This window comes from Leguminivora glycinivorella, chromosome 8 (assembly GCF_023078275.1).
Source record: "Leguminivora glycinivorella isolate SPB_JAAS2020 chromosome 8, LegGlyc_1.1, whole genome shotgun sequence".
NCBI classification, from domain to species: domain Eukaryota; kingdom Metazoa; phylum Arthropoda; class Insecta; order Lepidoptera; family Tortricidae; genus Leguminivora; species Leguminivora glycinivorella.
This window is the reverse complement of record NC_062978.1, coordinates 3,671,629-3,743,541: the sequence shown is the minus strand read 5'-3', so window position 1 is coordinate 3,743,541 and position 71,913 is coordinate 3,671,629. Positions and strand designations below refer to the sequence as shown.

At 39.6% G+C, this 71,913-nt stretch overlaps 3 protein-coding genes across 3 annotated transcripts; 1 reads left to right on the top strand and 2 right to left on the bottom strand.

The window, feature by feature from the left end:
- Positions 1 to 12,216: 12,216 nt before the first annotated feature.
- Positions 12,217 to 47,738, bottom strand: LOC125228657 (transcription factor SPT20 homolog-like 1). Its single transcript, XM_048133312.1, is given in 18 exon segments — positions 12,217 to 12,230; positions 17,246 to 17,441; positions 27,793 to 27,927; positions 28,432 to 28,643; positions 29,382 to 29,514; positions 32,416 to 32,565; positions 34,144 to 34,326; positions 34,554 to 34,614; positions 35,717 to 35,796; positions 36,340 to 36,479; positions 36,921 to 37,230; positions 38,500 to 38,652; positions 39,347 to 39,568; positions 44,998 to 45,147; positions 45,149 to 45,238; positions 46,619 to 46,771; positions 47,268 to 47,516; positions 47,621 to 47,738. Coding segments are annotated over 18 exon segments (2,667 nt in total). The 5' UTR covers positions 47,657 to 47,738.
- A 2,428-nt stretch (positions 47,739 to 50,166) lies between these two features.
- Positions 50,167 to 51,218, bottom strand: LOC125228474 (signal recognition particle 9 kDa protein). The gene is made up of 2 exons (XM_048133037.1): positions 50,898 to 51,218; positions 50,167 to 50,279 (listed from the first exon to the last, which is right to left on the bottom strand). Exons 1-2 carry the CDS (start codon positions 51,036 to 51,038, stop codon positions 50,184 to 50,186), a joined length of 237 nt encoding a protein of 78 aa, XP_047988994.1. The 5' UTR covers positions 51,039 to 51,218; the 3' UTR covers positions 50,167 to 50,183.
- Positions 51,219 to 52,076: 858 nt separating this feature from the next.
- LOC125228473 (brain tumor protein-like) lies at positions 52,077 to 65,421 on the top strand. Its single transcript, XM_048133036.1, is given in 10 exon segments — positions 52,077 to 52,300; positions 54,966 to 55,137; positions 55,220 to 55,364; positions 56,427 to 57,366; positions 57,369 to 57,752; positions 57,823 to 58,085; positions 58,598 to 58,786; positions 61,697 to 61,865; positions 62,671 to 62,903; positions 64,614 to 65,421. Coding segments are annotated over 9 exon segments (2,541 nt in total). The 5' UTR covers positions 52,077 to 52,300; positions 54,966 to 55,024; the 3' UTR covers positions 64,719 to 65,421.
- Positions 65,422 to 71,913: the final 6,492 nt, after the last annotated feature.

Below are 71,913 nucleotides of genomic sequence, written 5' to 3'. Positions count from 1 at the left end.
TTCGTGATAAGGATATCCAAAAGCAGTTGTTGCAGCAGACGACGTTATCATTCGATCAAGCGGTAAAATTGGCGTTAACGGCAGAAACGGCGGACGCCGGAGTGATAGTTATGGCGGCGTCGGCGACGACGGCGACCTCTAGCGTGGCGCCTGCTACAACTAGCGGGGATGAGCCAATGGAAGTTAATAAAATTAAAGCAAGACCGTTAGAACCGAATAAGGAGAATAAGGATTGTTGGCGGTGTGGCAAAAAACATGGGAATTTCTGTAGGTTCAGATATAGTAGATGTTATGTATGTAAAAGAATGGGCCATATCGCAGAGGTATGTTCGGATACACGAGACAAAGGTAAGTCGAAGGAATCAAGTCGACTTAATGGATTGTATGAGGATGTCTTGTGTAACTGGGTGTCAAACAAAGTGGTGGCTCCGTTTTATGCGGAGGTGCAATTAGATGGTCGATTAGTAAACTTGGAAGTCGACTGCGGAGCAGCATATACCATGTTGAGAGAGAGTACAGCGAGGGAAATTTGGAATGGTAACCTGCCAAGTTTGGATAAGTCAAAGGTTAGGTTGACGACCTGGACTGAAAATCAGGTAGAGTTGCTGGGAGAAGCTGAAGTGGATGTAAAATTTAAAAATATACATACAAAGTTAAATTTGCTGATTGCAAGAGGCAACGGACCAGATTTGTTAGGCCGGGATTGGTTTCCAAATTTGGGTATAGGCATTCATGGTATTAATAACGTACGGATAGAAGATGCAGGTATAGATACGTTATTGGGAGAATATGAAGAAGTTTTCCAGTCTGGTTTAGGAAAATACACCGGGCCAGTAGTAACCATACCTCTGAAACCTGATGCGAAACCAAAATTTTTGAAATGTAGGCCCGTGGCATTTGCAATTAAAGAAAGAGTTTTACAAGAAATTGACAGATTGGTTGAAGAAGATGTGTTGGAACCTGTGAGCCATTCGGAGTTTGCCAGCCCAATAGTTCCAATTATTAAGAAGAACGGGAAAGTCAGACTTTGTGGGGATTACAGAGCGACAGTGAATATGGCTACTGAGACTGATACTTATCCTCTGCCAACGTTGAACGAAGCTTTTGCAGTGTTGCAAGGTGGGGTAATATTCAGTAAGATAGATTTGGAGCAAGCTTACACCCAGGTGGTTGTAGATGAACCTACTTCCAAATTGCTAACATTGAATACTCCTAAAGGTCTATTTAGATGTAAGAGGTTAGCGTTCGGGGTTAAAGCCTGCCCTGGGATATTTCAGCGCATGATGAGCAACTTATTGGCGAGGGTATCGGGAACAGCGGTGCTGTTAGATGATATTGTGGTCACTGGTCGCACAATACAGGAGCACAGGGATAGACTTCAACGCATCTTACAAATCCTGAAGGAAGCAGGGTTGAGAGTCAACAAGGAGAAGTGCAAGTTTGGGAAGGCAAGTGTAGAGTTTCTGGGACACATGATTGATGCTAATGGGTTGCATCCTTGTGGAGACAAAATAAAGGCTATAATGGAGACACCAGCGCCAAGGAATGTAAAGGAGTTGCAAGCTTTTCTTGGATTACTGAATTTTTATGACAGATTTCTAGCACAAAAAGCAACAGTAGCGGAACCACTGTACAAGTTACTGTTGAAAGGAGCCAAGTGGGTATGGTCTCCAAATTGCCAACAAGCATTTAGTCTCTTAAAAAGAATGCTGACTGCGGGGGATACATTAGTGCATTATGATTTAAAGAAACCAGTGGTTATTACATGTGACGCCTCGCAGTACGGTTTGGGTGCGGTTCTGGAACACAGGATGGAGGATGGCTCCCTGAGGCCAATCATGTTTGCTTCCAGGACGATGAACTCTCATGAGCGAAATTATTCGCAGATTGACAAAGAGGCTGCGGCAATTATTTTTGCGGTACAGAAATTTTACGCATATATCTTTGGCCGTAAGGTTGTCATACAGACGGATCATAAACCGCTTTTAGGTATATTTGATCCGAAGAAGCCGATACCTAATGTGATTTCACCCAGGATGTTAAGATGGGCACTATTGCTAAACTCATACGATTACGAGTTAAAATATGTTGAAGGGAAAAAAATAGGGAATGCTGATGCACTAAGTAGATGGCCCGCACCTGAAAGTACTGAAAAAGAAGAAGAACTGCAAGAGGTAAATGTTTTGTTCCTCAATGAGACACCAGTTGAATTACAGATGACAGCTAAAGAGGTAGCTAAGTTGAGTAAAACTGATGGTGTGTTAGCAAAGGTGATGTTCTGGATTAGGAATGGGTGGCCAAGTACAGTTGAAGAGAAATATAGAGACTTTCATGTAAGGAGAGATGAATTAACAGAATACAAGGACTGTATATTGTGGGGAGGTAGAGTAATTGTGCCTCTGAAACTGCGTGAAAGTGTTCTGAAAGAGCGGCACAGCAATCATGATGGCATAGTCATCACCAAAGCAATAGCAAGAAGTTATTTCTGGTGGCCAGGACTTGACAGAGATATAGAGAGTTTGATACAGAATTGCCAAACTTGTAAAGAAGTAAGGAATATGCCAGCCAAGGTGACTCATAGATGGATTACGCCACCAAAGGCTTGGTCTAGGTTGCATATTGATTTTGCAGGACCTTTCATGGGCAAAGTCTTCTTGGTACTAATTGACTCTTACTCAAAATGGCCAGAAGTCAAAATAGTTAGTGACCAGAGTTCAAGTATGGTAATTAATAAGCTAGATGAGATATTTGCTGAACAAGGGCTGCCAGACACAATAGTGAGTGACAACGGTAAAGCGTTTGCATCAGAAGAGATATGTCAGTATTTTAAAAACAATGGTATTAGACACATACTAGTACCTCCATATCATCCAGCTTCTAACGGCCAGGCAGAGAGAACGGTACAGACCTTGAAATTAAAGTTAAAGAAGATGTCACATATCCCATGGGCAACCAGGTTGCATAAGATATTGTATGGGTTGCGGACTACACCTAGCTCTGTCACCGGTAAGACACCTGCAGAACTCCTCAACAATAGACGTTTTCGGACTAACTTTGATAGGCTTCACCCCCTTTCTATTCAAGAAAAGGAGACTGAAGATATCCAGGAAAATGAAACAAAACGAGTGAGAGAGTTCAGAGTGGGAGAGACAGTCTGTTTCAGGAACTATAGAAAGGGGCCTAGATGGTTAGAAGGAATAATAGTGAAAAGGATTGGAGTGTTAAGATATAAAATTAAACAAGAAAAAAAATTATTCATTAGACATGTTAACCAGATGCTAGGTTTTACTAGGAGTGAAAGAGAAGAAGAAATACAGACTGATGTAGGAATGCAATCGTCAAGTAAGGGTAAAGAATCAAAACAAGTGGAAGAAGGGGGAGACGATGAGGGATTTGGCACAATAAGAATTCCCCCGCCGAGCCAGTGGGCAGAGATGATTGGGGTTAAAGGTCCAGTTCGGGATTCCAATGATTCAGTGTCAAGAAATGAACTGATCAGTAACAAACGACCCCGGTCGAGTGAAAGCCCACTGTCCGACAGACCATCTTTGAAGAAGATAGCTCTCCAGGAATATGGTAGCACAGACATAGAGTCTGATAGTGGAGATGATGCTCACTATAATGCAGATAGCCAATAGTTAGATAATTAGTTACCAATACTATAATAATCCCAAAAGACTATGAAAGCATGTGTAGGGTATAAGTGAACAATATAGATTAAGTGAATAGACAGTGTAGTGTAACGGACTTAAAACAGAAATTCGAAATATAGTGAAGTGTCATCTATCCTGAGGGAAAGGCATGTTATATATTGACATGTGGGTAGATCATGATGATCTGCGGGTACCCCCAGTTCGGTTCTAGCCAGCAAGCCAGCACGCGTACGTAACAGTGGGCAAACTTTTTTTATTGGGGGTCATAATATGAAGGAATTTAAGAGGCGGGCCAGATTTACACTAAAAAATGAATAAGGTATTACTTCAGTGTGCTTCAGTGCTGGCAATATCACACACGATAGACCACATAAGAGTAATAATCGAAGTAAAAAGTTAATATTCCCGCAATTTGCGTACTTCAATTTTCGCGGTCATAGCCTTGATGTGAAAATTTCAAACTACTAAGACATTTCAAAAACTTACTATTTTCAATCCGGGTAGAAAAAAAGTCCACAACTCCCGATGGCAACCGGGTTCCTCCCGCACTATTGCACGGTTCCTCGTAATAAATTATCTAATATTAGTATGTACATTATTGAACTAGGGCGGGTCACTAGGAGCTGTCCGGGTTGGATTTTCTCCGGACCTGCTGCGCTGTGAGGGCCTGGGCCTGTGCTTGTGTGATGAACTGGGCGGTACCTGCAATAGAGTTGATAAATTGATATTGATTGTTATTAATTTTGAGTTGATATGTTAAATTTTGTGACTAAATAAAAGATTCTAGTTTAAAGAGTAAACTAGAAAATTATAATATGGAAATAATAAATAATATTAAAACTTCAAAATTAATCATTTATTTTTTAAACTTTTTTTTTATTACACCTCACTGTAATCTATTCCATATGTAAAAAGTGTTTTTTTTAATGAACCCTTGAAAAGGAGTAGGTTTCAATAGGACACGGCGAATACTTCTTTGTAATGCCAAGATAGTTCATAAACATAGTTTCATCGATGTATCGATACTTATCGACGTGTAAACCGGTGCAGATTTCCCATAAAAGTTTTGAAAGCTCAGTGCCATTTACACACGTTCTTAGAAGATATGTACATATCCCGGAGGCGTCAAATGGGATCGACTGGGGTGCATTTCTCGAAAGTTATCAGTCTAATATCGTTCGAGAAATGGGCCCCCGGTAGAGAAAAAAGTATAGATGAAATCATACCCAACGTGGTGTTTATTTTCATATCAGTGTTAAACTTTGTTCTATACCTGAATCCAAGCATATTTCGACACCGTTTTAATTATTTTCAGTTTCAGTATTTTTTTCTATTATTATCACTCGTGTCCTTAATTTTGTACAGCCGGAGCTTTAAGTTTATTCACCAGGAAGGATCCGGGTGATAGTAAGTACTCTAAAATGTCCAGTTAGCAAGTTTTGTTAAAGTTTTACTCTAATAGTTCCGATCACTGGTTATTTTGCTCACCTGCCCGGACGGTGGGGAGGTGCGGCGGCGCCGCGCGCAGCGTGGGCCGCGCCGGCCGCGCGCCCACGCCTGCGCCCGCGCGCACGCCGCCCGTCACGCCTGTCACCCCGGTCACCCCGGTCACTCCCGTCACCCCGGTCACGCCCGCCACTCCCCGGACCACCTGCACGCCGCCGCGCACGCCGCCCTTCACGCCGCCGCCTACCAGTTGAGCTGTGGGACATAACAAAAGAGTGCTGTTACGTACAATTGACGATTCGTTTTTACTTGTTAGTGCGTTTTCACATTATCCGATCCGATATCGGACGTCGGAAGAATTTCAAAGGCAAAAATCAAAGATGGCGGCTTAAATGTATGGGATATCGGTCCTACATCCGATATCGGGTCGGGTAATGTGAAAACGCACTTAGACAGCACCATCGATTACTATACTGCCCATTATACATAGATAGTGAGTTACGACGTCCATTTGGCGATGTAAGCGGATGAAAATGAACGAGAATGAATCTTCTCATAAATTTACTCCAGTAATCCTCCAGAGTTGTCCATTAACAAACCTGCGACGCGCGATATATTTGTATGTATGCCGTGTTCGTACGCAACACATGTAAGATTCATTCTCATACCGCGCGGCGTACGTTTGTTACAAGAGTTATTACTTAGTACTGGTCTTATACTGTGACTTAGTACATTCGACCTGCCTCATAATGTCCAATGTAGCGTCAGTATTTTTGCCGACGACACGAAGTTATTTTCTAACCCTCTACATGATTTCGACCAACTTCAAAAGGATCTAGACGAGATAGCAAAATGGTCAAAGGAATGGCTCATAAGTTTGAATGCTGAAAAATGTACAGTGCTACAAGTTGGTAACCGCAATCCACATCTTGCTTACACCCTGGAAGGAACGAAACTTACACCAGTTAAAGTGCAAACAGACTTGGGAGTCAAAATTACTGAAAACCTCAAGTGGGAAGAACATCTAACAAGTATCACCAAAAGAGCTAAATCTTTAATATACCTCGCTAGAAAAGCCTTTGGGATACTAACGCCTGAACTCATGCTTAAGATATACAAGACATATGTTAGACCCATCTTAGAGTACGCTTTCCAAGTCTGGAACCCTTATTTCGCCAAAGATGTTGAGATGCTTGAGAAAGTGCAACGTAGTTTCACAAAAATACCCAAACAACTAAAAAAAATGTCTTACGAAGAACGACTTAAAGTGCTGAAGCTTACAACGCTAAAAGAACGCCGAGAGCGTGGAGACCTCATTGAAACGTTCAAGATTTTAACGGGGCACTATGACATAGACCAGTTTCAAGACCTGTACAAGCGCAATAATAACACCCGTCTGCGAGGCCACCAGTACAAACTAATATCTGAACTGTCTAAAAACAACCCTCGCAAACATTTTCTCAGCAACAGAGTGGTCAAAACATGGAACAAACTACCAGAGGACGTGATCTCAGCACTGAATGTTAACCAGTTTAAGAACCGACTAGATAACTACTTAAGAGCGCTATGACAAAAAAAGGCGATATATTGTAAAATGCACAATATTTATCGACAAAATTGTACACTTTACTCATACTAAAAGACAGTGAAAGTACTTGTTTCAGTTAGAACATCTTATTAACTGTCGGTTAAATAAAAAACATATGAAAAAAAAAGCTTTTTCAATTAGTAATGATTGTTTTTCTGATGCTCGTTTAGGAAAAACCGCGTGAAGCACAGAATTCGGAGCTCTTATTATGTACAATTTGATAAGATCACTCTCATAAATGAGGTAAATTTAAGTTCCAAATATCTTGTACTTAAGGCCCATTAAACAATATTTATCATTTAATCCTTTGAAATTGAGAAATTGAAAGTAAAACGAACTCAATTTTGTCTTGAAAATACATCGAAACAAGTGATCATTTCTCCGAAAATCTACATGTTATCGAAGTTATTTTAGTATATAAATAATCTGCACAATGTGCTTAAACTGCTGTTATCCATTTGTCGTTATAATATTTTATCATGATTTTTTGCCAATTTTTTGAAAACTAGCCTTCCTGTCGCTATTTTACCGGCGACGGACGCCTGCGATTTCAGTACCGCGCCGGAGCTCGAGGAGGTAAGACGTATGTCGCTTTGGTCTCCGAGTTTTCATCGCAAACGTCGAGAATATTTATTGTTGTGTGGGTCGGACGCCTTGTTTCTACACGGGCTATCCTCGCATTGTGTGTGTGTAAACAGCGACCAACGAATTTGATCCTAGATCCGTAAATATTTGCTTTTGTAATACTTTGTTATGTTTAAATGTTAAAGTATTACAACGTTGTGATGATAAAAATGTGAAAATTACAATACGGTCAAGATGATAAGACACATCAAGATGGTACTCGGGATCTGATGATGGAGCCAGAAGGTGGTCACCAGTACCAGTGAACCATGTAAGTAAACGACTTCGTGTTTAGGCTCGTTGGGATCGTCTCAACAAGACCTTTGACAAGAGGTGGTACTCAGGGTCTGATGATGGAGCCAGATGGTGGTCACCAGTACCAATGAACCATATAACTAAACCCAGAGATGGGGAAATCGTAATCGATTCCGGATTACACGATTACTTGATTTTACTTTGTAATCTGACACTACTGGGTGTCAGATTACTTGTAATGTAATCAAGTGAAACGGTAAGTTACCATTACATGTAAAGGAATCACTTATCATCTATACAATCATTACTATTACCAAGGACGATTTGCTATTACCAATAATTCGGAATCATAGTCGATTCAAAATAACTGAAATTATTGACTTGATTACTTTCAGATTACGAATATGTAGTACCTCAGATTGCTGACTGTCACTTTGACACAAAAGTCGTCATGGGTGTCGTAAAATAGGTTTTAGGAGGTGCTGATTTCAAAATTAATGACTAATGTTCAATCTGACATTGCTGACTGTCACTCTGACACAAAAGTCGTCATGGGTGTCGTAAAATAGGTTTTAGGGGGTGCTGATTCCAAAATGAATGACCAATTTGGAATCTGACATTGCTGACTGTCACTTTGACACAAAAGTCGTCATGGGTGTCGTAAAATAGGTTTTAGGGGGTGCTGATTCCAAAATTAATGACCAATGTGGAATCTGACATTGCTGACTGTCACTTTGACACAAAAGTCGTCATGGGTGTCGTAAAATAGGTTTTAGGAGGTGCTGATTCCAAAATTAATGACTAATGTTCAATCTGACATTGCTGACTTGTAGTATATCCGTAATTAACACTTTAACAGTAACTTAACGTTACTGTCTGCAACATACATGTGACACACGTATGTGAATAAAATAGCATGTAAGCAATAATTTACTATATAAAGTATGTTTAGTTTTACTTGTCTCTCTCTCCTGTATTGATTATTGACAATACAACACACATCATTCACAATGACCAGTTTTACTTAACCTCCATTCAACCCTCCAACTTCATCATATCTCATGGCGACCCATACCAGTAGAACCAAGGAAACGGATTTCACCACGGAGCGCAACATGTGAAAATGAAGACAGAAAAACAATTCAAGATTGAAGATTCAAGATTACCCTAACGAAGATACCACCATTATGAAGATCGGCACTGAAGATACAAGATTACTTTTATGAAAATCAGCATTGAAGAAATCATTTTTAAGAAGAAAGAAGCCTTTCAGCAAACTAAAGAAGAAAAGAAAAAAGAAAATATGTACTGTATATAAGTCTACGAAGAAAGAAGAGCGTTGTCCAGGGTTTCCCGGCTCGCGAATCAAGAGGTGTCCAGGGTTATCCCGGCCCATCATCAAGAGGTGTCCAGGGTTATCCCGGCCCAGCTCGAGGGAGTCCAGGGTTATCCCGGCCCGCATCATCTTCAGAGCATCGGTCACGTGCACATGGAAGACTCACGTTGCCAGCCAGCGTCACGCGACAGCCCGACCGCCCGCCCGTGCCAGCGCGGAATGCAGCGTCAACAATTCAACATGACCTACTAAGCGAAGTACATTGCCGCTATCTATGTAAGTTAGTTATATTATTTTGTCATGTTATTTAGCAATTTATAGGGATCCTTTTTGCAGCATTTTTTTTTTGTATATTGATTAATTGAGGTGACAAATTTATTATGTTATTAGAATTACAGTCTTTACGCGATAAACTAAATAAGTTAAAAGAAGATATTTCTAAGTTAGGTCCAGAGAGGCGACGAAAAGAAATAGGTAAAAGAAAATTAGAGGAATCAAATGAATTATATGACCACTTTGCGGATATTGTGTCTCAGTTAAAGAAAAAGCAGGATGAATTTAGTTCTTCAGAAATAGAATTAGGTAATTTACTTATAGGCGAAGTCAAAGAAACTTACGAGAGGATTAAGTTATCGTTACAATTCTTTGATACAGATTCCCAAACAGACGAAAAAATGGCTAAACCTAGTTTTGATGTTAAAACGGCCATCGCCTTGTTGCCCGTCATGACAGGGCAAGAGGATGCAACTAAACAGTTAATAGATGGTATTCTTATGTACAGTACGATTATTAATACCGAATCTCAGCGGACATTGATAGAATTTGTTTTAAAAACAAGACTTTCGTCTAGCGCTAAGCTCAGGTTAAAGACGTCATACGTTAGCGTAGAATCTCTCGTTTCGGATATGCGTACATTTTTGCTTCCTAAAAAATCGTCCGAATCAATTCAGGCTCAGCTGTACAGAGCAAGACAAGGTAGGAGAACAATAGAAGCTTTCGGAGCTGAAATTGAGGATCTTTTTGTCAATTTGACTATTTCTCAGGCCGACGGTAACGACAGTAGGTACGACGTACTGCGGCCACTGAACGAAAAGTCAGCTATTAAGCGCTTTGCAGATGGTCTTTCAGACCCAAAATTAAGCACAATAATATCTTCTAGGCAATTTACATCTTTGCCTGAAGCTATTAGGACAGCCATTGATGAGTATAGCTCGTCACCACGCGACGATCAGATCCTACATTACGGACGCGGACGTTCTCGTAATAATTATCATAACAACGGGAACCGGAATAATTATTCTAATCGTTACGATAGGAGTAAAAGTTATAATACAGACAGAAATACATTTAGAACACGGTATTATTCTAATAATAGCCGTAATGCAAGTATTTCGCAACACTTCCCGACAAATAGAGCTACGCGGCCACAGCCTTTTGCTGACCGCGCATCCAGCGTTCGCCGACCTGCGCGCGCGACCCCGCCGCGGCCCGCGCCCGCGCACTCACGTGCTCAACACATACGATCGACAAATGAGGACGTAAAACCAAATAAGCAGTTTTTTCGTGACTAACATGAATAGTGCGATATTTAACTATAACAAAAATAATTATAGTACGGTAAATTGTATTGTAGGTAATGGACATAAATTAAAACTTTTGGCCGACAGTGGAGCAGGCCTATGTGCTATTAGGTACGAATATTTGCAAGACAAACCCGATCTCCTTAAACGAGTGCAAGGAGATAGCATTACTATTACGGGAGTTTGTGGAGATTTAATTTCAGACGGATACATTTATTTAGATTTAGACTTTAACGGTTTTATTTGCAAAGGAAAGTTTCATGTTTTTAAGAATTTGCAATGCTCAGCTGAAGCTATTTTAGGTGAAAAATTTTTCTTACGTTACAATGCAGACATAAGTTATAAACATAATGCATTATTTTTAGAGGACAAAGGTCAAACTGTCTCAATACCTATGAACGTGTATTCTAAAAGTAGTTTTATTCAAAACATACCACCTCGCTGCGAAATTATGACTCACATCGCGTCACAGCTGACCGATGATTGTGTAGTACTATCGGAAGAAATGCAAGAAGGCGTTTTTGTAGCAGGTGTCATTTCAAGACCAGAGAAAGGTAAAATACCAGTACGAATATTAAATACGACAGATAAGCCAGTCAGTTTAGATTTATCAAGTTTGAATGTACACAGATTATGTCATTTTGATATTTGCAATTTTGATTCAAGGAAAATTAGTGTTGATAGAGTAAAAACATTATTAGATCTTTTAAATTTAGAAACTTATTTAAATAAAGAGGAACAATTAAGCATAGAACAAATTTGCGCAAAATACGCAGATGTTTTTCATCTGCCCGGCGACAAGCTAACTACAACTAACTTGCTACAGCACAAAATTAAGTTAAAAGATAATTCAAGTCCGGTATACGTAAAGCCATACAGAATACCACATGCTTTACGTAATGAACTTCAAACTCAGATTAAAAATATGTTAGATAACGATATAATAGAGGAGACCACTTCAGAGTGGTCCAGCCCAGTTTTGCTAGTTCCCAAAAAATGTGATAAGTTAGGAGAAAAGAAGTGGAGGTTAGTTGTTGATTATAGGCAGCTAAACAATAAGATACAGGATGATAAGTTCCCACTACCCAATATAACAGAAATTTTAGATTCCCTTGCAGGTAGTATATATTTTTCAAAACTTGATCTTTCTCAAGGTTATTACCAACTAGCTTTAGACAAAGAATCTAGAAAGTATACAGCGTTTACGACCGATAAGATGTATCAAATGAAGCGATGTCCCATGGGACTGCGAACAAGCCCTAGTGTTTTCTCTAGACTTATGACTATAGCCATGTCCGGATTAAATTACAAACAATGTTTCATATATTTAGACGATTGCATTGTCATAGGAAACTCCATGACGTCACACAACCATAATCTTATTCGAGTGTTAGAACGATTGAGAAGTACAAATCTTAAGCTAAATCCATTAAAGTGTGAATTTTTGCGAAAAGACATAATGTATTTAGGCCATAAAATTACTTCAAATGGAGTAGAACCCGATCCAGCAAAAGTAGAAGCATTAAATAAATATCCAAGACCAACGAATACAGATGAGGTAAAAAGATTCGTAGCATTTGCCAATTATTACAGACGGTTTATTCAAAATTTCGCGAACATCGCTTATCCATTAAATCAACTTTCTAAGAAAAATGCAGTTTTCAACTGGACCCCAGAGTGTGAAACAGCCTTTATAAAATTGAAAGAAATACTTACAGGTCCACAAGTTCTAGATTACCCTGATTTTTCTGAAAATAATGTGTTTACCTTACATACAGATGCTTCAAAGATAGGCTTAGGAGCAGTTTTGTCTAATTCTAATGGCAAAGTAGTCGCGTATGCAAGTCGAAACCTTAAGCCAGCTGAAACGCGATACCCAATAATAGATTTGGAATTGCTAGCTATAGTTTGGGCGACAAGACATTTTAGACCATATCTCTATGGGAAAAAGTTTAAAATTGTCACAGACCATAAACCTTTAATTTATCTTTTCGGAATGACTGATCCTTCGAGCAGATTAACCAAATATAGATTATATTTGGAGGAATTTAATTTTGACATTGAATACATTCCGGGACGAAACAATGCAGCTGCAGACGCATTGAGTCGTTTACCGATGAATAGTGATGATTTAAAAAATATTAGGACAAACGTTGTATCAGTCATAACGAGAGCTCAATCACGGAAGTTACGCGCGCAGCAAGAACAACAACAAACGTGTGATCAAGGTAGCTTAGTGACAGATGATCCCGCACACGATAGGCTTGATCAACCTAGAGTGGTGGAAATCATCAAAGCACCAAAAAATTATATTGAATTAATACTAAACTCTAACTACAAGACATGTCGAAATGGAATAATGAGTAGTAAAGGAAATTTTTGGTACGTACCAAGCAAATCGTGCATGTATCTAACATCCCGATCGTTATCTACCGTAGGCGTGTTAGCGAGGGAATTAGAACAATTTTGCAAGGAGCAAAACATAAGTGAAGTTATAATTATAAAGAATTATCGAAATGCACATAAAGTAAATGAATTTTTAGCTAGCTATAAATGTGATATTCCTAGGATCTTAGTAACAAGAGGTGTTACAAAAGTATACGATAAAGACGAAATACGAGTTATTTTAAACGATTTCCATCTATTACCCACCAGTGGACACGCGGGGGTTAATAGAATGCTTAATAATATAAAGCAACACTACTTCTGGCCAAGAATGAGCCACGATGTATACGAGTACGTTAAGAAATGTGCACATTGTCAATACAACAAGCACACTAATAAGTACATTAAGGAACCAATGGTGATCACTTCGACACCAAGCTCATCTTTTGAAAGAATTTCTTTAGATATACTTGGACCTTTAGAAATAGATAATTATAACTATAAGTACGTATTAACAATTCAGTGTGAACTGACTAAGTTCGTAGAAGCATACCCGTTAGAAAGAAAAGACACTGAATCTGTAAGTAAAGCTTTTGTAAATAATTTCGTTTTAAGATATGGCATTCCAAGCGACATTATAACGGATCAAGGTACCGAATTTATGTCTAGTGTATTTAGCGATATTTGTAAATTATTAGGTGTTAATAAGCTACACTCGACTGCTTATCACCACGAAACCATAGGAGCGCTTGAAAACACACACAAAAATCTAGGTGCGTATCTTAGGATTCAATGTAGTAACAACCGCACCGATTGGAGCACTTGGTTAAGTTATTGGTGTTTCTCATATAACACCACCGTGCATACCGAGACACAATATACGCCATTCGAATTAGTTTTCGGCAAACACTGCCGTTTGCCCAATAATTTAATTTCTTCTGTCGACCCACTCTATAATTATGATAGTTATCCTAAAGAATTTAAGTATAGGTTACAAAGAGCTCAATCAGAAGCTAGAAATAATTTAATGTCTAGTAAATTTAGTAGAAAATTAATGTATGATAAGAAAATGAATTCTGTTCAATATAAACCAGGAGACTTAGTACTTTTGAAAAATCAAGTAGGCAATAAATTAGATTCTATTTATAATGGACCTTATGAGGTTATAGAAGATATGTCACCTAATGTTAAGATTTCCAAAAATGATCAGATATATATAACTCATAAGAATAACACTAAGATGTATTTGAAATAAAAATAAGTTTATGTTATTTTAAAATAAATAAGTTTAAAAAAAAAAATGTAAATTCATACACGTATGTCACATTTTTTTTTTCTTCCTTTGTGGGGGTGAAGAGTAACTTTACGGGGAGATGTAGTATATCCCTAATTAACACTTTAACAGTAACTTAACGTTACTGTCTGCAACATACATGTGACACACGTATGTGAATAAAATAGCATGTAAGCAATAATTTACTATATAAAGTATGTTTAGTTTTACTTGTCTCTCTCTCCTGTATTGATTATTGACAATACAACACACATCATTCACAATGACCAGTTTTACTTAACCTCCATTCAACCCTCCAACTTCATCATATCTCATCGTAAAATAGGTTTTAGGGGGTGCTGATTCCAAAATTAGTGACCAATTTGGAATCTGACATTGCTGACTGTCACTTTGACACAAAAGTCGTCATGGGTGTCGTCAAATAGGTATCTGGAGGTGTTTGAAAACTAATGACCAATTTGGAATCTGACACTGTTGACTGTCACTTTGACACAAAAGTGATCATGGGTGTCTTCAAATAGGTTTTCATGGGTACTGATCTCAATATTAATGATCAATTTGGAATCTGACATTGCTGACTGTCACTTTGACATAAAAGTCGTTATGGGTGTCGTCAAATAGGTTTCCTTTCCAGGGGTACTGTGCAATGTCAGGTTCCAAATCGGTCATTACTTTTTAAATCATTTCATTAATTTTGGAATCAGTGCCCCCTAAAAACTATTTGACTACACCCATGATTCCTTTTGTGTCAAAATTACAATTAGCACTGTGAGATTCCAAAATAGTCGTTAATTTTGGAATCAGCACCCCCGGAAACCTTTTTGAAGACACCCATGACGACTTTTGTGTCAAAGTGACAGTCAGCAATGTCAAGATTCCAAATCGGTCATTAATTTTCAAATCAGCACCTCCGGAAACCTATTTGACGACACCCATGACGACTTTTGTGTCAAAGTGACAGTCAGCAATGTTAGATTCCACATTAGTCATTATTTTTGGAATCAGCACCCCTAAAACCTATTTTACGACACCCATGATGACTTTTGTGTCAAAGTGGCAGTCAGCAATGTTAGATTCCACATTGGTCATTAATTTTGGAATCAGCACCCCCTAAAACCAATTTTACGACACCCATGACGACTTTTGTGTCAAAGTGACAGTCAGCAATGTCAGATTCCACATTGTTCATTAATTTTGGAATCAGCACCCCCGCAAACCTATTTGACGACACCCATGACGACTTTTGTGTCAAAGTGACAGTCAGCAATGTCAGATTCCACATTGGTCATTAATTTTGGAATCAGCAACCCCTAAAACCTATTTTACGACACCCATGACGACTTTTGTGTAAAAGTGACAGTCAGCAATGTCAGATTCCACATTGTTCATTAATTTTGGAATCAGCACCCCCGCAAACCTATTTGACGACACCCATGACGACTTTTGTGTCAAAGTGACAGTCAGCAATGTCAGATTCCACATTGGCCATTAATTTTGGAATCAGCACCCCCTAAAACCTATTTTACGACACCCATGATGACTTTTGTGTCAAAGTGACAGTCAGCAATGTCAGATTCCAAATCGGTCATTAATTTTTAAATCAGCACACCCGAAAACCTATACTCGTGGTATATGCACTTGAAATGTGAAAGTGAAAATGCTAGAATGACATGTAAACCGCGAAGTTGTATAGTCATATTGTTCATTGGTATTGGTGACCACCATCTGGCTCCATCATCAGACCCTGAGCACCACCTTGAAGTAATTAGAATTGTATTTGTCTTATTTTATCATCATATTAATATAATTATACTTTACTCTAATACTTATCATATAACAAAAGCAAATATTTGGGATGGGATCTACTTTTATAATTATTACTTTAATTTTTTAAATAAATTTTAACATAATTGATATTATTTCGCGCTATATTCTCGTATTTTCGTACAAAATAATGTTTATTAGAAACCAAAAGTTTATATCGAGATAGTAGATTGTGGTTGTTATCAAAATTCCATAGAAAGGATCAAGATTGTTTTGTCCATTATTGTAGTGCGAGCGAGTGATAAGACGTGCTAGAAAGGGTCGGCATATTGGGCTCGCGCGGCGGGTAAAATACCTAATTTCGCCCGACGCCGAAATGTTATAACGCTCTTAACAAATTTAAAGAACACATCTTAAGAAAGAATTGTTGGATACAGGCAACTACCAGTTGTTATAACTGCCTGCCTGATTAATAAATAATAATAATAATAATAGTAGACCATGACACTACTAAAACACTCACCAAGTGGTAGAGACAGTACGGAAGGTTGATTAAGCACGACGGACGTAGTAGGCGGTACGGATACAAGCAGACCGGACGGCGCGCCCGACACGTTCAGTGATAGTGAGATGGGTGCCGACAGACCACAGATCTACACTAGCGCGTTCTATAGACCCTATAGGCTACGCTTAGATACAGTATAAGAACAGTAGTAACACTTCTAACAAACGTACGCCAAGCGATATGTATGTGTGCGCGCCGTGTTCGTACGCAACACATGTAATGAAAATGAAATATTTATTTTTCAATTAGGCATATTACAATGCGCATATGAACGTCAAATAAAGCTACGCCGGCTCTAACCATATGCCTCAGCCTCGAGAAGATTTCAGTCCCCTCAGTTGGGAGGGGGGTATCCACTATGGGACCGGCAAGAAACTCGGCGGGCAACTTCTTTTCAAAACATTACATCTTGCACTGCATTAAATAACAAGATACAATTTAACATGCAAAAGTATTCATCAAAGAATATGAACAGACTAAGTACTCTATGGAAATTAATTTCAATAAATTATATTATTGCTTAATAATACGTCGTTCTTCTTCAGAGAAAACATATCAAATTGTCACAGAAGAAAAAGATAATATGAATCTAAATGTCATTAAATATGTAATTTACACAACATAAAATGTAATCAGATGAGAATGAACTAGGATGAATCTTTCTCTCGCACATACGCGCATACCGCGCGACGTACGCTAGAAGAGTTGTTACTCGTCTTATGTGACAGACCCTAGGACTAGTATCACAAACTTACCAAGTGGTAGAGACAGTACGGAGGGTTGATTAAGCACGACGGACGTCGTAGGCGGCACGGATACAAGCAGACCGGACGGCGCGCCCGACACGTTCAGTGATAGTGAGATGGGTGCCGACAGACCCGGGATTTGGACCTGCACGTTTTGCAGACCTTGGATGCCTTGGAGACCTTGGAGCGAGGCTAGGCTTAGGCCCTGGAACAATTTTGTATCAATAAATAAATATTCGGGACACCTTATACAGACCAACTTAGCCCCAAACTAAGCAAAGCTTGTACTATGGGTGCTAAGCGACGATATACATACTTAAATGGTATACATACTTAAATACATAGAAAACATCCATGGCTCAGGAACAAATATCTGTGCTCATCACACAAAAAAATGCCCTTACCGGGATTCGAACCCAGAATCGCGGCTTAGCAGGCAGAGTCACTACCGGCTGAGCCAGACCAGTCGTCAATAAATATATGTTACATAAATTGACTAAATTCCTCGGTAAGCTCAAGAAGTTGTATCGCAGAATAAATAATAGTAACAACAATAAGTGTAAAGAATGAACAAAAAAATACTTTTTGAAATTTAAACTAATCTTTAATAGTTCTAAATAAAGTTCAACATCACATCGGCCATATAAATGACTTCGTATGCAGTAAAGGGTTAGGTCACTACTGAAAGTACAGCAAGTCACTTGACTACCTGAAAGGGTTGTCAACAGTTCAGAGACGAATCGTGGTATCCCTTTCTCATACACGACGCTATCAAAATTACAGTAATAAGTAATAATATGTATTCAAGTAAATTATCTGTGATAGCGCGCGAAAAGGTACATACCTCAAGTTGTACCAACCCTAATAATTACTACGTCACAATGCGAGCCGAACGGAGCCAGAATCGCCCGATCGGGACAGTATTCGTAGTTGCATATTTGCTACACCTGCACATGACACATATTCGCTACACGCCTGTCAAAGAGGATCGAGTATTATAGAGAGTTACTGTCGAAGTAAAATGTGTAATCAGTCCATACCCCGGCCGGCGAGAGCAAAAATGAGTTTGCTCCTAGTGCTTAATTAAATATCGACTAATCTATCGACATATGGATAAGTATTAGAATGTGTTGAAGAAGAACGTTGGCATTTTAACTTTAAACAATTTAAATAAATTGATATCTGGTAGAGAAGTGGAACTACCTAATACAGAACAAATTCATAATCACTATTGATAGATACGAGGATTACGGGAGCGAGACAAGTGAAACGACTGCTTGCTGTTAGCGTACTGACGTGTATTCGTAACAGGGTTGCCAACCGTAAAGCAAAACTTCCTCGTACGTTTCAGCTAAAATTCTCGTATTTAGACTTTCAAACCTCGTACATATAAAAAATATTATTATTATGCATCGAAAACGTGTTTAAAATAAAATTAAGCATATTATACTATCGGGACCACTCCGTAAAGTACCTAAGAAATGATCGCACCGCATCGCGTCTGTGGATTTTTTTCACGTAAGTGATAGCGATAAAAAAATAACACTTTCTCGCTCTCACTTTCGTGAAAACATTCCAAGGTGCGGTGCGGTGTGGTTGTTGAAGCGATAGCTGCCATAGACAATCATCGCGTAAATGGTGTAAAAAGATGCAAAATGCTAATAATATATATCCAATTGGCCATATTATCAAAATCTCGTACATATTTGTACGAGGTTAATAGTATCCTCGTACCTCGTACGTAAGACCATAAATCTCGTATTTGTACGAGGAACCTCGTACGGTTGGCAACCCTGATTCGTAAGTTAGCGCGGCGAGTGTGTGCGCAGCACACATACATATATAACATTCCTCCCCTTAGCTTACATACACGTCTAACTTATACTTAACTCTAAATATACATAAGACGAAAGAATAGCAAACAATTACGTTTGCAACTAAGTATTACTTATCGCTAGAAGAATGCCTTGTAATTAATTTTAGGTCGATTGCGCTTTAACCGAGGAGTGGTAGACACGGGATTGTTCTCCGTAGGTATGTCAGGGTATCGAGTCTCGGGTTCAGTGTCCGGACCAGGTAAGGCTTCCTGGAACTCGTCATCTTCTTCAGACTGGCCTGCGGGCGAGGCCCCGCTGGGCGTAGCAGTAGGCTCGGGAGAGTCTGACGGCACAGGGCGTGAGTCTGGAGACTCTGGAGCCGTTGTCCGGTCTCCTTCCTCCCCATGGCAGGCTGCAGCTCCTCGCTCGGCGCCAGCCGCGCTGGCGGCGGGCCGGCCGATGATGTCTCCTCGGTACGGATATCTACGTCATCGTCCCAGTCATTAAAGCTAGCGCAATAATCTTGACCTTTATCTAAAACAATTTGGTTTTTGTGTTTTTTAAATGTTTTTAAAGTAACGTTGTCCTTAACTATATACACAACTTTGCCGACTTTTTTGACAATTGTGCCTCGGCACCACTTAAATTTACCATTTGCCTCGAAGGCCTTAAATAATACTAAATTCCCTTCCGAGAAACATTGTGCCTTACGGTACATTGTAGGTTTATTCTGCAAACACTGATTTTTACGTACTATGTCAGCGAGCGCCGGGGATGAGGGTGACGGTGTGCTAGGGTTAATTAAATCTAATCTAGTTTTCAACTTCCGTCCATACACTAACTGAGCAGGCGAGACCCCCGTTGTGGTGTGTACAGAATTCCGGTAATCAAATAAATACTTCAACAATCTTTTCCACGAATCCTGTACCCCATTGCCACTCAATAAACTGGTTTTAATGCCCTTCTTGGATATCTTAATATACGATTCCGCCTGACCGTTGCTGGGGGCGCTATACGCCGGCGAAGTGACATGTGAAATACCGTTTAACTTACAAAAAGCCTCAAACTCGCGCGACGTGAACGACGTACCATTGTCGGTTACTAATGTATGCGGAATTCCAAACCGCGACATGAATTCGCAAATTTTGACAATAGTCGCTGAAGATGTAATATTGGTTTTCATATTATATACTTCAACCCATTTTGTATATGCATCTACTATAACCAAATATGAGCTTCCGTTAATTGGTCCTAAAAAATCACAATGTACCCTGTAGAACGCGCATGGCGGGTATTCCCATTGCGCGAGCGGCGCCCGCGCGGGGGAGGGGCGTTGTTGTATACATATGGTGCAAGCACTTATCAATTTTTCTAATGCCGCGTCTACTCCCGGGAACCAGAACCTAGATCGAACTTCAGCTTTTGTTTTTACAATACCTAAATGGGATCGGTGCACTTCCGCTAAAATTATATTTTGCAATTTTGCTGGAATGACCACTTTGTGACCTCTCAGAACGCAACCGTTTTCATAAGACAGCTGTAACCGACATAAATGATAAGGTCTCAGGGTCTCATCAGAAACCTTTTTTGGCCATCCGTTTAAAATATAATGGACCACTTTTTGCACAATAGTGTCACTCTCCGTATTTTGGCGCAATTCGGATAACGTCACCGGTAAATTATAATGTACGAGGCTCGATCGGGAACATCAGTTATATCGTTTGAATGGCGCGCGGCCTCCCCCCGCGCCCCCGCTTGGCCGGGAATACAGGCTCGAGATAAGAAGTCTGCATTGTTGTCCGCGCTCCGAACGTACTCGATTTTATAATTGTAACCGCTTAAAAACATTGCGTAACGTTGAAGCCTATTTGCTGAGACTTCCGGTATGCCACGGTACGACGCAAAGATTGACAATAGAGGCTTGTGGTCCGTACGGAGGGTGAACGGTACCGCCCTGCCGTATAAATACTGGTGGTACTTTCGTACCCCAAATATAATACTAGTTGCTTCTTTTTGAAGCTGAGAGTAACGCTTCTCGGCAGCATTTAGAGTACGCGATGCAAATGAAATGGGCCGCTCGGTACCGTCGGGTTCAATTTGGGATAAAATGGCCCCTAAGCCACCAGGTCCCGCATCAACGGTAAGAATTATATCAGCTGCTGGGTTAAAATGCGTTAAAACTTGTTCAGAAGCTAAACATTGTTTTATAGCCACGAATGCCTTATCATGTTCCCGTGTCCAGGTCCATTTAACCCCTTTTTTTAACAAGTCGTACAGCGGACTAAGAATGGCCGATGCATTCGGCACGAAACTTCTATAATAATTTACTAATCCTAAAAAAGATTGTAATTCTTTAGCATTTTGAGGTTTTGGCGCGTCGACCATGGCTTTGACTTTTAGATTTATGTAACCCATGCTTATCGATGACGTAACCTAAGTAATTTACCTCATCTTTAAAAAATTCGCACTTCTCTTTTTGCAAAGTAAGGCCGGCGTCTTGTAACCTCCTAAGTACCTCATTAAGCCGGGTGAGGTGCTGGTCGGTGTCCTCGCCCGTGACGAGCACGTCGTCGAGGAGACACAGCGTGCCCGGAACCCCCGCCAGCACCCCCTCCATGGCGCGCTGGAACACGGCAGGTGCCGAGGACAAGCCAAAGACCATACGGGTGTAGGTAAATAGCCCCCGGTGAGTATTAACACAAGTTAATTCTTGTGACTTCTCATCTAATTCAAACTGGTTATAAGCATTAGATAAATCTAGTTTCGTAAACTGTTTCCCGCCATACAATTTTGCAAAAAGTTCAGTTACCGTAGGCAAGGGGTACTGATCGATCACCAGCTGTTTATTTACGCCCGTTGAATAGTCAGCGCAAATCCTTATCGCCCCGTTACGTTTCAATACAGGCACAATGGGAGATGCGTACTGCGAGTGGTCGACCGGTTTTAAAACTCCTAAAGATAATAATCGATCTATTTCCTTATCGACTTTGTCTCGTAGTGCGAATGCGATCGGCCTCGCGCGGATAAAAACTGGTTTGGCGTTTTCTTTTAACTGTAAACTGACTTTATATTTATTAAATCGTCCTAACTTATCGGAAAATAATGATGCGTAACGTTCTTCTAATTGGCTTATGGTACTGCTACCGCGGTTTTTTTTTTTTTTTTTTTCTTTATTTAAAGAGCTTTGTCACTGTTGTGACGATGTCGCTCTGTACAGATATAAACAATACATTTTATCGTCTACTTAATCCTAACGCAACAAGTTTATACAAACTTTTTGCATCCTCAGATAGTGGTTGCCCCAAGATTTGGTTGCAACCCCCAACTTCAAATAAGGTTTTATTCTTGAAATCTTTTCTCGCACTTTCGTTCCGGACACATTCCATGATGATATGGTATGCATCTTCCAAAATATCACATTCGTCACAGTTTGGCGACGGCACCTTTTTCATTAAATATGCAAATTTATTTAATGGAATGTGTCCGGAACGTAGTCTAAACGCTAAAACTATTTCATGTCGACTCATGCAGGAGTCTTCAAACCATGGGTTTCTTAAGAGTTGTGGCTGGGTCGTTTTATACCATATCGCCTTATCTAACGATCTGTCATCAAAATATTCACTCCACATCTGCCTACAATGTTTTTTAACTATTTTTATTGAATCCATAAATGTAGGTACTATGCTAAATGGAATCCCGTCGCTGACCGCTTCATTTGCTAAAATGTCTGCCACCTCATTACCTGCGAGACCGATGTGAGATGGTATCCATTGAAGGGTAATTGATTTATCTTGTTGTTTTAATTTGCGAACTGTTTTTAATATGGAGTAGGCTATCGGTGCTCCTCGATAATTCGAGGTGCATCGAGCCAGGTGCTGAAGGGCACTCCTTGAATCTGTCAGTATTACAAATTCTTTTCCATTCACTGATTCTATCCAAGATAATGCTTCTGAGATCGCGACTAATTCCGTTTGCATAATTGAGACATCGGCTGATATACTAAACTTAACTGATAGTGTACTATGGGGTTCATAAAAAGCGGCACCCGATATATTATTATTTTTCGAACCATCTGTAAATATTTTGTAGTGGAGCCCATATGTTTCGTCCAAATACTTTGCGCATTTAGATTTGAGTTTATTTTTGTCGTACAGTCTTTTGGCTTGGGTAATGGGTTCTAGCGTTATTCTGATGACATCAGACAATTTAATATTATTTATCCAAGTATCTAAACTAAACATTTCCAGTTGTTTTTTTGACTGAACTGGGACATCCTTCAGATGATTGTGAACAGAAACTAAAAGGGGTGTTTTATTGCGATACTGTCGACCGCCGTCCACAGTTTGAGATAAATTGGAAATTGCATTAATTGTAGGATTATTGAGAAGGGATTTAGATTTCAAATAGTATTTTCCAGCCAAATATAGTCTGCGAATGTGTAGTGGGGGAATATGCAATTCATTTTCCATAACATGTATAGGAGAACTCTTGATGAATCCACCTATCACTCGCATACATTGGTTTTGGACTTTGTCTAATTTATATAAGTTATATTTTGCACTTGTGTCATAAAGAAAACAGCTATAATCCAATCGGCTACGAATAAGAGCTATATAAAGTCGTCTTAAATGCTTAGGATGTACTCCCCAACGGGGCCCAGTCAGTACTTTAAAAATATTGATAGACTTAGTTAATTTTTGTGTTATTTCATCAATGTGCCGCTTCCATCTCAGTCCACGATCAAGCCACAACCCCAAGTACTTTACATTATCAACAACTTGTAAAGATACTTCGTTTACTTTAATGTCTATTGCTTCGGCCTTTATATGCTTGCCAAAAACGCATATTTTGCTCTTAGTTCCTGAAATTGTTAGGCCTTTCTCCTTTAATAAACCATTAAACATGTCTAAAGCAGAGCGGATCTCAAATATGCCATCATTAACATTCTTGACAGTAATGTATAATACGAAGTCATCAGCATATTGCGAAACTGTCACATTGGTTATTTCTCTACAGATATTAATCGTTGCTATGTTAAATAGCAAAGGCGAGAGGGGTCTCCTTGTGCCAAGCCTCGACCGCTATGTCTGCTGATACAAGTATCTGCAACGACACATTTAAGTATACGCTCCTTAAGGAAGTTCCATAGATAATTGCATATTTGAGCTCCTACTTCAAAATTATCCAATGTTTTTACTAAATAGCATATGTCAACGTTATTGTAAGCATTTTCCAAATCTATAAAACAACCTAAAGTCATAAGACCCTTTGCTTTACCTAATTGTGCGTCCGTCACAAGGCGACTCAAATTGTCAACACATGAGCGACTCTTTCTAAACCCAGTCGTAACGTCAGCAAATATACAATTTTTTTCAAAGTGCCATTCAAGTCGCTTGCTTAATATAGAATGAAAGATCTTACAAATACATGATATTAATGATATTGGGCGTAGTGAATTGGAAGATTGTACGTTACCACCAGGCTTCGGAATAGCGAGTTTGGTTAGCATAAGTGACGGGTAGGCGTAATGCCCCCAAACATGGAATGTCATCACCCGTAAATGTAATTAACTTAGTCTTTGTAGCTAACAATGGTACGTCGCTAAAATGCTTTTTGTACGTATTTACATGCAACGCAGATACGGCTGCCCCAGTATCAATTTCGAGATCAATTGGACGATTTAACATCAAAACTGTCTCAACCATTGGCTCCCCTTTGTTTGAACGGATGTTAAAAATTTTATAACACTCACCATCATCATCATCGTCATCGCCCTCATCCACGGCGTTCACTGCCATGAAATGTACACTTTTGCACATCCTTTTAAGATGGCCTGTAGCTTTACACTTTTTACACCTGGATTTCGCGAAACGACACTGCAATGTTTTGTGATTGTAATACCCGCACACTTGACACTGTTCTTTTTTACCGTCACCTCCGCCACTGCTCCCGGCCGTGCTTCGTTCAACCTTAAACAGCTGATCCTGGGCTATTTGTACCGGTTGTGAGGCCGTAGCACCCGCGCGCGCACAGTGTATACTTTCAGCTAACTCGACGGCTTTGGTTAGCGTGAGCACAGAAAGGTCCCGCGCGAAGAGCTTCTCCCTCTCCGGACCTGCTAACATTCCCATGACGAATTTGTCACGAAGAGCTTCTTCCACATTGAGAAAACCACAGTGTGCCGCGAGCCCGCGTAACCGAGCTGCCCACTGTGGAAACGTCTCCCCTGACTGCTGTATAGCGGCGTAAAATTTGTACCGCTCGCCGAACCCGCAGCGCTTCGGAGTGAAGTGGTCGTCCAGCAGCTTGACGATATCTTCGTACGGCACAGTCTGCAGCACCTTCGGTAGCGCGAGGTCCGCTGCAAGCTTGTACGTGCCGTCACTGAGTGCGCTAAGAAGGATCGCTCGTCTCTTTTTCCCCCGCATCTTTGGTGTCATCAATATCGTTCGCGATGAACCACTGCTCAATACGTCCTTTGTATGACTCCCAAGTCTGGGTAGTGTGGTCGAACGAAGATAATAAGCCGAAAGTAGCACTAGACATTTTCCGTTATTTTTTTTTTTTTTACTAAGTGGGTAGTCGTCGCCAGTGATAGATACGAGGATTACGGGAGCGAGACAAGTGAAACGACTGCTTGCTGTTAGCGTACTGACGTGTATTCGTAAGTTAGCGCGGCGAGTGTGTGCGCAGCACACATACATATATAACAACTATGAATTATTTCGTTTTGCTCCGATTACTACAGTAGATTTAAAACGGTCCTTTAGTTGGATGAAATGGATTTTATCGGCAAGGCGAAGGAGTTTAAAATCAGAAAATTTAGAAAAAATGATAATTGTATATTACGAAAATTACATAAAATACTGAATAAATACAAACACTTGGTTTTAATTTTGTTTACAACAATAATTAATACTTCTGCATATCATAACGGTGGTCCAGTACATCGTGTTCTGAACTGAACATCGTGAACTGTTTATCGACATCGACCAAAGTGTGTGTCCTCGCACTATTAAGCTGTCAACGCATTTTTGCTCTCGCCGGCCGGGGTAACTAATCACAGTGCATAGACTGCCATCTCTTGACACAGGTTTAACCCGTCGTCTGTTTCTGTCAAAAAATTGTCATAAAATAATTAACTTGACATAAATTTTTAAAGTCCAATGCCATATGTTAGGATCCTTATCAAACACAGACGAAGGGTTTAAACTTTTGAACCTCAGTTTTGACAATTTGGTCCATATTCTTAGCTCGATATGTGTTAAAATGCCAAATATTAACCCTTAATTTGGCAAAGTCCGGTGGGACGGACAGGTGATAAAAAAAAATATTTCGCTTTTTAGGTAGAATTTTATTTAATTTAACATATGGAAAGAGACTCTTTTATGATACATGCTTTGTATAAAAATACTATTTGACCACTGTCAACACTCGTTTGACAGTTACTCGTCAAGATGGCACGGCATCAGAAGTCAACTGTTTTTAGCAAAATATTTATGCGTTTTTCTTTTGGTTTTTGTAAGAACAGGGTATTTCTGTTGTATAAATAATAAAATATATTACATAATAGTTGCAAGTGGTTATGTTTTCAATTTATTTCTCAATTTCTAATACTCATAATCATCATCTAAACAAGTTGTCCGCCGCACCGGACAGTGCCAAATATATACTAAATACGATTTGTCCGCCGTGGCGGACTATGCCAATGTTGCGGTGACACGTGTTGTAACAAATTATTATATTGTTTTGTTTATTATTTTGATTTTCTTGTTTTGGTGGCCTGCTTTTATGCTTAGATTTTTTATTTAATCCAACAGCGTGTGGTGCTGGACCAAGCAGTTAAAATTTTGGCACTTTTAGGTATACGTAGTGCGCGGATATTGTGAATGTTACATGTCGCGCGAGGGGCAATAAACATTAAAGAAAACCGGGTAGATCAAAATTTATAATTTCTTTGTCTGCCCCGAACATTGATATAATTAATTTCGGGTAGTTTTGTGTTGTTTACATCTTCGACGACATTTTGCTGGGACATCACTGTCACATCAGTCTGTCGTGATCACGGCCTGTGCAACCTGGCCAAAAAGTCGGAAAAAAGTTAAAATAGTGATATTTGACTATAAATATGTGTCAGTTTGATTTTCATACAAAATTATTATATTTGTTAATTTTTAAAATAAATATATGTTAAGAAATACTTGTTTATTTTAAATGACCGTATGTTTGGCAGTGTCCACCTCAGCGGACATATTAATTTATCCCAATATTTGGCAGAGTCCGCTGTGGCGGACATATTTTTTTTTCCAAAACTAATAAATCTAGATTTTTTTAAATATTTTTCGGACGCTTTAAAAATACCTGTTATTCAATATATTAAGTAAAATCGGAAAATTTATGTCACCAGAGTCTCTGCCAAATTAAGGGTTAATATTAGAGCCATCTAGCTGAGCGTACCCCAAAGGTGTAATGCCATCTAGGCCACCGTACCTTTTTCTGTATGGTACTGAGGTACGTTTTTTTCTTAGACTTTATCTGTCTATACGAAGTTATATATCGTCACTACTTTGAAAAAAACTTGTATCTTCTTCTGTCAATGAAAAGAAAACTGTAATAAGTATGTATGCAATGCATATAGACTTACTGCGTTTTAACTTTGAGGAGCAGTGTGAGATACGAGATTTTTTCAAAGTAGTGACGATCTTTGACGTCTATACATGACACATATTTGCTACACACCTGCACATGACACACGGACTGAGGTTGCGGCTGCGGTTGCGCTGGCTCGGGCGCCATAAGGCGGTCGAGCAGCGCGCTTTCGCTACTCGAAACGTTCGTCGTTTCGTTCGACTCGCAGGTGTAGCCTCCCAGGACCTGAAACGATATTGTATGATAAAGCTTGGCAAGATACTGCATATATTATTTGTCCCCAAGGTAATGTACAGGGCAACAATTTGCATTCTCAACACAGGATTACGAGCATTTACAAGTGCTGCAGGGTAGCAACAAGTTGAACCTAGTGTTAGGCGCTGGCGGTAGACCCTCAGTAATGTAATTGAAGCGCCCATCCCATGCGTGGACGACACGAGACGCGCTGTTCAACAGTTTCAGTGTGCGTAGCCGAATGCACAAACGCTCACGAAACGCTCACGATAATATCTCTTTCGTAGCTATCTATCTCTATCGCTCTTGCGAATTGGCGCGACAGAGCCAGACTACATTTCCGTTTCGGTGGCGTTTCGAGTCGCAGAAATGCCTTCGGCTACAGGGCCAGTACTTTCAGACAATACCCGCTGCGTGTAGGCGCCGGCTATGTACACGGTGCGGCCCAGCTGTCTGCTATACACGACACGTGCGTCATGGCGGTACAGTATCTACCTGCTGCGTGTAGGTGGGCATGGTGTGGCTCGCCGTGGTGGCGGTGATGAGCCTGGCGCCGGCTATGGACACGGTGCGGCCCAGCAGCTTGTGCTCGCTGTCCGCTGTGGACGACACGTGCGTCATGGCGGCCGGCGCGCTGTTCAGCAGGTTCAGTATCGTTTTGTTTGCGCTCGTACTGGCGGTGCTGACTGCTGACTTTTGACTTGCAGCTGGAACATAATAAACAGCGGTAGGTTAGTTTCTATTTTTCTACAGTAACTTTTTTACAGATTTATACTGCCGCAACAAAAATCTACGAAATAGTAAGACTTGACATAACTTTCCACACCAAAATTTACGATTATTTGTCAACATTGAAGTCAAATCAGTAAAAACAGAAACGTCTGTTCAACAATCAAGGACCTTCCTCACGAGCCGAGTCGACACAGATCGAGGCACAGACTGCTGCTGGCAGCAAATGTTCAATATACGCGCCTCGGTTGAGGCAAGTTTCTCAGCCGTGCAAAAGGTACGTGCTGCCTCGGCTGAGGCACGTCTACGTAGCACGTTTGTCGCGCGAGGTAATAGGCGAGACGACTAAAAAAAACTAATTAGTCCGTCAGTTAGATTTTCAAAGAATTTTAGAAACGTATTTTTTCTTTTATCTCGAAAAATGACGACGGTACAGTGCGTTGAAGTTTCGCGTGACGTCATGCCTAGGTATTTACTTAGACGTGACGTCACAAGCCCAAACTCCGGAACGTTGATGCTCTATATCTTTGTATTTTTTCATTCATTAGAAAAAGCGAAAAATATGTGTTCAGTATTTATGGACGATTTAACTGACGGACTAAACAGAATGCCATTTTTTTATGTAGTCGTCATCCCTATTGCCACAGTCATGAGTGTCATGACGTGTCTAGCTCTGTGTGGACGGGACTAATTGTCTGTTTGCATAGTTATAATACCTTGTTGGAACTGTTGTGCAGAGTTCATGAGACTGGTGACGAGCGCGCTGATGGCCGGATTCGTCGTCCGAGGCTTGGTTATAGTGGGCTTCTGTTGCGCACTCGACGCGTTTGAGTACTGTATGTTTTGCACCTGTCATTAATTAATCGAATTAATTAGAAATATTACACAAGTTGACCTAATAAATATTAAATAAATAAAATAAATATTGAGGGACACCTTACACAGATCAACTTAGCCCCAAACTAAGCAAAGCTTGTACTATGGGGTGCTAAGCGACGATATACATACTTAAATAGACAAGTACATACTTATATACATAGAAAACATCCATGACTCAGGAACAAATATCTGTGCTCATCACACAAATAAATGCCCTTACCGGGATTCGAACCCAGGACCGCGGCTCAGCAGGCAGGGTCACTACTGACTGAGCCAGACCGGTCGTCAAAATCAAACTTAAAGTTTGATAAAGGCTTCTTTAGACAACTTTCGATACATTCCATCTCGCACCATGGAAATTGCCGATAATATTGAAACCATGATAACGAGTACAGACGTAGCGCAAAAAGAGTTGCCTTCGTATTGTTACGGAAACGTACGAACATGTCATGCTATTTCAGTCAGTCTCAGTTAGGGTTGTAAATAGAAAAAAAAACAAATGTTTTTTTTTCAGAATTGTGAAAAAAAACATGAAAAAAAACCGAGCACCATGGTTTTTAGGGTTCCGTACCTCAAAAGGAAAAAACGGAACCCTTATAGGATCACTTTGTTGTCCGTCTGTCCGTCCGTCCGTCCGTCTGTCAAGACCCTTTTTCTCAGGAACGCGTGGAGGTATGAAGCTGAAATTTATATCAATTACTCAGGTCTACTGTCCCATGAAGCTGTGAAAAAATCAAACTTCTAAGCCAACGCAATCAAAAGATACAGCCGTTTATGCCGCAAATTTTCGACACTTGCAAGGGAATCAAAACCTACAGGGTGCTTCCCGTGAACTCAGAATCTTGAAATTTGGTACGAAGCAACGTCTTATAGCATAGATAAAGGAAAAATTACGAAAACCATAAATTTTTAGTTACATCACATAATATATTTTTTTTTAATAATTTTAACCTTACTACCCATTTCCTCATATTATGACTCGATTGTCGTAATGAACGAACTTTGTAAACCTTGCAGGTTTGTACGGAACCCTCGGTGCGCGAGTCCGACTCGCACTTGGCCGGTTTTTTTTTCTAAATATGGTTTTTTTTTCAGATGAACAAATAATACGACAATAACGGTTTTTCGTGAGTTGTAACGTGTTTCAATAACAATAACGTACATTTTAATTCAATTAACATTCAGTATACAAACGTTTATTGGGGAATCCCCGATGCTGCGTGTAGCGTGGAGAGGCGGTGGTGTTTCCAACAGTAAATAGTGATAACTACCAACTACAGATTTCGTAAATGTTACTTTTATAAGACCAGAAATTAAAGTTATTTGATTAAATTCGTTTAATAGTTAACATTAAGTCTAAAAAACCGTATAAAAGTATTAACTACTTTACAAATTTTGAGATTTCGTACTTTAGAAAAAAAACACACTCCAGAAAAAAAACTGTTTTTTTTCACGGTTTTTTTTCATGTTTTTTTTTTCAAGCCAGAAAAAAAACCGTTTTTTTGCAACCCTAGTCTCAGTACAAGATGTACTGACATTGACTGAACTAGCATGACAAATACGAACGTTTCCGAAGGAAACCCTATTCGCGCTACATTTGTAACCATGAAAGTTTTAGAGTCGGATTTAGAGACTAAAATATCATTTTGGAATCAGAGTCTTGTTTTAAAATAATGATAGGCAATTTAATTACAATGACAAATACATACGCCATGGCTTTTGGAAGACATTCTCATCACATGGCGACTGGCACATCACATACTTTCGAGTTGGCGACCATTTTCAACACATGGCGACCGTGACATCACGTTACATGACGCTTATTACCTATGAGGTGCCAGAGGTGGACATGAATGGATGCTGTATATGAATGATGGCGGACTGCATTTTCTGTCGGTTGAGCGGCTGAGGCGGGTTGGGGACTGATTTGTTGACGCCTGTCACTAATAAATGTTATGCTGTAGAAGACAATTCTCATCACATGGCGACCCTGCCTTGACTAAGATAGTTACCTGCGATGTGCCAGAGGTGGACATGAGTGGATGCTGGAATTTTTTGCGGGTTGAGCGGCTGAGGCGGGTTGGGGACTGATTTGTTGACGCCTGTCTCTAATAAATGTTATGCTGTGAATGACATTTTTCATCACATGGCGACCCTGCCTTGAGTTTTAGTTACCTGCGAGGTGCCAGAGGTAGACATGAGTGGATGTTGTATATGAATGATGGCGGACTGCATTTTCTGTCGGTTGAGCGACGGCGGGTTGGTGACTGATTTGTTGACGCCTGTCTCTAATAAATGTTATGCTGTGAATTACATTTTTCATCACATGGCGACCCTGCCTTGAGTTTTAGTTACCTGCGAGGTGCCAGAGGTGGAAATAAGCGGATGATGTATGTGTATGATGGCGGATTGCATTTTTTGCGGGTTGAGCGGCTGCGGCGGGTTGGTGAGCTGCTGGGCAAGATGCTGGTATGCCTAGGTTGAGTATTCTCATCACATGGCGACCGTGCCATAACTTATTAAGTACCTGCGAGGTGCCAGAGGTGGACATGAGCGGATGCTGTATGTGTATGATGGCGGACTGCATTTTCTGAGGGTTGAGCGGCTGCGGCGGGTTGGTGAGCTGCTGGGCAAGATGCTGGTATGCCTAGGTTGAGTATTCTCATCACATGGCGACCGTGACATAACTTATTAAGTACCTGCGAGGTGCCAGAGGTGGACATGAGCGGATGCTGTATGTGTATGATGGCGGACTGCATTTTCTGAGGGTTGAGCGGCTGCGGCGGGTTGGTGAGCTGCTGGGCAAGTTGCTGGTATGGCTAGGTTGAGTATTCTCATCACATGGCGACCGTGCCATAACGTATTAAGTACCTGCGAGGTGCCAGAGGTGGACATGAGCGGATGCTGTATGTGTATGATGGCGGACTGCATTTTCTGAGGGTTGAGCGGCTGCGGCGGGTTGGTGAGCTGCTGGGCGAGCAGCTGGTTCGTCGACGCCTGAGTCGAGTGAATGTCGTGACTCTGTAATCCATACTAATATTATAAATGGGAAAGTGTGTGTGTCTGTTTGTTTGTCCGTCCTTGACGGCAAAACGGAGCGACGAATTGTCGTGATTTTTAAGTGGAGACAGTTGAAGGGATGGAGAGTGACATAAGCTACTTTTTGTCTCTTTCTAACGCGAGCGAAGCCGCGGGCAAAAGCTAGTGTGTTATAATTGAGAATTCTAATATCTACTGCCTTTTCTTCTCATCAACATCTTGAGCAGTTTTATCAATAAGACAAAGCGTTGTATGATCTTTGGTACCAAATGAGATAGATTTAGAGGAACACGTCAATGGCTTTTAAAAAGATTTTTCGCATTTTAGATTACGTACGTAAACATGTGTATCACATGTGTTTTTGAACTGTTATCACTTAACCCTTCAAGTCCCAGCGACATCATATGATGTCAGGTTACAGAAGATAATGATGTCAGTGTTACAGAAGATAAGATTCTGAGGTTCAAATGCTTGGGACTCGAAGGGTTAAAGAGTGCATCGAACGTCTGTCAAATTACAGCAGCTTGACAGCAGTGGCTTCCTTCTGACTGGTTAAGCGATTGAAAAAGTTACGCAAATCTAAAACGAGACTTACGAGTTTTTTCAGTTGCTCTAATTATAGTTCATTACTAGAACATAGCACTTCTTTAGGGGTTAGGCCGTTTTCACATTATCCGATCCGATATCGGATGTAGGAAGGATGTAAAATGTAAGATTTATGCGCTTCCAGGTCTTTATTTATGTATTTGATAGATCATTATTACTAAAAAACGATATAAAACGCAAAAATTGCGGATTTAATGCAGATGGCACTTTCCTACAACAGTTTTTGTCCGAGGCACCATCGAACTGCCGATATCGGCAGGACGCTTCCGACATTTTTGGCATGCCGGACCCCCCGCCAGCTGTCGGCCGATAATATTTGTATGTGTGCGTATATAATGTAGGTATACGTTTGTAGTAGTGTGCGTGACAAAAATGGCGTCTATTAAACAGCTGTTAATGATGAATTTCTGTTGAAAAAAAAAAGATTGTAATTCATCGGTCCAAATTGCGGATACCAATTTTTTCATGTTTTAGTAGATATAGTTAAATGTAAAATTATTTATTTTACCTGCACACACTTGAGTATTTTTATGCTCGTTATTTTAATTTTACAATAAAATATTTGAAATATAGTGCTTATAATTATTAAATATAAAACTTTTTAAAAATATTTTTTGATACAAAATCATACTTCATTGATTTGGAACAATGCGTTTTATCGGACCGACATCCGACACTATCGGAAGCGTGTATCGGGTGTAGGATGTCGGTCCTACATCCGATATCGGATCGGATAATGTGAAAACGGCCTGAAGCGTAAAGAAACAACATACAGACACAGGCGTTCTTATGGAACGTTCAACAGAAGCAGAGAGAAAACGCTATTATTCTTGTTCTTGTCACAGTCTCACTTTTCCTCTTTGCTTACTTCTTAAAAGTTCAGTGGTATGGTATTTTATTTTACTACCGATCCACCATTTTCCTGATACACAGTTACTTTCAGCTGTGACTTACCGTATTTTGCACCTGCGGCGACAGCCTCGGAGTGGTAGGTGACGGCAATTGCTTCAGCGCGGGATCGGCCACGGCCGCCGCCACGCCCACGCTGCCCACGCCCACTGTGCCCACGCCCACGGTGCCCACGCTGCCCACCGCTGCCACGTTGCTCGCGGTCGCGACTTGTTGCAGCTGCGCTTGCTGTAGGCGTGAATAATCGTTAGAAATATCAGTAAAGGCAAAGACTAATAAATAATTAATTAAATCGTACCAGCTCTTAAGAATCGATCTGTGGAATGATAAAATTGCCTTTTAAATGGTCTTAATCCTTCTCGATGATAATAATCATAATACACAATGTTTTTTGTTTAATAAAACGAAAAAAACATGAAGTACAAGAATAAATAACGATTTTCGCCAACACTTACCAATATGGGAAGCTGTCGTGCATTAGTATGAGTATTAGGAGTCGCCGATATCGCCGGCGTCCTGCAAATAAAAAGAGACCTTAAATACCATGTCACAAAGTAACAACTGTTAAGTAATGTACTGTACTTACATCAATATAAATAATATATTTTAAAATTAAAGGAAATATGGAAAAATTCACACCTCCGGCAAGAATCAAACCTATGGCTTTTCCGGAGCCATCGCTCTTACCAACTGAGCCACGGAGGCCTGCTGGATGTGTGCGAATTTATCCATGCCTTCCCTCAATTCTTAAACGCCTTAGGGTGGCGTATAGCGACTTCTACCCGTAAGAATGCATTAACTGGCACTGGTCTCAAGTTACATTGAGAATTCGCCAGTAACAGTGTGCGTCCATTCTAAATTTGTTAACATAAAAAACAAATAAATAATATAATATGATAATAAAAGGTCCTCGACATTGAAAATAAAAACTAGCTTAAATAAATTTATACGACAGAATTGTACGAAGGTTAGGCTGTATCCACGAGCGTCTGATATTTAGGATTGTCGATATCATAAGCTATCTATTTGTTTACTAGCAGATTATATTGCCAGAGAGAAGTCAATACTAGGGTTGTAAATAGAAAAAAAAACCAAATGTTTTTTTTTCAGAATTATGAAAAAAAACATGAAAAAAAACCGAGCACCATGGTTTTTTTTCTAAATATGGTTTTTTTTTCAGATAAACAAATAATACGACAATAACGGTTTTTCGTGAGTAGTAACGTGTTTCAATAACAAAAACGTACATTTTAATTCAATTAACATTCAGTATACAAACGTTTATTGGGGAATCCCCGATGCTGCGTGTAGCGTGGAGAGGCGGTGGTGTTGCCAACAGTAAATAGTGATAACTACCTACTACAGATTTCGTAAATGTTACTTTTATAAGACCAGGAAAAAAAAATATTTGATTAAATTCGTTTAATAGTTAACATTAAGTCTAAAAAACCATATAAAAGTATTAACTACTTTGCAAATTTTGAGATTTCGTACTTTAGAAAAAAAACATACTCCAGAAAAAAAACTGTTTTTTTTCACGGTTTTTTTTCAAGCCAGAAAAAAACCGTTTTTTTGCAACCCTAGTCAATACTGCCAGAGTATACTAAAAGCAACTTACACAACAGGTCCCGTAGTAGCGTGCGTGTGTACCGTCGCATTACTGGCCGCGGCTGATCGCTGCTGCAGCAATTGCTGGCCCTGGCGAAAACACACGAAATACTTAGGACGAAGGACTGCACCAAATCAGTGGGTCAAAAAAACTCAAAAATATAATAGTTATCATCGTTAGTTTTAAGCCAGATGACGATTTCTTTTATATTTATATATATTTATATTTTATATTTATTTATTTCCCATATAGGTATGCAAGATACACTTATGTCCGTCAGGTTTTTCCATACAACTAAAACAATTGTTCAACAACACTTTTTCTTTCAACCCCTTGTCTGAATCTCTTCCCTTCTCAAAACTGCTCTGTCTGTTCCTTTTGACAATACAGGCTTGATTTCTTTCCAAAGTTATCTATAGTTCTTACCATCTGCGATCCTCAGACATCTGTGAACTACTGGAACTGCTGTAGCTACCTTAAATGATTCTTACCATCACCCTCATGCCTCCAGTGAAGGACGCCCTCGGCAGCTGACCTGGGACGAGGTGCTTTATCTTCACGGACTTGCAGCCCTTGGAACTCACAACAGCTGGATCTACTTCTATAGTTTAGTTATTGTAGTTGGTTCTTACCATCTCTCTCATGCCTCCAGTGAAGGATACCCTCGGCAGCTGACCAGGCACCAAGTGCTTTATCCTCACAGACTTGCGGCCCTCTTCGGTGAAGATTTCGGTGAACTGCTGGATGTACTTGTTGGCTTGTAGTCTTGAACCTGTAAAATATGGATATAGTTAGTATAGTATCTACCTAGTTTAGAAGTTGTCGTATGGAACGTTCCGTGAGAAGTAGACAGAAAGCGCTATTAGGGCGAACCAACTTTTTGACCGACATTTTTGGTATCTCTGACGTTACTCAATGTCTCTAAAGTAACAAAGAAATCGAATTTTTAATGAAGTATCAGTTTATTAGATCTAAAAGTTCGGGTTTTATTTTAAAATACTGCATAAAGTGAAAAGTAGCAATAAAATTCATTTTATGAGGGTAGTTTACACCGAAGTTTAAAACCTGCGAGCAGATTTGAGTCGGTCAAAAAGTTGATTCGCCCATACCTTATTGTTTGTTGCTGTCATGGTGTCATTGTTTTTTCGCTGACTCGTAGAAACTGCTCTTCGAGAGCTAGTGGAAGTCTCCAATAACAAATATGAATGCTTACCTAACGAGAACCTGCAGGCCGCTCCATTCCTCTCCCCCTCAACATGGTCTCTGTCCACATACAGTTCTCCTAAGAACTCCTGATCAGACGGCCGTTGTAGTATCGACAGTTTGATGTGGAAGAAGCCGGCGCCAGCGTGTGGCGAGGTCTTCTCGGTCTCGAGTATGTATTCCTCGACTAGTTGCGGCTGGCAGTCGGGCGTGGGGCGCGGGCGCTCGTAGGCGCGCGCGAGGCGCAGCGGCCCGGTGGGCGAGGCGGGCGGCGCCAGCGGCGGCGGCTCCATGCGCGGGGGCTCCACCGGCTTGAATACCTGACGACAGATATACATGGTGTTGGTTTGCTTATCTTTTACACGTTTTCTCAAATGTTAACACATTTGCCACATTTCACTGTAGGCAGATGGCTGGCAGTCCTCAACTGTGCGTTTCTCCAGAAACTTCCTGCCCCGCACAGCTAAACTGTGGAATGAATTGTCGCCAGCGGTATTTCCGGACCGATACGACCTTCTACCTTCAAGAAAAGAGCGTACACCCATCTTAAAGGCCGGCAACGCACCTCCAACACTTTTGGTGTTTCGGGCGACTTTTTCAAGCAATCTGTTTGCTCGTTGGCCTCCTATCCCATAAATAAAAATAAAAAAGGTATACGCATTCTTTTCCCACGATATCGACTCGTAGCGTAGACCACGCGCATCCACTGAATGTGTTAAGGCCTTTGACATCTAATTTTATCGTACTTAAAATGACGAACGGGTCGTGTGATTCGGTCAAGTTGTGTTCGAATGTATGGGAAATTTAAAAAAAATCCAGCTAAACTTTAATGCAGTATGGTACCTTAGGGTATGATGCTTTGCGCACACTAGCGTCTCCTACCATCCCCCTGCCGCAACACCCCCTTTTAGCACGAAATAGGTCCCAGTTTACGGTTTCTCTTCATTTTTGAGAAAAGTATTAGAGTTAGCAAAAAGTGTTTATGAAAGAATTAATTAAATTTAAAAAAAAAGTTACATGCATTTTTAGCATCTACCATATTCGTGCATTAGCTTGTTGAAGTTCGATATAACTCATTACTTAATGAAATAGTAATAAGTTTATCAGTGGTTTAATTTCTGAATTTGGTCAAAGTTTATCAAGCTACTAGTTTTTATTGGGAATTTTATAAACAAAGCATTATTTCTTTCATTGACAACTTTTTTCTAAAATGTACCTATACTTTCCCCAAAAATTAAGAAAAAAATTGAATTTTGGGACATATTTCACGGTAAAAGGGGGGTTGCGTCAGGTGGGGGGAGGGGACGCCAGTGTGCGCAAAGCAGCCTAAGGTATCAAACCGCATTTGCTTTTATTTGGATTTAATTTTTTTTTCCAAAAAACACAGTTTAACCGAATCAGTGGTCTCGGAGCAAACCACGGAAACAATGCCGTCCTTGAAGCATCGGAGGTTGGTTTTAAAAACGCGATTAATTACAAACGGGACTGTAATTTCATATGTGTAAAAATCGTGAAAATTTAAATTAATTTTCTCATTAATCTAAACTACTTTCATGGAATAAAAAAGTTCAAAATCAACCATTGCTTACCTCTGGTGGTTTCTTGGGGAATTTGGACGTCAACCGTGTGTGAGGCACCGATTGTCTGCTATTCTTCGCTCGCTGCCTGTGGATCAGCTCAAGCAACTCCAAGCCGTGGTGATGGGTGAATTGGTCCAACTTCCTTTTCCGGTTTACTGCCACCTGCGGAAAATATAGATTATTTATTTTCCTATATATTTTTAGTCAGATATTAGTATAATTCTTGAGTGTTTATTTTATGAATAGTTTATTTTAATAATAACAGATTAGTTCCGTATCAAGTACCTAACAATGTTGGCTCAAAAGTGTGTATTCAGCAAAACATTTATTAACTAGATAATTTATGTAATGTTATGTCTAAGATTGCATGTTTTCATTATAGGTCACAAAGTGAAACAACTGTTGCTAATGAGCTAGTGATTTTTTGTATGTACTAGAGATTTGATAAACGTGCAACAGCTGAACACGGGTCAATGCAGAATGACTACCTACATACGTCATGTGCTCTAGACTCTAGAGGTTAGACCACTGACCTCACTCTAGAGTCTAGAGTGAGGTCAGTGGTCTAACCTGTGAGAACCGCCTCGCCTGCCGCCGTTTCCTCGGAGTATTGAACAGCCTGGGCGCAGCGTGCAGTCTAGCCGCCAGCAGGCCAACAGCTGGACGCAGGTCTAAACAAACTCAAGCTCCCTAGAGTAAGAGAGTGGTCTAACCTGTGAGAACCGCCTCGCCTGCCGCCGTATCCTCGGAGTATTGAACAGCCTGGGCGCAGCGTGCAGTCTAGCTGCCAGCAGGCCCACAGCTGGACGCAGGTCTAAACAAACTCAAGCTCCCTAGAGTAAGAGAGTGGTCTAACCTGTGAGAACCGCCTCGCCTGCCGCCGTATCCTCGGCGTATTGAACAGCCTGGGCGCAGCGTGCAGTCTAGCCGCCAGCAGGCCAACAGCTGGACGCGGGTCGAGACAGAGCGGTGGCGCGGCGGCGTGGACTAGCGCGGCCTCGACCGCCTCGAGAGCGCCGCGCTCCTCGCCCGCCCAGCCGCATCGACCGCCGATGCAGGACGCGTCCGTTATTATACTCTGTGTGAGTAACATGTTATGAAAGTTCATTGTTTGTTCAAATAACATTAAGATTTTTGTTCAAATCTTTCGAGAAGTGCACAGTGAAAATGTGTCAGAAGTATCAATCATTTTTAGGGTTCCGTAGTCAACTAGGAACCCTTATAGTTTCGCCATGTCTGTCTGTCCGTCCGTCCGTCCGTCCGTCCGTCCGTCCGTCCGCGGATAATCTCAGTAACCGTTAGCACTAGAAAGCTGAAATTTGGATCAGTTAAAAGTGTTATAACATTCAATATATTGTTTACTGGTGTTTGAGTGGTATCGGTATACATCGCTAAGTAATACAAGTGAAAATATCTATATATTACAAATAGTGTGCTTGTTGAATACATTGTAAAGATAATCGTTTGAAGCTACCAAGTGTTTCGTGAAAAATGTCTAACTCTTGGAATTTTTCATCATAAAGCCTGCATGCTCTCCTAATGAAACCGTTTTTAGAATAAGAAGTACGACTACGAGATATATGAAAGAGGGGTTTTTTCCTACACGCTCGCTCACAACGCCGGGGTACTCGAAAACAAAGTGTCTGCAATAACGAGGGGGCATCAATGATGTTGTTAATAATTTTGTAGAGGATCAAAACATTAATACGATCTCGACGAGAACTTAATAAAGTGGAATTTTGACTTATTAAGGAATGTGTATAATCAATGTATTTGTGATTAACGAGAAACTCAACCGCTTTCACAAATTTTCTTTGCACCTTCTCAATTTTGTCGCTGTGTATTTTATAAAGAGGATCCCAAACGGCGCTGGCAAATTCTAACCTGCTACGGACATAGCTATTAAATAAAACTTTATAGGTCTCTACCTATAAAGTTTTATTTAATAGCTATGTCCGTAGCAGGTTAGAATTTGCCAGCGCCGTTTGGGATAAACTCTCTAGTTTACTAAATGGTTTTCCTATTCGAAGTATAAAACCCAACAGCTTAAAAGATTTAGATACTATGCTATCTATGTGAGGAACAAAGGTAAGTTTAGAGTCCATAATTACACCGAGGTCACGAATCTGGTTAACACGAGTTAACTCTTTATTGCAAAGCTTGTACTTAAAGTCTATGGAAGTACGCTTCCTACTGAAACTAATAACGTAGCATTTGTCTAACTTAGTAGAAATAACTTATTTGAGGTACAAAAAGACTGAAAATTATTAAGGTCATTCTGCAAAATAGTGCAATCGTCCGTATTTTTAACAACTCTGAATATTTTAGTGTCATCGGCGTATAGTAGCATGTTTGAGTTTTGTATACAATTGGTAATATCATTAATATAAAGCATAAACAAAAGAGGTCCTAAATGTGATCCTTGCGGCACGCCGGAAGTTATAGGTCTATAATAAGAAGTGTGCCCTTGCACAGCTACCGCTTGGGAACGATTCTCAACATAAGATTTTATCCAACGGAACAGGTCGCCGTGTATACCGAAGTGCCAGAGCTTCAAAAGTAAGCGCTCATGACAAACCTTGTCGAATGCCTTAGCAAAATCAGTATACACAGCGTCCACCTGATAATTATTATCTAGAGCATCCAATATTGTTTCTGTATAAGATAATAAATTCGAGTCAACACTACGACCGCTGAGAAAACCATGTTGGTTTGGGATAATATGTTGACGTATTGCAGAGGAAAGCTGGTCAGTGACAATTTTCTCAAGGAGCTTACCGAACTGACATAGTTTTGAAATAGGGCGATATTTTTCTATCTCGTTACTAGACTCTCCTTTTGGTATCGGTGTAACTAGCGCACGTTTCCACAGAGATGGTACACACCCCTTCTGAATGGACATTTCAAAAAGTAAAGTGATAGGTACGGCTAAGCTGGAAGAGCAATTTTTTATCAATATAGCTGGGATGCCATCAGGGCCAGACCCTTTATTAATATTAATGCGATTTAGATATTTGTAGACGAGATCTTTAGATATAAAAATAGTATCCATGTCGAAGATAGTGTTATTTACGGGAGCAAGGTTGTTTAAATCTATAAAACTGTCGCTGGGAATTTCAAACACGGAGTGAAAATGTTCATTAAATAAATTGCAAATCTGTGAACCAGTAGAAGCTGATATTCCTTTATAATGCATAACCTGTGGAAGGCCACTTTTGGCAAAAACTGATTTTATGTACGACCAGAAAAATTTTGGGTGAGTATTAATTTTTGTTTCAGTAAAATTTATATAATTCTTATAACATATAGGTTCCAATTTAGAAATTCTCTTTTTCAAACATTTGTAAGTATCTAAGTCCAGAGGGTTACCATATGTCTTCCACAGCTTATGATATTTCTTTTTCTGATTTAACAGTCTCCTAAGAGGTCTCGTATACCACGGAGGCCGAGAACAAGAAGTGCGCTTAGGGACTTTTGGAACAAATTGATCGATTAGTTTATTTAAAATCTCATAAAAAATTATTACACAATCCTCCAATCCGCGGCCTAAAAAAAGTTCATTCCATTTATTTTTCGATAATTGATTGTTTATTTCCTCAAAATTTGCCTCACCATAACGGTATACAAATGAAGGGGCCGGTTCGAGGGGACGAGTATACAATATATGCAATTCAATTTGAATGGCCTTGTGGTGCAGATCTTCAGATGTTAACGGGTCATAGCCAGCTAATACTGTACAATTTTTGTTGCAAAAAATAAGATCCAATATGCGCTCATTCATATTACAGCAATTATTGTATTGGTCTAAACCTGAAAACGATAAAAAGTCACGTAGCAATTGTACAGGTAAAGTATTATTAGAACTGTCAAGGATCATTTTGGAACAGTCACTTTTAGACCACTGAGCGTCCGATATATTAAAATCGCCTGCTATCAGAAACACATCATTAGGATTATCAATTATTAATTGACTACAAATTTCAAAATAATTTTCTAACGTGTCCCTGTATAAAGTTCCGTGCGGAATATAAACACAACAAATATTAATATATGTTTGTCCTTGAATGGCGTGTTTCGACAACGGTAAAGCAATCCATATGCACTCGGAGGATGCAGGAGAGGGGCGGGGCCAGTCGCGCAACGTCGGCAGGAGCTCGCGGCGCACGGCGACCGCCACCCCCCCGCCCCGTTCCGCGCCGCTCGACTCAGCTGATCTATCGCAACGATAAACAATGTACCTGTGATCGAATACTTCCCTATCATAAAAATTATCATTTAACCAACTTTCAGTGATACAGATGAAGTCGTAATTTGACAACGCGACTTGAGCATAAAAACTATGTGTCTTTGTACGAAGTCCCCTTACGTTTTGGTAATAACCTACTAGATTATTTGACGAAACAGGTATAAAATATAAAATTACGAGTCTTTTTATATTTATTATGACAGACAGAGGTATGTATTTTTATATAGGATTGACGTTGTGAGTAAGATGAGAAATATTTATACTTTCGTTTATGAAAAGATATCAAAACGGATTCATTAGCGATGCAGGTGAAAAGTTCAAACAATGCATATTGCAAAACAAGTATAATTACATTTACAGCTCCTTTAACAAATTGTACAAACAATAACATTAAAAATAGTCACTTAATTTTGTTAAAGTCGAATTTCCAGTCAATAACCATAACCTTGGACGTCTCCGTTTTTCGAGCGAGGATTTTACAATCTCGTATCCATAGGTAAGCGATTTTGTTCTCCTTTTTAAGCTCCCGCGCTCGCTTGAGTAACATCTTACTGGCCGGTGTGAGGTGGTCGCCCAGGTACAGGTTAACAGCCGGCCCGGGGAGGCCGATAGATGACGTAGTAATACCCTTTCGTGCACGTACCGCCGAGAGAAGTTCATCTTTATGTAAACGCCGGGTAAACTTTACAATCACAGCCGGTTCACGTTGATTCGATGACCGGTCGTAATCGTTATCGCCGCCGTCGTGCTTAGTTACACTATGGAACCGCCGCACACGCTGGACATTGTCTACATATTCCACCTCAAATTTCAAGCCCACCACGGTGTATATATTCTGTAGAATGCTGATAAGGTTCTCCCCTTTTTTGAAAGGCAAACCAGAAATCTCGATATTATTCAGTCTAGAATATTGCTCGCGAGCCTCACTTTCCTGCTGCAGGGTGGAAATAGTGGCAGAGGCTTTATCTAAACTCGATTGCATTTTGGCCAGGAGAGTAGACTTGTCTTCTAACTTGCTTAGCCGGTCCTCTGCCGTAGACAGCCGGGGCTCAAACTCATTTAATTTAGTCTCAATATTATTGACACTATCCTTACAAGACTGTAGGTCCGCCCGCAGGCTGCCAAAATCGGCTCGAAATTCCTTAATTTCTGCCAGAACCGAATTAAAACCCTGTTCCAGCTGAGCCGGAACACTGGATTCATCAGGACCAGGAGAAGTGCTATTAGTTTTCGCCGGGAATGGTTGTTTTTCTCCTTTTACATTTTTTGCATTGGAAGGTGTCGGAATACTACCGCTCGCGCGGCAGGTCGCACAACGCCAGCTCGCTTTTTTTTCGCTTGTCATCTTGCGATAAGTGGTCTCCAGGAGACCAGCACACCCGAAATGAAGAGTTTTAATGCAACCACTGCATGAAACACCATCAGTAACTCCGAGATCACACTTTGGGCAAATCATCGCGTAAATAATTTATTACGATACCACAAGTCAAAGACAACTTAGTCACTAATATCAGTTAGGTTTGTTTTTGCATGAACGAGACACGTTCGTACGGCGTAAACAAGTGAGTTACACACGGTAGGTCGCGAAACAGCCGATCGGAACGAGCACTCGACGCTAACTGTTTTATTAGGGTACTCCCCCTACATGTAAAGTGGGGGCTGATTTTTTTTTTCATTCCAACCCTAACGTGTGATATATTGATGGATAGGTATTTAAAAATGAATAAGGGTTTGCTAACATCGTTTTTTGATAATATTTATATTTTCGGAAATAATCGCTCCTAAAGGAAAAAAAAGTGCGTCCCCCCCCTCTAACTTTTGAACCATATGTTTAAAAAATATGAAAAAAATCACAAAAGTAGAACTTTATAAAGACTTTCTAGGAAAATTGTTTTGAACTTGATAGGTTCAGTAGTTTTTGAGAAAAATACGGAAAACTACGGAACCCTACACTGAGCGTGGCCCGACACGCTCTTGGCCGGTTTTTTTAGCCTCTTTTAGTGTCCCACTGCTGGGCAAAGCTCGTTTTATTGTTTTTTCCACTCGACCCTGTTATCAGCGTTTTCCCACCAGTTTGGGTAAAATGCGTCTAGGTCGTCCCGCCATCTCCTTTTTTGGTCTGCCCAAACCCCGGCCTGCATCGGCTATGGTATGGTATGAAATGAAATTAAAAAACGCTAGAACATTTCAATTGTTCTTGCTATAACTGAGGTTAGGGCAGATAAAGAGTTATTGATCTCCATAAATATACAATAACAAACCTGATTGGTAGGTCTTAATAGCACATGATGAGTATCACACAAGAAGCTTGGATACGCCTGTCTGTAGTCCCTTATTTGCGCTATAATACAGCCGGAATAGAACAGGCAGGAATGCTCCGCCTCTAGCAAATCCAACAGCACCACGGGTAAGCTCTTCATTGTCTATGTAACTAAGCAGATCCTCCTCCTCATATGGCCATCTTGGGGTCTCTATTAGTGTCTCGTCTTGGCTTGTTGATGTCTAGAAGTAATCGATTTGTTAAGTTTACAATTGGATATAGTCCTTCTAGTCAAATCCACTTCTTATTAAGGACTGTTAAATAAATAACTAAATAGGCTAGTTTCCTATACATAAAATAAAATATTTTATGCAGTGCACGAAATAAAGCATCACATAATTAGAAGAAAAATATAGGACAGTAGTTATGTTCAAACATAATTTTCAGTATAGATGGTGTTTTTTTTACGCACTGGTGCGAGAAGTGGTTCATTATATGCCAGGTCGAAACTTCGGAGGCTCATCTGTACTGAAAAACGTCGTACGATACACGTGCAAATAAATTAAAACACGACCGAAGGGAGTGTTTTAAATCGACACGAGTTACTTCCTTTTTTACGCACTTGTATCGTAATATACTATTATGCAGTGCATCAAATAAAGCATCGCATAATTAGAAGAAAAATATAGGACAGTAGTTATGTTTAAACATAATTTCTATTTAATAAGTCAAAGAGAAAGCTAAAAAGTAAATGAATTGACTGTGATGTCACTCCTCAGTATTTCATAGTAATTCCATATTAGCAAAACGTTTTGACAGTTCTTAAAAAGATGCTGATTTGACTAGTAGGAAACTAGGAAACTAGCCTATAGCAAGTTGTTGCTGCAAGTTTTAAGACGCACCTATAGGTAAGAGTGAGTCTGTCTCAAAACTTGCAGCAATAACTTGTTGGTTTTAAACTCAGCTAATTATCATGATCAATTCATTAATTTATATCTGACTTATGAATTAGAAATTGGGTTAAAAATAACTACTATTATCTGACACTTTATTTCATGCATGGTATATTATTTCACATACAGAGGCTCCATATTCCAGATTCAGAAATAGAATTGATTTAAACTATCACGATCTTCACTCATATTATTAATTTTTATTCTTTATTTTATTCTTCCACATAAATTAATTAGAGTTTGTCCTCATTCATCAACCGGTCTGGCCTAGCGCACAGTGACCCTGCCTGCTATGTCGCAGTCCTGAGTTTGAATCCCGGTAAGGGCATTTATTTGTGTGAAAGCAACAGGTATTTGTTCTTGACTCATGATGATGTTTTCTATGTATATAAGTATTTATATATTGTATATATTGTTGTCTGAGTACCCGCAACACAGGCCTTCTTGAGCTTACCGTGGGACTCAGTCAATCTGTGTAAGAATGTCCTATAATACTTCTTTTTATTTATTTTAATTCATTGTTCAAACTCATTATTGCTGTAAGTACTTCATTTGGCCAGTTTCTATCTGTGGAAGCTTGTTCTTGACTCATAGTTCCTATGTTATAAGCTTTTTTATAACTTTAATGGTGTTTTCCTAGTAAATAATATAAAATAAAATTATGCTTACATTAGGATCTCCTGGATGTTGCTGTGTATTCCCATTAATTTTAAGTGATAATGAATAACCCTTGTTTCCTGGATACAAGTTAATAATTAATGTATTAAGGTTGTATTTGGCTAGCAACTTTTCTAATAAGTATGACGATGTTTTCAACCCTTGCTGTAATGGAAAATAAATAAAATTAGTACAGATCAAAAGGAAATAAGTACCTGAAAATATTGGTATACCTTTAAAAAAAAAAATTCCCTATCTTTGTGTGTGTGCGAGTATGTTTCATTTATACTTTAACTGTAGCGATCACTTGGACTTAGAAATTTTAAATCAAAGATACAGGAGTTGCAGTGGTCCCTTCATCATCATTATATCTAAATACACTGTACATAGAACTTGAACCTTTAAAACCTAATTTTGACCTAATCACAAAAAAATCACTCGATTTTAGATCTCAGTCTATTTAAGTAAGGGTTTACAAAAAATGTTCCAAATTCATAGATGCAGTCATTCTTTTGGGTCAAAAAGGCTACATCTTATCTTAAAGTAGGTTATTCAATAACTTATAGATTAGAACAGTAATTAGTCAAACCTTAGTACAAAATAATAACATAAATTAAAGAAGATAAAGGTTGATTAAGAAATGCAATGAAATAGTACTCACAAAGTTTCCATGCAACACTTCATCCCGACTCAACTCACTATACAACTCATGTAATTTCTTAAACAAATCGAATTTCTCTACAGCTTTAGATGGCGCGCCGCCAACACTCCGCTGGAACTTCGTCCTTGATTCATCTACAGGCTCCGCTAGATGCATTTTATCATGAGTCCAAGTCATTTTATGGTCTGAGACACCACTGTCAAATGGCGATAAGTTGGTATTCACATGTTTCGCGCGATTTAATATTACCTGAAATATACACGTTTATTAGCAATAAACACGCATAAATATGACAAAAACAGTTACAATCGTGGTTATATCAACGTTAATAGTACATAAAAGCAGCGATATACCTCTGCTTCCAATGCCGCGTGAATTAATCCATCCATAATGTCATTAAAACGAATACGTAATTAGCTGATATATTTTTAAATAAATTATTTCATATTAACTGTTTAGGCCTAAGTATTAAGTCATGATTTCTATAAAAACTCATACGCTTTATTTATGTTTCACACTGCTTGACAGTAAAATAACATGTCCATCAACATTTTTGACACTTGACTTTAGTGACGAATGAATGAACGAAAGCTTAAATTAGTGTTGCAAGACTAAATTTGTCGGTTCCTCATTTTGTCTAATAAAGTAACAATTTGTTTCAAAACTTTGAAACCGTTCGCTTCACGAATTCATCTCATTCTTAAAATTCAAATTATTCGGAATCTGTCAGATCAATCTGAAAAAAATCATAATCTTAAAAATAAGACTGTGTGTGGACAGTTGCGAAATTGTATGGGAATCCGTGCACTCGATCTGATTTCATAAGATTGACTGTCTTGCCACACACATTCTTAAAATTCAAATTATTCGCAATCTGTCAGATCAATCTGAAAAAAATCATAATCTTAAAAAATAAGACTGTGTGTGGACAGTTGCGAAATTGTATGAGAATCCGTGCACTCGATCTGATTTCACTATTTCACAGACAGTCTTAAAAATTCATAATCTTAAAAAAAACTTGTATGCAATCTGACAGTTCAAACTGACACTGACAAGACACTGACAGATCTGAACTGTCAGATTGCATACAAGTTTTTTTTAAGATTATGAACCTTTAAGACTGTCTGTGGGGAGCCTTAGAAATTTAAGACTGTGTGTTGCCGGCCTTAGGCTCCCCACAGACAGTCTTAAAAATTCATAATCTTAAAAAAAACTTGTATGCAATCTGACAGTTCAGATCTGTCAGTGTCTTGTCAGTGTCAGTTTGAACTGTCAGATTGCATACAAGTTTTTTTTAAGATTATGAATTTTTAAGACTGTCTGTGGGGAGCCTTAGCCATGGACCTTTGATTTTTTTTTACGGTACTAAGTACCGAGAACGTTTTTACATTACCCGATCCGATATCGGATGTAGGAAGGATGTCACAGTAAAAATCAAAGATGGCACCTTTCACGGTACGATTCATCTGTGCGATCATAACATATTTAATCGAAACTGCCGATCGACATTGTATTTTAATATATCGCAACGATGGATCGAAAGTTTGTGGCCACTTGCGACCAACGATTCTATTTTTATCTTATACTTACTTCGTTCGAGTAACGGGGCGATTGATCGTTTACGAGAGCCATACATGGCTGGCATTTTCGATGCAACCGATCGCCACGATATCTGTCGTACGATCGGCACGATGGATCCACGATGAATGGGAAGCTTAATTCACAATATTGGTCCTATATCAGATATCGGAAAAAGCGCGAAATCCTAATTCTCTATGAGAATTAAACCTCAATCAATTTTTAAATGGTTATGTTAGAGGGTGCGCCTACGGGTGACTTAATGACTTTTTGGGCTAGTATGAAAGTGCGCTCACGAAGTGACGCAACTTTTTATACAAATACGTAAGTCGCCGAGCAACTTTGTCGCTATGACTAGTCGTTTTTTGAAGATAATTGGTTTCTGAGCGCTAATTTTTTTTTTTTTATTTTGCCAGGATTTGTTTGACCGTTTGTAATTGGCTGTTTATTAAAACTAATCAAAATACAGTAGTAAGTAAGTCAGAAGATCAGCTCCATTTTTACAGTGACAGCTTGAGTGTGTTTAAATTACCCCACCGTAAATAATTTTTCGTAATTATCATGGGAATAAAACACTAGTAACACCGATGAGCACTCCGGCTTGTGGCAACATTATTTGCCAGTATTGCCATGTTCAAAGAACGAAAAATCGAAAATAAAAAATCCGTACGGCGAGTTTTTTCACCTAAAATATGAGAGCGAGAGAAGAATAACTCTTTCTCACTCCCACTTAGAGGATAATATGTGATGACCTTGGTGAGGTACGGTCTGCTAATGCTATATTATGTATTTTAAAGTAGGCAGGGTCGGATTTGCTTGAACGACAAAATAAATATGCCTATGATAATAATTAGAAAACACGTAAATTTGTAAATTGCAACCAATTTGGCAGAGTCATTTGATTCTATTGTGTATTAAGTTGGAAACCTATTCAATGTGCAAGTCATATACAAAGTTTTACACAGAACAAACAAAATGAAGGAATGTAAAATTTTAAATGTTTATATTTATGAATACATTTTTCAGTTTTTGAATAATTTTATCGTTAAGTTGGGGTAACAGCCAAGAACAAAAATCATTGACAGGACAAGATAACGCCCTGTTCATCAATTCAACCCCATTATTTTCAAGTTGTTTGTAAAGGCTTTTTGAGATATAAGACTAGTGTGGTAAAAAAAACAGGATATAAAAGTGGTAACATAGTGTTGTCTCTTTCAAATCAATATGTGTAAGAAAACAGGACAACAGTGATGTTCCCACTTTTTAGTTTCTATTATTTTTTGCCAGGCTCTATTGGTATTTTACAGATGTAAAACTACAGTTTCAATCCTTATTTTTTTATTTATCATTAGATGCCATATGTCTCATTAAGTTTGAAATAAACTTGTCTATTTTCCTGACATCTTGCTGGACTTCTGTTTTGTATTGGAGACACTGAAAAAAAAAACAATTTCATTAAAATATGAATTTAAGAAAATGTCCATCAAATCAATGTAGAGATTGATTTAATACACAATAAATAATTACATTGTATGAGCATGTGTTTGTGCTGTACCTTGATGCTTGCCTACTTGATCTTAGAAAAGCATACCATCTACATTTTATTTATACCAATTTATAAGAAGCTCTCTTATAGGAATTTAAAGATTTTGTAGTAATAGTTTTTTTTATGGCCTAGGAGGTAAACGAGCAGACAGGTCGCCTGATGGTAAGTGATCACTGCTGCTATATAGATTCTGATAGTGCTTATAGCACATGAAGCATAATAGGGATGCATAGGGGGATAATTCTGACATGGAAGCATAGGGGGATAATTCTGTCATGGAAAGTAATCATGGCAGGTGACTAACTTCAGAAATGTTCCTGCCCGCTGCCATGCTTTACATACTTTCTGTAAAAAATATAGTTGCACTTTGAAACTATGTTCCTTGACTACGATTTGAAAAACCGAATGAGTTATTTGCAAGTAACTTTTATAATTAAATAAGATATGAAAGTACCCTTGCTTCTTTCATAATTTTCAAAATGTGTAGTGTACTGTGTTATACTGACCTTTTTATTATCTGTAATTTTAACAAGAAATGCCCCCTTCGAATGGGAATACTTCATGCTGTATCGTGTGTTAATTGGATCCCGCAAATACAACATTTCTGCAGACCTTTCAAATTCTTCCCAACTAGGTATGAATGTCATTTTATATCCACGTATCCTTTATAATTAATATTTGTAAAACCTTTGTTTCCTTATTTCAGCTCTTCTGAATACGAACAATAATAGGAAATTAAGGTTAAAACTATTAAGAAATTACTTTCTTTTTGGTTTTAGTGATAAAAATGTAGGATCACGGACATCGACTTGTTGACACATTGACAGTTTTCGCAGAGTTGTCACTAGGCTTGTGTCGTTCACGAACTATGAACTGTTAGGAATAAAATCCCATCAATGACCGAAATGAACTGAATCTTTCCGTGCTCTGAGAATCGGTCTTTGCTCATTTAGTTCAGTATAGGATCGGCGAGCGCGAGCGGTTTGGATCGAGAACGAGCGTGTGACTGCGCCGACCGAGAGCGAGAGCTACTTAGCAGAGCTAGAAAAAAACGTCAAGTTTTCATATTAAACTTCGGTTACTTACCACCGTTCGACCCGGAATGTTACTATCTGTGGACTATTCGTATCATTTTGACACTATTCGGTCCCATTCGTTCTGATCTTTCCGACCGCAGTGGTCGCTGGTCTGGCTGAACTAAATGAGCAAAAGACCTAAAAGAGCGAACTAGTTCGTGGGAGCGATTGAACGAGATCGGAGCGCTCCGATCAACGAACGAAACGGCACAAGCCTAGTTGTCACTTCATTTGTCAATCTTTTTATAAAGTGTTTGCGTTTTGTTTATCAAATTGTAAGTGTATGTCCATTCCAATAGCTGCGCCTGCGCAATTATAATGAAAACATCCATTTCATTTCACTACAGACGTTGTAACAACAACTGGTTATATTCTAAATTTGACAAATGCTATAAAAAGGTGGATAGATAATTCCAAAGTATAGGGTTGTCTAACAGTATTAAAACAATTTATTCAATGAAATACTATTCTGATAGTCAATTAAAATAATCATAGAATGATATTGAAGTATTTTTTTATATCATTTTGGGTGCTTTTTCTATGGTTGAAAAATAATATATAAGATATGGCAACACCAACGAAAAGCGCAGCGCAACGGAAAATCAATACTTTTGTACTGATGTATTCGCCTTTTTTAAAATGAGAACGTGACAAAACTTTAATTTAATTCATCGAACGAAACCATTTAATTTAGAAAAAAAAATATCTGTCGCGCGTCTTGATGTTCAATTTTTATTTATTTACTTAGTGATGAAGAACCTCTTGGTTACGGCGTGGTAGTACCTTCTGCTCGCTTGATTATCCGCATTTTCTTCAAATTTTAGCTCTTTACGGTAAGTAATTAACTCTTATTGTAGTTTAGAATATTTTGCATCTCGGTCTATTCATTAAGAAATTACAAACATCGTAGCGCATAGGTGCTCATACACTACGACCTTCGCCTTTGTCTGTTTGGTGCATTGCGTTTGTGGTAGGTACTTGCGTACATATTTAGAATGAGGCCATTTTGGTGTAGTACGACTAGAATTAAATAAATACAACAATAAATATGCAGCAAAGGGCTTTCGGAATAAGTGACAGTTCAAGAATTATATCCAGGTGCAATCTTTCATCGACATGAAGTAAATCAAATGTCAAGTGCCGCAGAAAATATCCCTCGCCCCCCTCAATATTCGTTTACTTCACAAAATATTGTAATTATAACATTAAAATGATTCGATTAATTATGGAAAACATATGGTGTAAATGAAATTGGCTTGAGAATTTTGTATTGATTTGTTCACTTGTGATTGTGACATTTTATTTTATTTACTATCTTTTAATCTTGCTTGAATGTGAGAAATTAAGGGAATCTGTATAGACGTTTCAATTATTTAAGGATTAAATGTATTAATTACTTTGTAATTTTTAACCTAACCTGGAAAACAGTAATTTGAAAATGTTGGTGTAAATGTTATACTATTTTTTTTAAACTTGGAGTGTGTTTTAGCCATTGGGCATTAATATTTTTTAAACTAGTGACACAAATCTGAAATAAAAGTTGTTCTGACTTATCGGCAGCAAAAAGTGTAATCTTTGTGTGTGCTCGGCAATAATAGTGTTTGCCAAAAATCTTGTCAGTATCCTAAATAAAAAAATATAGTTAGTTTTTATACTTTTCCATTTGGATGAATTACATTAGGAGCTACTAATACATTTTAGTCCGAGTTCTTAACCAGATGTACAGTCTGGTCTGGCAGAAAGCGTGAAACTTGGCATGTATATAGCTTATAAGTTTATAAGAAAATATGGAAGTAGAAACACGCCGAGGTGTCAATGTTTCCCCTCTTTCCCCCCACTTTTGTATCCCTGATTTCAGTTTTTTAATATTTCCATGAAAACCGTGAAAGCTATCATCACGATGTCTAGGAGAAGTATATTCTTCATAAAATTCTCTACAATATGGTCATCAGAGAAAATTTGTTAGGGGAAAATGAGCATAGTTTGAAAATTATAAGTTCTTTAGTTGGACTTTAGCTTTATACTTCCAAAGACAATATTGTAGAGAATTTTATGAAGAACATATTTCTCCTAGACATCGTGATGGTAGCGTTCACGGTTTTCATGGAAATATTAAAAAACTGAAATCAGGGATACGAAAGTGGGGGGAAAGAGGGGAAACATTGACACCTCGGCGTGTTTCTACTTCCATATTTTCTTATAAACCTATAAGCTATATACATGCCAAGTTTCATGCTTTCTGCCAGCAGGGACTGTACTCTCATACTAATTAGTCATTTCCGCCCCGCACTATTTGGGGTACTCTAAACTAAAAATTCATGATCATCAGTTGATGTAAATACTTTATATCAGCAGTTCTCGAAAAGTTTGTACAAAAATTAAGGGAAAAGTTAAATTTGTTTTTATTAATTCCTATTTTGTTACCAAGATTTTGTTGATGAATTGAGATTTTATTAAGTTTTATTTCGAAGTCGAATTATATTACTAAATGTTGGTAAAAATTCAATTAAAATTTCTCAGTTGATTGTACAAAGTTACTTGCTGATATACTGATTATCAGATAATGATGTCAATTAAATTTGAAAGTAACTAATTAAAATTAAATTTCAACAATTATAAATTACTTGATTTCAATATTGAATATAAATAAAATAAAAATCATTTATGTTGGACTACTAGAAATCCATACAATATTAATTAGTGCACAATACTTGCCAGCAGGAACTTAAAACTGTGATACTTGTTTTACTAACTAGAACCATATAGCTTTGCATATTCAAGTAGGCCCAATAAGCAGTTATATGTTCAGTTTATAATCACTTTTAAATCAAATGTACTTTATTTTATTTCATTAATTAGCTGTCTGTCTTTCTGCTCTGTGTAAGGGTCACCTTTATGCGCACTTCCTTTCTGGGCCTGTCATTTATTTGGCACCTGTACACAACCTTTTGCGGATAAAGAAAAGAAGTAAATAACTGGGTCCACACAGAGTGAGGCACGTCACGAGGCAATTTCCTAGCGCGGCAAATGTCTACGTCGTCATGCCTAGGCTTGAAGCAGGGCGTGCGTTTTGTGCAGCCAAGCATCCTGCCTTAGCAGAAGCACGTCTACATTGGACGTTTGCCGCGCCAAGCACATTACCTCACGGCTTGCTTGACCTGGCTTATGCCGTTTGACATGAAACAAATACTTATCATCATCCTGTTGTCTAAAATGCATCTAGTCATCATTATCATTGTCATGCAAGTCTATTGTTGCGGTTTTGTGACTTCTCATGTTGTAATTTTTCTAAACTGTGGGAAGTATGGTGACCAATGATAGCATGCATCAATCCTAGCGTTACAGGTTCTATTTTAAATCATTAGCAGCTAACAGAATTTACTATGTTATGCTTATAAGAAGAATATTTCACAAAATTATTCTTCTGTATAATTTAGATAGATAGCAAATTTTATTCTCTTCGAATTTAAGAATATGTTTTATTCTTTTTCCTTTCAGAATTTTGTTGAGTAAGGTCAAGGAATATACATTATACACGAATATAATTATAAGCTAAAATGGAAGAACTGAATGGGGACCTGTATGGGGATGGTCTGGTTATTTTACCCGAAGAAGGGTCTCTGGAGCCCACCGATAATGGGAATCAAGAGCAAAATTGTAACATTTGCGAGTAAGTATAGATTCATTGTATTGTAAAAAAAAAAAAATTGAAACTTTTTTATCTCACATTAAAAATTTGCTTTTTCTTTTAGCAATAAGTTATGCAGTCCTCGAGTATTATCTTGTCTTCATGTTTTCTGCGAAGCATGCATAGACAAACTGATGGTGAATGAAGCAGGAGACACACTAAAGTATGATTTGGCCGTGGAATGCCCAATATGCAAACAGGAAACGAAGGTAGCTAAAACATTATATTGTTATTTAAGTAAGCAATCATTATTGTCAGTATTTCAAGGCTGACTTTGATAACTTTATAAAGTTACTACCCCATAGCCCACTTGATTCAAATTACATTTATATTATTAGCAGAGATCGGAAAAATTTGCGTCATTGCTCGCAATAATGTGGACATGTCTCCAAAATTAATCAAATAATTAATCATTTAATTAATTTCTTACTTGACATATAATTTGATTCCTAGTCAATAAATACAAAAGTTTGTTAAAGTGTACATTTATTTAACTAGTTTGTCTAGTTCTCTAGATATAAAACCTCCGTGGATTCACTTTTTCTTAATATATATATTTTGACATTGATAGTATTCAAATTACAGTCGTATTTGCCGTACCTAAATTACGTACGACGTACGTACGATACCTAATGGGCAGCAAATTTAAAAAATGGCATTTTCTTTACTGGTGAGTGCCTAAATCGCCAGTTTAAAAACGAATTAGTGGCGAAAATTGAATTTAATATAATACGACGTGAAAATGGTACGTATGCGTATTTACCTATACTATATATATTATGGATGTAAATTCAAACAACTATGCAGATACTAAATCCCGATTTTGAGGTTATCGCCCACAACTTAGAACAGAAAATAACTCTGAATTATATTGGAATAATAATATTCCTATAAAAGTACTTAAGTTTGCCCCATTAACATCAGTGGATTGCAAGCGGAGTTTTTCAGTACTTAAGTACTGCTGACTGCTGAAATTTGGAAAAAATACTGATTATTTTCTTTAATAAATCTATACTTTTACAACAAACTTTTGTATTTATTGACTAGGAATCAAATTATATGTCAAGTAAGAAATTAATTAAATGATCAATTATTTCATTAATTTTGGAGACATGTCCACATTATTGCGAGCAATGACGCAAATTTTTCCGATCTCTGATTATTAGATTATTACGTAGGTACCTTTTTAAGCAAGATAATTTTTTTACCGTAAATAATGCCGTCATGATTTATACCTTTTGCGGTGGTAACAGTAAAACTTGTTCACACAGATTTCTGGTGGTGGAGCTGCTTCTCTTCCATCAGACTATGTCCTCACCAACATTCTGGATGTCTCAGCCATGGACCAATCGGTGGTCTGCACTTGCTGCAAGAGCAAGGAGCCAGCAGTAGCCAGATGTACTGACTGCTCCCACTTCTTGTGTTCCAACTGCAACTCAGCTCACGAGTTCATGAGATGCTTCGAAAACCACCGAGTCGTACCGTTCGATGCCTTGCGGTCATCCAAAGAGAAAGCCGCCGTGCACAAGCCAATTTTCTGTTCGCGTCACATCGGAGAGAGCCTGAAGTTTTATTGCTGCGAATGCGAAGTCGGAGCTTGCACGGAATGCCTTACTATCGAGCACAAGGTTGGAGAACATCGCTGCGAGCGCATCGTCGACGCCGAACCCAATCTGCGAGCCGAGCTCAGGACCCTCATCACCGAGGCCACCGCGCGGGCGGCCGCGGCCGGCAGCGCCTCCGCCCGCCTCGACGACGCGCTCGGCGACCTGCAGCGTCAGCGCGATGACGCCGAAAATGTTATTAATGAGGCTTTCCACGCGTATAAAGCGGCTCTCGAGAGACGCCGCGAAAAGGCCCTCGAGGAACTCGAGCGGCTCCACAAGGAGCGGGAACTCAAGGTCATGGATCTGTTCGACAGGGTAGACAAGACCGTGCAACGCATCGACACCGCATGCAAATTCGCAGCGAGGCTTCTCAATTCCGGTGACGGTACCGAAATCGTGATGTTAAAAAAGACCGTGGCGTCTCAATTCTCTCGCTTACTGGAAGGAGCCCCCGAATTTGACGTCGATTACTCTGTGGAATTCGTATCTAAAATCGATAAGTTCGATGCTATCACCGAGGACACCTTCGGAGTTTTCCGCACCGAAGCGACTCGCGCCGAAGAGCGAAAGCGCGCCAGCGAGTCATCGGCGATCGTCTCCGTGACTTCAACTCTCACTCGCCCGCCGTGTCCGTGACCAACACGCCCGTGTTCGACGACTATCGCCGCATCACCGGGGTCGGAAACATCGTGGGCGTGCCGGGAGTGAGCGGAGTGCCCACCATCGGGGTCCCGGGCGTGGGGCCGGTCGTGAACAACAGCGTGATCCCGGGAGTGGGCAGCGTGAACAGCGTGCCGACGCTGCCGTGCGCGTCCATGGTGGAGTACAACCTGCAGCAGCTGGCCAGCATCGCCGAGAAGGACGCGCCGCCGCCGCCGCACGCGTCGCCCGCGCCCGCCTTGACGCTGGCCGAGCTGCTCGCCCAGGACCTGAACTCGCCTCAGGCGTACAACAACCTGCAGGCGCTCGCCAAATTGGGCTTGAACACGGGTACGTGTAATCTACAAATCGAATTAGGTAAATTTAATTTGGCGAAAGGTAAACGTAGTAATGTTTCCAGAAGTGAACGGGTTCGGCGGAGTGGGCGGCATGGGCGGGCGCGGCGTGTCGCCGGGGCGGCCGCTGCTCACGGCGGCGGAGGAGGCGGCGCTGGTGGCGCCGCCCGCGCCGCTGGTGCGCGCCACCAAGGCCACGCCCATGCACATCCGGTTCAAGTTCGGACAGCTGGGCGGCGGCAAGGGCCAGTTCAACTCCCCGCACGGGTTCTGTCTCGGGAACGACGAGGACATCATCGTCGCGGACACCAATAATCATCGTATTACGGTGAGTTTGTAGTCCGCCTCCGTTGATTAGACGGGGTCGATTTATTCTATTGAAAGTTGCTAGGCTTTTAACCTCTTGAATGTCAATGAACGTCTTTTTACTACTTACCATTGTCAGTTCAAATACAATGTAAAGTGAAACCGGCCTTACGTCACGTTATAGTATTGGATTAATTATCGTATTGGTAATGGTAGATCATTTAGTAAAAGTAGTAGTTAAATATAGGTAGGTAAATAAAATAACAATAAAAAAAATGTATATACCTAAAATAAAGACATAAAAAAAGGGATAAAAAGAGATACAACAGTCTTATGTTGTTTTGTTGTTGTTGTGTTGTCAAAACAGTCTCTGCCCCTTGCACGGCAAATCTCCAATACAAAATTACAATGCCAGTTGACAGTTTAGTTGGGACAGTAAAGCTATTGAAAAAAATCTAATTCTGGCTTAGAAAGACAGTAATATAAAGTTAGTCAGAAACCAAAGGATTCACTAATACTACTTATTAATTCCAGGTTTTCGACAAATCCGGCAACCACAAGTTCAACTTCGGTGTAGCTGGCAAGGAAGAGGGGCAGTTGTGGTACCCGCGCAAGGTGGCCGTAGTGCGTGCCACCGGCAAGTTCGTGGTCTGCGACCGCGGGAATGAGCGCTCGCGCATGCAGATCTTCACCAAGAATGGACACTTCCTTAAGAAGATTGCGGTAAGTACCTGCTATGTACTTATAATAACAGACTTCTGAGGTCCACCTTCGAGATCGGGGCAGCGGGTGGAGGAACGGTGTTCCAGCATAAGATGGCCATAGTATGTGCTACGGGCAAATTCGTGATTTGAGACCGCGGGAATAAACGCTCGCGCAGATCTTCACCAAGAACGGACACTTCCTTAGAAGATTGCGGTAAGAACCTGCTACATACCTGACTTCTGAAGCCAACCTTCAAGGCAAGGAGGAGGGGCAGCTGTCGTACCCGCGCAAGGTGGCCGTGGTGCGTGCCACCGGCAAGTTCGTGGTCTGCGACCGCGGGAATGACGCTCACGCATGCAGATCTTCATCAAAATGGACACTTCCTTAAGAAGATTGCGGTAAGAACCTGATATACAGGGTTACTTTTTAGTCAGTTAACAAACTTCGTATAAATGATCGCTAAGGTAAATGAAATATACGTTTTGTTTTATTTTTATCCCATCTCAAATAAAAAAAAAGAAAATTGCACCCAAATTATTCCACAAAAACAGTAGAAAACTTGGTCACCCTAATTACTGACGGCAGCGGCGGAGGCGAGGAGTGAGCGGGGCACTCGCGCGCGGCCAGTGGCAGCGCTTGCGCAGGGGGTGGGGAGAGGCGGGTGGGCGGGGAGCTGAGCGGCGTCGGCAGGGTTCAAAGATGGCAGCTTTTGTTCTTAGCCGCGCCGGTTTTACAGCGATTCCAAATTTTCCTTCATACTTTCACGGGCTTAGGACCGTCAAAGCCCATGTCGATAGTCAATAAAAAACATTTAACATTTTAAGACAAATTAATTCACAGAAGAAGTCGATAAAGTGAAAAACGACATGTGCTTAGGCGTATTTAAAAATTGGAATCAGCTATTTACAATAATCGTTTGATTTAGGTACTTACAAATGGAGTCCATTTCTCCTCACTTAACTCACTTACACTAATTGTATTTTAATAATTGTTCAAAATGCAGTCCATTTTGCTGCAAGCACAGTCTAGCGCGTTTTAGGACATTTCCACTAATGTTCCTTAAAACAAGATGTTCGTTTTTCACTTCATTAAATGATAAAATAATTTTGTTTTTTAAATCATCGATATCTCGAGCTTCTTCGACGTAAACTCTACGTTTAACTTCACCCCACAAAAAAAAGTCACACGGAGTTAGGTCAGGTGATCTAGCTGGCCAGGGCACCGGTCCACCGCGCCCTATCCAGCGGTTTCCATACCTCTCATCGAGGTACTCGCGCACGACACGACTGTAATGAGGAGGGGCGCCGTCGTGCATGAAATAAAACTCCCGTAGGTAGCGCAGAGGCACGTTTTCCTCGATGTGGTCCTCAATTACACCCCGTAACATGTCGAGGTACGTCGCTCCGGTGAGGCGGCCTTCTACAAAATAAGGCCCTAAAATCTGGTCTCTAAAAACTCCTGCCCACACATTTGCACTGAACCGCACTTGGTGGTAATGTTCCCTTACCACGTGGGGATTATTGTACTCCCACCAATGCTCGTTGTGGACGTTGTAAAGGCCCACTCTGGTGAAAAGGGCCTCGTCGGTCCACAAAATGTTCTGGTCGGCGTTGTTAATCAACCAGTTACAGAAAATTCGCCGTGGCCCTGCATCTTGGTCATTTAAAGCTTGCACCGGCTGAAAATGATAAGGGTGCATTCCAGCTGAATTTAAAAGTTTCCACACAGCATACTGGCTCACACCGAAGCGCCGTGCTGCGTCATTTGTGCTGGCCCTTGGGTTGTTAGTGAAATAGCCTAACACCTCCTCTTCAATTTCCACAGCTAAACGTGGTGCTCCACGACCTTGAGCATGCGCAGGCACTGCAAACTGTCCATGGTCCAGTAGATTCTGACTCGCCGACAAAATTGTTTGCAGACATGGGAGACGAGCATTAGGCAAACCGGTATTTCTTAACACAGGCAGAATCTCTGCCTCGTACAACCTACGAGCCACTCGCAGATTGTTATTTGCCCTGGCGTACACTCTCACCATTTCATAAAACTCGCGGTTTGAGTACATCGTTTCGCGTTAGCTCACTGGCGTGCGAGGAAAACATAAAACGACTGTCCGTAAGAGAGCGCGGCGTGAGACTGAGTTTCTTTTCCGCCCGGTGTTTCTTTTGTAAAGCGGCGAGCGGCGCGCGCGCTCCCCCGCCCCCGCCGCGCGCACACCCCCGTCATACCCAATCATGCGCCGGCCGCCGCTGAACTCAAATGAACCCAAAATCAGCTGTGTGTAGGGTGTCCGTAATTTGTAAAAATTATGAGGAATCAAAATAAAAAAATAATAAATCTTAAAAATAATGTTTTTTTATTGAAATGGGTTCTATTAACGATACTGAATTCAGGGTTTTTTTTTGTAAGGTGACTAAAAAATAACCCTGTATACCGGAAGGCTCACCTTCAAGTTGGTAGCGCTCGGGGGTAGTTGTTCCAGCATAACTTGGCCATGGTGCGCGGCAAGGGTAAGTTTCTGGCGTGCGAAAAACGGATACTTGAGAAGATTGGGGTAAAAAAATATTTACCTCGGTTTTAGACTTTATACCAGCCGCTTGACTGCTTGCGGTCAAGAGGGTAGCATGTAGAAGGCGGGAAATTGTTCCTACGTAAGGTCGCAGTGATGGAAGCCACTGGCAAATTCGTGGTGTGCGATCGCGGCGACAAGTATAAGACAGCAACTACCACTTGTAACTTGTAGGTTCGAGATATGGGCCAAAGGTCCCTTACTGCTTGGCAAGCTGTGTTTTGAAGTCACGGCGCCTTAAAAATACCTAATAGTTTCATTGGACGTCTGATCTATTTAATGTGTAACAACCATACGCCAGTACGAAATTGTACCTAACCAAGATGGTACCTAACCAAATTAATAATTTAAAATCTGTACAGGTGCGCTTCATCGACATCGTGGCCGGATTGGCCGTGACCGCAGAAGGGCTGATCGTGGCCGTGGACAGCGTCACACCCACCGTTTTCATCCTGTCGGAGGAGGGCGACCTCATGAGCTGGTTCGACTGCAGCGAGTGCATGAGGGAGCCGTCGGACATCGCCATAAGCGGTCAGTTCCCTTCCCTGTAATGCAACAGTCGGTCAGAAGTGACCGCAAAAGGACTCATTGTGACCATTTTCATCCTGTCTGAGGAGGGCGACTTCATGAGCTGGTTCGACTGCAGCGAGTGCATGAGGGAGCCATCGGACATCGCCATAAGCGGTCAGTTCCCTTCCCTGTGATGCTGCGTAAGTGCGTATACAGAATAAAATATCAGCTCGTATAAAACACGTGAGTAAGTCGGTCAGAAGTGACCGCAAAAGAGCTCATTGTGACCGTTTTAATCCTGTCGGAGGTGGGCGACCTCATGAGCTGGTTCGACTGCAGCGAGTGCATGAGGGAGCCGTCGGACATCGCCATAAGCGGTCAGTTCCCTGTGATACTGTGTATCTAAATTTATAAAAAAAGAAACTGACTGACTGACTGATATATCAACGCACAGCCGAAATTGCTGGTCCTTGAGATTCCAAGTTTGGCACGTAGGTTCCTTATAAGGTGTAGAGGAGCACTAAAAAAGAACTGCACCATCAACAAATGGACTAGTCAACTTATCATCAACAAGGAGGGTTTATAACTGATATGAGTACAACAACTGTAATTTTAATTTCTCAGTCAGCTCTTGTCAGGCTATAGAAATAAAATAATAGAAGCGGGTTCTATTTCCACATCCGACATTTCCACATTGACCACTAATACTTTAACTTCATTATACGTAATAAACAGTTTTATCTCACATTAAAAAAAATCATAAATCTCGATTTTTACAACATAATATTATGTATAAATTTTAGTTAAATTAAATGTAAATTTCCAGGCAAAGAATTCTACGTGTGCGACTTCAAAGGTCACTGCGTGGTCGTATTCGACGACGAAGGGCACTTCCTGCGACGCATCGGCTGCGAGAACGTGACCAACTTCCCCAACGGGATCGACGTGTCGGACGCGGGCGACGTGCTTATCGGGGACTCGCACGGCAACAAGTTCCATGTGGCCGTGTTCTCGCGTGACGGCGTGCTGGTCACGGAGTTCGAGTGCCCCTACGTCAAGGTAGCTTGTTCATGTCTCGGTTATAATTCCATAGGAGAGCGGTGTATAACTTTACCAACGGTATCGACGTGTAAGACGCGGGTGACGTGCTCATCGGGGACTTGCACGGCAACAAGTTCCATGTCGCCGTGTTCTCGCGTGACGGCGTGCTGGTCACGGAGTTCGAGTGCCCCTACGTCAAGGTAACTTGTTCATGTCTCGGTTATAATTCCATAGGAGAACGGTGTATAACTTTACCAACGGTATCAACGTGTAAGACGCGGGTGACGTGCTCATCGGGGATTTGCACGGCAACAAGTTCCATGTGGCTGTGTTCTCTGACGGCGTGCTGATCACGGAGTTCGAGTGCCCCTACGTCAAGGTAGCTTGTTCATGTCTCGGTTATAATTCCATAGGAGAACGGTGTATAACTTTACCAACGGTATCAACGTGTAAGACGCGGGTGACGTGCTCATCGGGGATTTGCACGGCAACAAGTTCCATGTGGCTGTGTTCTCTGACGGCGTGCTGATCACGGAGTTCGAGTGCCCCTACGTCAAGGTAGCTTGTTCATGTCTCGGTTATAATTCCATAGGAGAACGGTGTATAACTTTACCAACGGTATTAACGTGTAAGACGCGGGTGACGTGCTCATCGGGGACTCGCACGGCAACAAGTTCCATGTCGCCGTGTTCTCGCGTGACGGCGTGCTGGTCACGGAGTTCGAGTGCCCCTACGTCAAGGTAACTTGTTCATGTCTCGGTTATAATTCCATAGGAGAGCGGTGTATAACTTTACCAACGGTATCAACGTGTAAGACGCGGGTGACGTGCTCATCGGGGATTTGCACGGCAACAAGTTCCATGTGGCCGTGTTCTCGCGTGACGGCATCCCAGGAGACTCACTGTGAGTTAGGCTCATGTGACATAGCAACAAGTTCCTCGTGGCCGTAAGGTTACATTGTACCACCGATGTAGTAGGTAGGTATGTACCGACTAGTCGCGGACTAGTCGGGAAAGCCGACTATCCGGCCACATTTGTAGTCGGCGATTAGTCGGCGACTAGTCGGCAAAAAGAGCCGATTAGTCGGCACTTCATTAGTGATAGAAAAACAGTACAAAATTAAATTACCAGCTGAAAATTATGGTTGTATTATGTAGCTATTAGTAATTCCTTTTTCTTGTCAAAACAACAAATATCTGTTATCAACACAGAATTAAATTTCCTACCTAGGATTATCGACTTCATAGGCAGGATCACTACCCACTAAGCCAAGCCGGTTGTTAAAAATAGAAAATGTATATAAATATTGTCATGAACCTTTGAACATCTGTAAAAAATTATGAAAAGCGCGAACGAAGGACCAAAAATATCATTCAAAATGTGAATTAATCGAAAATTATGTTCTGGCCGACTAGCCGACTAGTCGGCCGAGTAATCGGCCACCCAAGCGCCGACTAGTCGGTAGTCGGCCAAATCAATAGTCGGTACATCCCTAGTAGTAGGGCATTTACTAAAGTCCACAAAGCGTAGTATATACTCCATCCGTTACATTGAAGAACGTGCTCCATTTCGCGTCGACTAAATTACCTCACCTCGATTGCCAAGCTTATAGCTTGATAGAATCTTAATATGGATGATACAAGGATACGTTTCGGAGCATTTCTTCAGTAAATGACAACGCGCTTTACACATCCATTTTTTAAATAAGCTATTTGGTTTTGTACGCAGGTGTCGCGTTGCTGCGGTTTGAAGATAACCTCCGAAGGCTACATAGTCACTCTGGCTAAGAATAACCACCATGTACTAGTCCTCAACACCCTATACATTGTCTGAGGAGCAACTCGATGGCTGTAAGTCTGCATACTACAAGATCTCACATTTATTCCCTTTATTTTATATTTAATTGCTGTTTTACAAGCTTAACATTTTTTGCTAAACCAGTATTTGATTTTTGTTATTTTGTGTTAAATTTCATGTTATGTTTAGTCGGATATACCACCCTGTCTGCATGCAGTGAGCTACCTAAACCCTATACAGTAGTCTCCATGTTTAAATAAGTAAACGGAGACTAGTTACTACTAGGTATGTTACTGTTTGTAGACAGGATTTTCAAGTCATTATTTCCAAAGCACTGAGTACTTGCGTATATTTGTCGGTTTGTTTTCGTCTCATTTTATGATTGCATTTAGTTATAGTGAAGGAAAATCCAAAGTTTAGTGTATTTGTTTTTATTATACATATTATTTGTTTCCTAAATTTAGCAGCTGGTATGGTTCCTAGTTCGAGTGAAGTTAATACATGTCAATTAGGGGACTGCGTGGGAGTGTCGCCTCGTTCCAAAAGTTGCATCCGACATGTTACCGAGCCCATAGCGGCGCCGTGATATCGTGATACCGTGATACCGCGTGCAGTTGTACACGCACACTGTACACGTAGCTCAGTCATTCGCTTGATAGTGAACATACGAACGCACAATTGAGTTTTGTTAACGAAATTTTAGTCCTGCAATGACCAAAGGAGGCGACACTAAAATAACGTGCCATCTAGTTTAGGTTAATCTCGTATACAATATTATATATTGTCCGTTAAAATATATTTACCATTTACAGAATTCTTGTGTCTATACAAAATGTTTTTTCATGTACTCTTGTTTTGAGAGCCTATTACATATTTGAAAATTTTTTCATGCGTAGGCGTACACTGTGTTGTAAAAATTTGGTTCACTCAATCTTGCGATGAACCAGCACAAGCTGAATTATTAAAGCCTCAGTGAGTAACGTTGCAATAATTTAGTAGGTACAATATTATGAACGTTTCGAACGGGACACAGACATTTACTCTGGCATCTTTGTGTATATTTTCGTCGAAACTTGCACATCTATATCTATATATACATTATATTCGGCGTTATATTGGGAAGAGCTTCATATTAATTGTCCATGATGATATGGAGTGCACCAGTTATACATAACCTATGGTATAAGGTCTAACATAGGTTTACTTATTGAATATTCGAGTCGTTAGTTGTTATTGCAAAAGTAATAGGTCACAATGCCTGTCATAATGTGCAGGTATGAACGTATTCACGAATTAATCGATATTCTGCAAAATTTATTCCAATGTCTTAGTATTAAAGAGTAAGTGTTCTGTCAAATGTGTTGCTCGTCAGCAATTTCCAAATTTACAGTTATTATATAAAATATTACCGGTCATACATAATATGCGCCAAATTATATATTTTTGTAGATATTCGATTTAAATGTTCAAAATTTCGCTGTTTTATTCTAATGCTGCATTTTCACCTAAACGTTTCGAATATAGTATCGAGTTTGAATTTTTAATATTCTCATAGGGTAGTGTTTTTTAGAATTTTGCTGAACCTTTAGGTGAAATGCGGCATTGAAATATGCAGCCAGTTTGCCCGTGACAGTACAATACACAAGAGTAGAACCAATCATACTAAGTGAGATTAAATAAAAACTTGAGAAATAACAGATTTTCACAGAATTGACTGTAACTATAACTTTACATTAATGTTACTCGTATTGTAGCTCACTGGAGCGAACATTGCTTGGGTTGTAGACCTTAGTGCGTTTTCACATTATCCGATCCGATATCGGATGTAGGACCGATATCCTAGGTATTGTCGCTAGGTAATGTCGCCATCTTTGACATCATTCCTACATCCGATATCGGATGGGATAATGTGAAAACGCTCTTAGAGTACTCTATTTACTCTAGTCTAGATGCTACCCTTTGCTCAAAAGCGCGTTATTATAAAAATACACAATAATACGTAATAGTCAATATTATAGACACGCCTGTCGTAAAACTTGCATAAAAATAATTCATTTTAACCTCTAAAAAGTATTATAAAAATAATATAATTATAATAATAAATATAAGAGCAATTCCCCTATTGTAATTTCTATAAAGTCAGTCATCGCATATATACATCATATTGGTATTAATTTACGTTAATACATGTTACGGTACTTAACATTAAAAGTTAACATATTAAATTCTACCATACCACCTGTAATGTGTGATATTTTGTATTAGTCCACGGTTTTTGTTACACCTCGCTCTCTATCTCTAAGAAATTTACAATTATTTAAAGAAAACTTATTATTAATCCATCTGCTTTAGAAACACGTTTAAATCTTTCGAACAAACGGTGAAAATCTGTTATAATAAATAGGAGTATTTACCCTAACGAGACACTACCAAATTTAACACACTTTTGTCAACTATCAATATTGATATGTTTTCGAGCTATAATATGGTAAGATTCAATAATTTATTGTAGTAATAACAATAGAAAAGTAACACATTGTATGAAAAGTTTGTACTTAATTAGTAATAGTTTATTTTGTTGTGTATTGAGACAGAACTGTGTCTGAATGCTGAATACACTCTATGTGATATGAGCAATAATGAGAGACGACAGTAGGCTGGCTCGGGCCCGAGCAGGGTCGGCTCTGAATCCTCTATTGATTAGTGAGTAACTTTTGGGTTTATTTTTCATATTGTTTTTAAGTTATTTGTTTCAGGATTTTTGTCCCGATAGCATTAGGGAATTTTATTTTCTTTATTTTAACTAGGTTTAAAATAATGAGTCTACATACCCCTCGCGGACGAGTAGGTGTGGTCAATACTCTGATTTTGTCATTTTACTATTTTGTTTAGTTATACGTTCTGGGCCTATTATTTAAATAGTATTTTTGGCCAGTGTGTTTAGGCCTTTAGAGTTACGAATTTTTACTGCCAAATTATTTTCTTACGATATTTGTGGCATAAATATAGTAATTATTTTAATGTATGATATTTGTAAAAATAAGTTACTAATTGTTGCCAATTTTTTGTTTATTAATATTCAGGGTTTTAATATTATAATGTTCAATTTTTATTTGTTGTCATTGATCAAAATTATTGCGTGTTAGAGCGGTAGAAGCGACGGATAGAAGTTATGAAGCCCCAAGGGGAGCGTATGACGCTAACAATGTTGCTTTAGGGTTGCATAAAATTATTAAAAAGTGGTGTGATAAGTTTTGGATAATTTTACAAATTATACTATTTTGTGTGAATTCCAATATTAAATTTAACGGTGAAATATCATTGTAACCTGTAATTTCCCTAACATCTGAAATACGAACATTCTTGTATTCGAAAGTATTATAGTTTGTATGTTCTAACCATGATTTACATCGATTGTGATCGTTTCGTCGACAGAGTTTCCTTAGTTCTTGCCATATACTTGTAGATGTCATTGTAGACATTTTAGTAGTTGTTAGAATTCCAATTGGATATACACGACAGTATCACAAGTTTGCCTGTACGGTGGCGTTGTTTAGAGATGTTTATTAGAGGGCGGCGCGGCGTATTGGCCGCGGCGCTCGGCTGTATATTCTTGCTGTAGCAAGTACCAAGCACTTCGCCATGGATAGTGGCGGGTCAAATGGTATCTATTGTCCATTGACATTACTCGATAATAATTGTATCATTAGAGTACATTACAGTAGCCTTTCTCGAGATCTTAAAAGTTACCTATATACACTTTAAAAAACAATTTTTGGTAAATATATTTCTCTTGAATCTATTCCCTTATGTATTCAGCAATAAATTACTTCTGTAGTTGTAGAATCACCGTATGTGGCACTGGTTGACTTCGAACCTCGCCTTGAGTGAGTAATTTGTTTGTGCGTTGTGGAGAGAATGACAGGATGGCGGGACCGTGAAAGATTTTGGGATTTGTGAGCTAACTCAAATTTTGTACCTGTATTTAGTTATATTTGGTGCCTAATGCTAAATAATTCCTCGCTAAAAAGGAGGAATTTGACGGGGTCGTCATAGTTCTGGTCAGAACGATTGGAACATGTGAGGTCAATTTACGTTTTTAACTAAAATGTAAGATGTTGCAGTCTCAATTAGTTCCAAAATGTTTACCGGTGTTTGTATCGCGTTGGGGTGGAGTCGAGCAGCGCCGGTGCGGTGAGTGGTAGGGTTCGCAGCGCACAAGCTGAGCTCTCATGTTACCCTCCCTATTGGAGGTGGGCGTATTGCCTATGTTGTGGCACCAAGCACAGCTCAATGGCTCCGTGGAGTTGTGGCGTAACGAGTCTGTACGAGGACGCATTTCTGCTGGGTGGAATTAAAGCTTGACACGGCATCCTCATCTATTCCATTATCTCGCAGTGACGGTAAAGACAGCATGCTCAAAGATTGAAAACGATTTAATTTTATTCACCCTTACCAATTTAATCTCCACTCTTCTGAAATTACATAACTCGTAATAAATAAGGTTGTGAGCTCTATTCCCATTGGAATTTTAAGCCACATGTGTGCTTGTGCAATAAATATCACAGTTTGGATCTAGGCTTTTAAATTATTATAGATTATATACATTGTTGAGCTGATTATAAAAATTTAATATATTATTATACCTTTTAATATTGTTAAAGAATTCTAATTGCATTCCACATCTTAGAGTGAACGAATTTGAGATGACCGTTTTCAATCTACATTATACAAGTTATTTTTTTTACATGTAGGATTATTAGCAGTTGCCAATGTTTTTTTCCTTTAGTCAGTAAAAGTACAAATATTTTAATATACAATTCTTGGTATTTACGTATTGTAGTGATCTTATCTTTAATTGACTCTAACTTTAAGCATAATTTTTTGTTCACATGATGGCCATTTAGGTATTTCTCATCTCACAAATTGTTCAGTACTTGACAAAACATATCATCCCAATGATTATTTAGTTCACATAGAATCTGTCTGAATCTTCCGACCTTACATACCTGCGTTTGTTAACATACTTGTTTATTACGGTAAATGGCTATTTCTTTTGTTTTGAAATTAGATTTAAGTATATTGTAAGTTACGCATATGTTTTTGTCGTTTCTGTGTCGAAAATGTAAAAGTTATTATAACTATTTGTGTGAAAGGTGCATGTAAAATGCAAAATAATTTTGCTCCAAAGATTCATTTTATTCGTTATGTTTGATTTTAAATTCTTACAATAAAACTATGACATTTGTGGAGTGTGCATCAGTAGGTGTTCGATATAGAAAGTGTGAATATTCGTAGAGTTGGTGCAGCCGGGCAAATCTCTACTATATTCTCTTAAGAATATATTGCTCAATAATTATTTTAATTCTGTTGAAAGTATTTTAAACTTAGGAGTAGTCCACATCGAATATTTTGGACGGTTGGACTTGACACGAAATTATATCTACCAGACAATACCCTCCGTGAAGATTTGAAACATTGTAACGTTGATGTTTATTAGATATAGTTGTTTGCCTTTGCGGCGGCTTGCCGCGAGCGAGCTGCAGGGGGCGCCAGTAGCACCAGCACGTAGCGTACCACTGCCTCCGACTTGCTGACTTACCACGTGCATCACTCATGTTCATGTGATACTATAATCGGACATTCTTTCATTCAATAAGATCACTCCGACCTAATCACACTGCGGGAAAACTCACACAAGCGTATCTTTCATGAAAGTGACAAGCGCCATCGCCAAAGAAAACGCCATATGATTTTTTGACTGTTAACACTTAGTCACTGCCGCTTTATCGTTCAGGCCAGTGCACGCATACGCTTTTGTGCAGGATAACCCACATACAGATTCGGCAGCAGTGATCTTATATAATACTTACTTTAGAGCATACCTAGGCGTTCTCAGACGCTCGGTTGATTTGTGTCAATTCTATACGAATAAGATTTTGCTTTCGTAGTGTCGAATAAGAATCTAATTCGTAGCGATATTGTGCTATTTTGGCACAAGTCCTGTTTGCTTGGGGGTGGGTCTGTGTAACGGCATATTATTAGTTGGTGTCGGAAATCCGTAAAACAGTGGCAGTAGCTTATCCTCAGTATACGTTGTGTGATGGTGTTGACTGTAAAAAGATATAACTTTTGCCCCACAGTCAACGAAATATATTATGTAATCCATACAGGAGTCTCTGCTGCATTGTGCCTAGATCTTAGAAGTTAATGGTATCAAAGTAGAGTTAATCTCAGATATTTTGGCTCTTTTAATATTCCATGATATTATTTTGTTTTGCATGAAAATGTATTTATATTATATACATAAATACACTTAGTAATATTGTATACATGAATATACATTGCGTGGTTTGTAACCTGATGTTTAATTTTATTGTAATGAAACTTATTGTTAAGATGCCCAACTGGTGGAGTCTGTTCACGGCAGGTCGCGTGAACTGCCCATGTCACGTCTCTCTCAACGAGATTGCTTGAGAAGTCAAATTAGCTCCTGTGAACAGAAGTAGAATTTATTTGAACTAGTTGAACATCTTACTTTGACCAAATTATTAATACCGCTAACGTTACTAGGAAATAGACTATTGTTGTGTAGTTTGCACTCATACTTTTGTTTAGTTTTTAAGACGAGTGCGGTTTTCAAGTGACCTTAGCGGTTTCTTTTTTTTCATAATTTTAAGTTTATTCTCGTGAATGTGGCCAGGATAACAACAGTAAAGAGCAGTGTGTTTCAGAGCCTGCCTAAAATATATTTTTGTCATGATTTTATTTAGGTATATACATGTTATTATTCACATATTACAGTTTTCTCAACATTAGCTTGTATTTTAATTAAGAAATAATCATATTTAACATTGCCAGGTGATCAGCAACCTGCACTTTAATATTTTTGGAAACTATTGAACTTAAATTGTACTGACTTTATAAATATATTTACTTCAATAAAGATTTTCCATGCCACTAAAATTTGGTTTTATTGTTATTTTTATTCCCGGAAATTTGTTGTCAAGAATGGTAAGAATTTTACAAAAAAAAAAAACATGCCGATCCAAGACATTTTAATTAGGGATGTACCGACTAGTCGGGAAAGCCGACTAGCTGGCCACATTTGTAGTCTGCGACGTGTGCGCGTGGATTGAGCACCTTCCGAAAATAAAAAAAATATGCTGATCATTTAGTAAAAGTTCTAAAACAATTGTAAAACGAATCTCTGAATTTGTAAAAAGATAAA

Bases quoted from the DNA above. Each gene is read 5' to 3' on its own strand.
- LOC125228474 (XM_048133037.1), bottom strand. From the start codon at position 51,038: ATGACATTCATACCTAGTTGGGAAGAATTTGAAAGGTCTGCAGAAATG. The intron at 50,280-50,897 runs GTCAGTATAACA...TTTTTTTTTCAG, and splicing joins AAATTACAGATAATAAAAAG to TGTCTCCAATACAAAACAGA.